The sequence below is a fragment of the Erythrolamprus reginae genome, chromosome 1 (assembly GCF_031021105.1).
Source record: "Erythrolamprus reginae isolate rEryReg1 chromosome 1, rEryReg1.hap1, whole genome shotgun sequence".
In the NCBI taxonomy this organism is placed as follows: Eukaryota; Metazoa; Chordata; class Lepidosauria; order Squamata; family Dipsadidae; genus Erythrolamprus; species Erythrolamprus reginae.
Window position 1 is genome coordinate 215,033,323 of NC_091950.1, and position 72,089 is coordinate 215,105,411.

The following is a 72,089-nucleotide window of genomic DNA, read 5'->3' on the forward strand; positions in this document are numbered from 1 at the left end:
TAGGGCAACAGATTGCTGAGTGGAAGCAGAGCAGAAATTATTACTGTTTTATAATAGAAAGACAATTAAAGATGACGCGTTTTCACTTTTGGCATAAAAACTGGCTCTTTATCAACACAATGATCAATATTGTTCCATGTGATTAAAATTTAAGATGCTTTTGAATTTATTTTTATGTAAGCACTTGGTCTTTTTATCTTTACCTCTTTTTATCAGCATATTGGTAGTAAAAAAAAGCATTGAACTATACTGCCATCTCTTGGCAGTGGAGACATACAATTAGCACATAACATTTGAGCAAAGGACTAAAATTGCATTGCCTATGTAATTAATAACTTCTGTATACAGTAAAACCTTTATACATTTAAATTAGATATAATATTGATTTTAGGCACATTGAGAACATAAAAATTATACAGCTGTTAAATCAAAACATGCTATTTACTTTTATCAGGCAGTTATCCCAGGGGCAGCAAACATCCACTATGTTATAATAAATTATATTACATTGTAATAAACATATTTTCACATGTTGAGGTTTTTTAAAAAGATGCTAATAACACAATTACTGTCCCAGAAGAGTCCAAGGTAGGGGTCAAGGGAATTGATTTTCTCAAGTCCCACAGCTTGAAGAATATAATTATCTCTGCCTATAGTTTTCGTGGCCTTCAAAATACCTACTGGCATAAATGTTCTGAATGAGGCGATACTTTCTTCTAAACAAAATTAGTCATAGCAAAGACAGTTCTTATTCTGTCAGCCTCCCAGAGCCATATATATGAGATGGACGGCCATATAAATTTATTACATGAATGAATGAATCACTATGCTGATATTCCAAACCTGTCACAATTAGCCCCCTGGGATAAAAAGCTGTAGCTAAAGACACAAAGATTATGGCAACTCCTTGATTTAAAGGCTGCAGGCTGCATCCAGCACAGTTGATCTCAGGGCAGCAGGAGATGCATCTTTCTCCCCTCTCCTAATTGTTTCTGAAGATTCTTTAGATACAAAACAGCACGGCCTACTCATCCTAATCCAACGAGGGCAGCCTACTGGCCTCAGCTGTCTTGGGCCATGCTTTTCTCCTCTTTAGGCATCTCATTTATGGATTACATTCTTCTACTTTATCAGTTCTTATCCCACTGCCCCAATCCTGTTTTCTAGTACCACAAGCATGTATGAGCAATCTTGTTTCTCCATTCACAGCTTGATTAAAATGTATTCAAGGATGCCTCCCTTGCAGCTTGTTATTATTATTATTTATTAGATTTGTATGCCGCCTTTCTCCGAAGACTCCAAAGATGGTATTGTAATTCCATCTCTTTTTCTCAAGGATAGAGAGCTAGTTTCAGTGTCCCCCCCGTTCCCCGTGCTCCATGCTCTATCTACTTTTGCATGGTTGCACAGAAAACAAGATGGACATATCCTCCCAACAAACTTGATATAAGAAAAACTTATGGTAGCAAAATCTAACCAACTTGACTTAATTAGGCCACTTATCCAAAAAGGGAATAGTGCAGAGGTGGGTTCCTACTGTTTCAGACCAGTTCTATAGAACCATTAATAACTTGGCGGCCTGTGTCGCTGGAACCGGCAGTGACCTAGGCCTGCCACGCCCCTGAGCCAGTTCTCTCAGCAGCGCCATAGGCACCATCTTGTTTTTTACTTTTGTGGATACAATTTTTAGTATCCGCCCATGTGCGAAGTGCAATGGAGAATCTGGAACCCATTCCTGGAATAGTGGGATGTATATGTCTGTTTGTATGCCTGAAGATGACATTAATAAGCCACTTGATCTCAAAACCCCTCCACAATATAACTATGTCTGACTGTGTATTATATAGGGTTTACTTTTACTTTTTTAATATATTAGATTTGTCGTGTACACTTTGTTTTTATACTTATTTTGTGAGCCGCCCCGAGTTTTCGGAGAAGGGCAGCATACAAATCTAATAAAATTGAACTGAATTGAATTGAATGTCCGTATGGTTATCAAAAACTGAGGTTGACTTGGGGGATTCCTTATTTGTGTAGATTATTTTTAATTTATACAGCAGAGTTGTACTCTGATCGTTTGTAGAATTTCCTTCCTTTAAAGAGCTATTATATTCTCTCTCCATATATATTTGACATTTAGAAAAAACATAAAGTGAGATATTTGTCCAAAACAGTTTTAATTAAACAAACCTTAATACCAAAGCAGACTGGAATATGTTCCAAAGGCTTCAAACTAATTATCCACATAAACAGAGCTTATACAGTATCTAACAGTCAAATGAACAAGATACTTTTATTAAGATGATATTCAACATCCTGAATACTGCTGTCTGAAAGTTTTGATGAACATCTAGGTAACTGTATCTTTTCTTCCTCCAGTTCATATTGGAAACTATTGCAGTCTCAAAATAACTTATGCCACTATAAGATGCAAGAACTACGTAACAGTCCCTTTTAATCATTAAGTCAGCTACTTCTCTCTCTTGAATGAAATGCATATTTCAGTATTTGCCTTGCAAGATCAGCCAGTTTTTAATTTAACAATGTGAGAAGAATCATTTCAGCCTTTTCTTAAAGCTGAAGTAGTTTGCATTTTACCTTAATTCAAGCTAATACTAGGCTACTGGTAAATTCTTTTTTAATATAATATTTTTTTAGAGTTTAAAAGCTACTGATAAATACTCAGCGATACACGGCCATTAACAAAAAGATTTCTGACAGGTCCTATGCTATAAGTCACATTGTTCTAATCTGTCACAGATAAGAAAAATGCAGCGGTAAATATATCAACACATATTCAATTCCTGCTGGAAGTGTGCTATAAACAGCTTTAAAGCACTCACTGAAGATAGGGACATTTATCCAAGAGTTATAGTTAGATGACAAGCTGCTGATAAAGACAGCAGTGCATTTGTTTTAACAAGGAACATGCATAGAAATCAGAAGGATATATGTTTCTGAAATGGCTTTGATAAATTCTTGTGTTAGCCATAGCCATAGTTATGTTTTGGGAGTCCCAACACAAGGAATATTTCTTGCCAGATAATAATTTCAAGATCTATCATATAGTTACTAAGCAAGGCAAAATAATTGACTTTTATACTTTTTATCTTCAAAAAATATTAGTCAAGTTGCAGCCCCTTCAGTAAAACAGACAAAACTGCATTATGTGAACCTAGAATGTTTACAAAAAAGGCTACTAACTTTTAAAAGTAGATCAGATAGAGAAGAGAATGTAAACATTAATACTCCTCTTAGGGTTTGAATTTTCTAGCCAAAAAATGAGAAAATAGCCTGCTTAATCTACCTTTTCCAAAGAACTGAATAACTTGTCAGTATTTAAATTGACTGAAAAGGAATTTATAGTTCAAAAGCTGGGAATCTGGCTTTGGTCGGTATCAGAAGATCAGCAAGAAAATATATTGTTCCAGCCATTCCTATAAAAAACAATAACAGACAAACAATAATTATGCTTAAACAGATGCTTGGCCTTCAATTCCCAGAATTATTAGCAAATATTCATACTAGCTAAAGAAATCTGGTAATTTTACATTATTTCTGCAAGGCAGCTAGGATGGAAGATTGCTTTAGAAGAGCAGAAAACATGTATTTTGCAATAATTTATTTAGGGTAATAATGAAATATGTATCAAGCAACTAGATGTAATAAAATTTTCTGAGTGAAGAATGAACTGAAAGTGTTTTTAGATGGAAGGGTGAAACAGGATAGTTTCTGAATTAATTAATTTCAGATGTGCCATAAACTAGCCAAAAACCTTACGAAGGGATATTATCTCTCAGTATCTGCAATATTAGGCTACACAAAATATTTCCAGTATTATATAAATGTATATTATAATATAGTATGAGCAATTCCAATATGTTATAGAAGAGGGACAGAGAAATCCATGTTGTATTATTATTAAATTTAAATTATTTTTCTTTTTGTCACTTTGACTTTGAGGGCCTCAAATGATTTTTCGTTATGTTTCAGTTTGCCATGGATAAGGAAAATCCATTTTAGTAAGGCAGACATTTCTCCCCCCCCACCCCCCAAAAAACCAATATAAAACCCAGTCACAACCCATTTGTCTGCTGTAATAGAAGCCTAATTTAACCAAGGGCATTTTTTACTTCTGTTGGGATAACTGCATACCAGAATTCTCAACTAATAAATAATCCCTACACATCTGGCGGGCAAAGATGCAGGAAACTACATACAGAAATATAACCTTCAGTTGCAAATAATTTGTTTTGATCCATATGTATGCTATTATTAGCTTTTGCAGAAATTTGAGTGTATGAGACCATATTTCAGTTATCCAATCCCAATTATTACCATCATTCAGTTAAAAGCTAGCCGTTCCAGGGGAACGAGGGACCGTTGCTTAATAACGGTCCCTTGTTCTGGCTCTGTGAGCCCAATCTTGGGTACTGGTGATGAGTGTAACTCTGGCCCTGGACTCAGGTTGCTGCTGCTTAACGCCAGGTCGGTGGTAAATAAAGCTCTCCTCATCCGGGATCTGATCCTGGATGAGGAGGCCGACCTGGCGTGTATTACCGAAACCTGGCTGGGCCCGGAGGGAGGTGTTCCTCTCTCTGAAATTTGCCCAGCCGGGTTTCGGATATGGCATCAACCTCGACCCCAGGGAAGGGGGGGAGGAATGGCTATTATAGCCAGGGAGAGCCTTTGCCTGCGTAGACTCATTGCTCCGGAAATTGCGGGTTGCGAGTCTCTCTTGTTGAAGTTGGACTTAGGGGTCCAGGTGGGCTTATTTCTCACGTACCTGCCTCCCAGCTGCGTGTCAAAAGCCCTGCCTGTGCTACTCGAGGAGGTAGCCGGGTTGGCGGTGGAGTTCCCCGGACTCATTGTCCTGGGGGACTTCAACCTGCCGTCACTCGGCGAAACCTCTGGGTTGGCACAGGAGTTCATGGCCACCATGACAGCCATGGACCTGACTCAAGTAGCACAGGGTCCGACTCACGAGGGAGGGCACGCGCCTGACATGGTATTCCTTTCCGAGCAATTGAGAAATGGTCTGAGACTAAGGGGCTTAGAAGCATTGCCTTTGTCATGGTCAGACCATTTTCTACTACGGCTTGACTTCCTGGCTCCAATCCTTCCCCGCAGGGAGGCGGAACCAATGAAGATGTTCCGCCCCAGACGCCTGATGGACCCAGAGGGCTTTCAGACGGCGCTTGGGGTTATTCCAGAGGCACTCATCCACAGTTCGGCGGAGTCTCTTGCGGAGGCCTGGAATACGGCTGCTGCGGAGGCTCTCGACCGGATTGCGCCTTTGCGACCTCTCCGTGGCGCTAGACCCCGTAGAGCCCCATGGTTCAACGAGGAGCTCCGGGAGTTGAAACGCCAAAAGAGACGTCTAGAGAAGCGATGGAGGAAGAGTAGGTCTGAATCTGATCGAACACTTGTAAGAGCTTTTATTAAGACTTACAAAGTGGCGCTCAAGGCGGCAAGATGCGCGTACCATGCCGCCTTGATTGCATCAGCGGAATCCCGCCCAGCCGCTCTGTTTAGGGTGACCCGCTCCCTTCTTAATCAGGAGGGAGTTGGGGAGCCCTTGCAGAGTAGCGCCGAGGAGTTTAACACGTTTTTCGCTGATAAAGTCGCTCAGATCCGGGCCGACCTCGACTCCAATTGTAAAACAGAGTCGACTGACAACGAGTCAGTCGAGGTGACTGGGGCACGTACTTGTCCACCTGTCTGGGAAGAGTTTGATCTGGTGACACCTGATGAAGTGGACAAGGTCATTGGAGCTGTGAGTTCCGCCACCTGTCTACTGGATCCGTGTCCCTCCTGGTTGGTCTCGGCCAGCAGGGAGGTGACACGGAGCTGGGCCCAGGAGATCACCAACGCTTCCTTGGGGAGGGGAGTTTTTCCAACACTCTATAAAGAAGCGCTTGTGCGCCCCCTCCTCAAGAAGCCTTCCCTGGACCCAGCCGTACTTAACAACTATCGTCCAGTCTCCAACCTTCCCTTTATGGGGAAGGTTGTTGAGAAGGTGGTGGCACTCCAGCTCCAGCGGTCCTTGGAAGAAGCCGATTATCTAGGTCCCCAGCAGTCGGGTTTCAGGCCCGGTTACAGCACGGAAACCGCTTTGGTCGCGTTGATGGATGATCTCTGGCGGGCCCGGGACAGGGGTTTATCCTCTGTCCTGGGGCTCCTCGATCTCTCAGCGGCTTTCGATACCATCGACCATGGTATCCTTCTGCACCGGTTGGAGGGGTTGGGAGGCACTGTGCTTCAGTGGTTCTCCTCCTACCTCTCTGGCCGGTCGCAGTCGGTGTTAGTGGGGGGTCAGAGGTCGGCTCCGAGGTCTCTCCCTTGTGGAGTGCCTCAGGGGTCGTTCCTCTCCCCCTTGCTATTTAACATCTACATGAAACCGCTGGGTGAGATCATCCAAGGACATGGGGTGAGGTATCATCAATATGCCGATGATACCAAGCTTTACATCTCCACCCCATGCCCAGGCAACGAAGCGGTGGAAGTGATGTGCCGGTGCCTGGAGGCTGTTGGGGCCTGGATGGGTGTCAATAGACTCAAACTCAACCCGGATAAGACGGAGTGGCTGTGGGTTCTGCCTCCCAAGGACAATCCCATCTGTCCATCCATTACCCTGGGGGGGGGGGAATTACTGACCCCCTCAGAGAGGGTCCGCAACTTGGGCGTCCTCCTCGATCCACAGCTCACATTAGAAAACCATCTCTCAGCTGTGGCGAGGGGGGCGTTTGCCCAGGTTCGCCTGGTGCACCAGTTGCGGCCCTATCTGGACCGGGACTCATTGCTCACAGTCACTCATGCCCTCATCACCTCGAGGTTCGACTACTGTAATGCTCTCTACATGGGGCTACCTTTGAAAAGTGTTCGGAAACTTCAGATCGTGCAGAATGCAGCTACGAGAGCAGTCATGGGCTTACCCAGGTATGCCCATGTTTCACCATCACTCCGCAGTCTGCATTGGCTGCCGATCAGTTTCCGGTCACAATTCAAAGTGTTGGTTATGACCTTTAAAGCCCTTCATGGCATCGGACCAGAATATCTCCGAGACCGCCTTCTGCCGCACGAATCCCAGCGACCGATTAGGTCCCACAGAATGGGCCTCCTCTGGGTCCCGTCAACTAAACAATGTTGGTTGGCGGGCCCCAGGGGGAGAGCCTTCTCTGTGGCGGCACCGACTCTCTGGAACCAACTCCCCCCGGAGATCAGAACTGCCCCTACTCTTCCTGCCTTCCGTAAACTCCTCAAAACCCACCTTTGCCGTCAGGCATGGGGGAACTAAACATCTCCCCCTGGGCACATTTAATTTATACATGGTATGCCTGTGTGTGTGTCTGTTAGTACATGGGGTTTTTTAAATCTTTAAATATTTTAATTAATTGAATTATTTATGATTTGTTTTACACTTGTTGTGAGCCGCCCCGAGTCTTCGGAGAGGGGCAGCATACAAATCCAAATAATAATTAATAAATAAATAAATAAATAAATAAATAAATAAAGTGTCCACTACCTTCAAAAAGAGAAAAAGGGGTATCTGGTGTCCGACATCCATGTTGCCCATAACTTAAACACCATTCTGCAAACTAAAAACAAACAAACAAACAAATCCCTTTTATCTAGTAGAAGTATTTTTTAGTAAGAATAATTTCCTACAGTCTTCATTAATTTTATGCACAAGATATGTCTCAAGATATGCTAATACTGAAAATCAATCCTGGACAGAGACAATATTTAAGAGCTTTTTATCTGCTGCTAACAATATACAGAGGTGGACAAAAAAATGGAAACACTTGACTTTTTGGCATCATGATGTTTGAACATGTTCAAATCAATCAAAACTTGACATATTTTATTTTTTAAAAAAAATATGTTATTTGATATATTTTTTAAAACTACCTTTTTTTACAGAAATTTAAGGAAATTGGTTACAACCTTCTAAAAATGGCAGACCTCTCAGACTTTCAAAGAGGCCAAATTGTTGGTGCTCGAATGGCAGGTGCTAGTGTAACAGAAAGTGCCCGAATGTTTGGCGTTTCAAGAGGTAATGTCTCAAAAGTAATGACTGTTTTTGAAAGAGAAGGGAAAATGTCCTCAGCCAAGCACAGGTCTGGTCGAAAGTCAAAGTTGTCTCAGAGAGACCGTCGGACTCTAAAGTGAATTGTTAGAGTGGATCGCAAGACCACAGCTCCTGAAATCACTGCAGAGCTCAATAGACACATACAGAACCCAGTTTCCACAAAAACTGTTTGAAGGGAGCTTCAGAAATCTGGATTCTCCTTTTACACTGACATTAGGAGAAAGCATATTCTACCACTTATTGAGGGATATCATGGCCGCTCGGATGTTGCCTATCTCCGGTGGTTGCTTGGGGATGAGCAGGCCAGGATTATGGCACAGATGGCCAGATTCTGCGTAGCAGCAGTGGGGATTCGTCGCAAATGTGTGTCTTCATAGCGAGATTTCTACATCTCTTGTATAGTTATAATGGGTCAATCTTGGTTGCTCAGACAAAAGTCCTGTTTCCTGTTCTTTTTCCTTTTAATTATTATTAATATTATATTGATGGTCTTTGACCATCAATAAAATTTTAATCTGGATTCCCCAGAAGAGCTGCAATTAGAAAACCTCTGCGCTCAAAGACAAATTTTTCAAAGTATAAAAGTGTAGAAACCACCAGAAATGGTCCCTTGAGCAGTGGCAAAATGTGATTTTCTCTGACGAATCATCGTTTACCATTTTTCCAACCTTCGGCCGTGTTTATGTTTGGAGACAACCAAAAGAATAATTTCATCCAGACTGCCTTCTCCTAACCGTCAAACATGGCGGGGGTTCAGTGATGATCTGGGACGCTATTTCTTGGAAATCCACCGGGCCAATGATTTCCCTTCATGGAAGAATTAACAGCCATCACTATTTAGGAATTTTGGTCGACCAAATTCATCCTATGGTTCAAGAACTGTTTCCAGAGGGGGATGCCATCTTTCAAGATGATAATGAACCAATCCATAGAGCAAGAACTGTTAAAGAATGGCACGAGGAACATCCTAATGAAGTTCAGCATCTCATCTGACCACCACAATTACCAGACCTCAACAATATTGAGAATTTATGGTCGATTTTAGAGATTCAAGTAAGAAGTCAATTTCCACCACCATCGTCTCTAAAGGAACTGGAGGGTGCTTTAACTGAAGTATTGGCTAAAATTCCTTTGGAAACAATTCACAATTTGTATGAATCAATACCTTGGAGAATTGAGGCTGTATTTGCCGCAAAAGGGGGACCAACACCATGTTAAAAGATATTTCGATGATTTTTAAAGGTGTTTGTATGTTTTTGTCCACCCCCTGTATTTGCAGGTGTTTTGTAATATTTGCAGGATTTTTCTAATCTCCTTTTGCAAATATTTTAACAGTCACAGTTTAACTGAAAAAACTCAAAAAATGTCTGGCAAAAGAAACTCAGGTTGTGCTTTGGAGGGAAGAAACACCTTTTGGTGCAAATCCAAGCCTTCTGAGCCAAAAGTTTAGAATAGGCAGATTAGATAAGAAGGCTGAGGGTTTTTTTCACATTCAGGCTCCTAATCCTTCTTATTCTTGAACTTTAAGATGGGTGGACTTCAAGCCTTAGAATTTGAGAATTTAAGTTCAATTAACCTAGATTTATCTCGAGAAACACGGTACTAGAAGGTCTCATATCCTCCAGAGCAGGTTTTTATTTAAGATTGAAAGGGCTGTAGAAAATAGAGTAAATGGTAAATGTCACCTCTTTCTCCTACAAAAGGCATGGAATATTGACTATAAATTTCAATTATCACCACCAAAATTCAAGGCCTGTGACTAATAAGGAAAAAGAAAAGAAAAACAGGTAACCTCACTTTAAGTTCTGTGACTAACAGGGAAATGATAAGATTGAGAAAAATGGCTTTGGTGTAGGAAATTTGCAATATAAACAACTTTCCAATGGTAAACTGTGTTTTGAATATTTGCAACAAAAAAAAAAGTAATAAGGATAGCAGTTCAGAAGTTCTGCAGATCTCAATCTCAAGCAATTTGTTACTTTCCCCCCAATAGTTTGAGGTTGTTGTTTTTTAAAAAAAAAAATCCAGATAAAATAAGAATAAGACAGTCCATTTTCCAGCCTTTCAAAGCAGATAATCGAAGTTGTGTGAAGTAGTCATTTACATTTTGTCTGTCTGGTTAATTTTTCTGCAGGCCAAGCTAGGCACCTTGTCCCATATATACATGTGCTCACCTTGCAAGCTCTGTAGAGATATTTCATGTCTTGAGTAAGATTGTACAATGCCAGGAAGGCATATGCATTGCCTGCAGTACCATGGCACAGCCCGTATCCTTTCTTAAGCAACCCCCACTGCCATATCACATCAGCACATTGCAAGGCATCACTGAAGTACTTCTGTTCCCCAAACATCTGAAAAAACAAGCAACATTTTGTTCTTTTACTTATTATTGGCAGTTTCTTCCATCATTCAAGGATGAAACAGAAAAGGCTCAACATATTCTTGCTAATTAGTGATCATTTACTCTCTCTCTGGAGCAAGAACGGAAAACATGGGCAACACTGAAAAATATGATCATAAAAGCCCAGTCAAAAATAATACCACTGAAAAAGAAAAACAAGAAATCCAAGAAGAAATCAGTATGATTGCACAAAGATCGCTCTGATAAACTGAAAGATAAAACGGATAAGTACGAAAAATGGTAAGAGAGAGATATACAAGTGAAACTCAAAAATTACGAGAATATTGTAGAATATCGTGCAAAAGTTCATTTTTTTCAGTAATGCAACTTAAAAGGTGAAATGTAATATATGAAAGAGACTCATAACATGCAAGGCAAGATAGTTCAAGCTGTGATTTGTCATAATTGTGATGATTATGGGGCACAGCTCATGAAAACCCCAAATCCCCCATCTCAGAAAATTAGAATATTACATGTGATCAATTTTAAAAAAGGATTCTAGGAGAAGGGCATGGTCAGCACCATGGCGAGATGGCTTCTTCTTCGTGCTCAGGGGGGGATGCTGAATCCCAGCTGTTTGGAGGTGCCGATTCCTGTCAGATCGGCCTGGAACCTCCCTGGAAGGGAGTTTCAGAAGTGGGGCAGAAGCAGAAATGGCTGCAGCTGTACTATTTTTGGGTATATTATTCGGCATTTAAATGAACTTTAAAATTTATTTAAAAACCCAAGAACTTTACAAATTGCTTTTATCTGTGGAAGTTGGGAACACAAGACTGGATTTTTAGAATTAGCACAATTTAAATTTCAAAGTGATTATAGAAGACAGAATTGAAGAATTGGGAGTAACCATGATTGCATGCTGATGACATCTGCTGGTGATTTGGTTGGACTTATTGTTCACTGAACTTGTCCTTGATGCAATGAGGCTGGGCAGATTGTTTTCCTTTTACAAGTGATAAAGATGATTATTAATTGAACATTTAAAATAAAGGTCTGGTTAATCTTTATATTTTTATAATACTGGTATAATAATAGTTTGATTTTCTTTTTGTTTATTTGGCTTTTTCTTTTTTCTTTTTTTCCTTTGCTCTTTTCTTTCCCTTTTTTAAACTATAATTTCTCTTTTTTATTATTCATAGTTGATAAAGTATTTTCTCTTATAAGGGTTTTTGAGAATACATAAGGAGGACGACTAGACACTATAGCATATCTGAAGTATTAAAGGAGAAGGATATTATTTTAATAAGGTTTTAAAAAAATTAAGCCTGAATTCAATTAGACGAAAATTAGATATCTAAATGACAAAATTAGAGGTCAAGGTTGGGGAGGTTGGATTGACACCGAAAGTAATTAATTTGGAACTTATAACTTTTGGGGGGAATATTAACTATAAAGAATGTACTAACTCAATACTTTTTCTATTATAATATGAAAGTATTTTTAAATGTATTGAAGAAGTTTGTGTGGAGAATAAATTTTTAAAAATTTACCCACCCCCCCCAAAAAAAAAAAAAAAAAGGATTCTACATAGAGCAGTATTGGACATCTTAAAAGTATTAGCATGCATATGTATTCAGAACTTGGTTTGGGCCCCTTCTGCAGCTACTACTGCCTCAATGCAGTGTGGCAGAGAAGCTATCAGCCTGTGGCACTGCTGAGGTATTATGGAAGGCCAGGATGCTTCAATAGCAGACTTCAGCTCTTCTGCATTGTTCGGTCTAATGTCTCTCATCTTTCTCTTGGCAATGCCCCATATATTAAGTTTCCCCTTTTAAGTTACCTTACTAAAATAAACGAATGTTTGCATGATATTCTAATTTTTTGAGTTTTACTTGTAACTAAGACAGAATAGCAACAGATAGCCCAAATCTGCAAAGATGAAGTCAGAAAAGCAAAGGTTCAGAATAAACAAAAACTTACAAAAAACTCAAAGATAATAACAAAAAATTCAACATATATTGTAAATAACAAGAAAAAAGCCAAGGAAACAAGTTGGTTCTTTAGAGAGAGAAGATGGCAAGAAAGTATCAGGCAGTAGAGAGAAAGCAGAACTGCTTAACCCATTATTTGCATTCAGCCTTCACACAAAAAGAAATTATAGCTAACCTGTCAAAATCATAACTGTAAAAGTCAAACTAGAAAGAAACATTAAAATAAGCAATAAAATGATAAGAGAATACCTGTCTGACCTTGATGAATACATATCACTGGGACCTGATGAATTACATCCCAGAGTTCTGAAGGAGCTGGCAGATGTTATCTTAAAATAATTACATAATATATTTAAAAAATCTTGGAGCACCAGGGAACTATCAAAGGAAAACTACACAAACACAACCCCCCCCCCAAAAAAAAAAACCAGACCCAGGAAACTAGAGACTAACCAGCTTAATGTGGGGAGATACTGGAAAAGATAATAAAAAATCAGATCTGTGAACAATTAGAAACAAAGTTATAACTGGTAGCCAGCACGGGTTGTTAAAAACAGATCATGTCAAATCAATCTTTCATTCTTTGATAAAGTGACTAAATTAGTAGATTGGGAAAATACGGTAGACACAGTATATTTAAATTTCAGCAAGGCATTTGGCAAAGTAGACCACAACTTACTTCTTCATAAACTAGAAAAAATGTGCGCTAGACAGCATCACCACCAAATGGATTTGCATTTGGCTGACAAACCAAACTCAACATGTAGTCATTAATTGTATTACATCTACATGGAAGGAAGGAAACAGTGGGATACCACAAGGTTCTGTCTTAGGCCCAGTACTCTTCCATATCTTCATAAATGACTTAGATAAGGAATAGAAGGGGAACTCTTCAAAATTGTAGATGACACCAAACTAGCAGGATTATCTAACACTCCAGAAGACAAACTCAATATCCAAAAAGATCTGGACAACTTGAACAATGGGCCTTATCCAACAAAATGAAATTTAATGTGGAGAAGAGCAAGGTTTTACATCTGGGCAGGAAAAACCAAAGGTACAGATTAGGTAAAACCTGGTTCAAAATCAGTAACTGTGAGAGGGATCTTCTAGTCCTAATGGATGTTCACTTAAACATGAACAACAGTGCAACAGCAGTGTGCAGCAGCCGCCAAAAAATCTGATAGAATCCTTGGTGGTATAAATATAATGGCACAGAATCAAAATTACATGTATTGTGAAGCCTTAGTAAGACCATACTTGCAATACTGCATCCAGTTTTGGCTACCATATTACAAAAAAGATGTTGAGACTTTGGAAATTTGTAAAGAGTAACGATTAAAGACCTGGAGATTAAAACACATGAAGAATGATTGTAGGATTTGGGTTTGGCTTGTCTGAAGAAAAGAATGACTCGAGGGGGGGGCGGGGCATGATAGCAGTATTCCTGTACAATGATACCTCATCTTACGAACTTAATTGGTTCTGGGATGAGGTTTGTAAGGTGAAAGGTTTGTAAGACGAAACAATGTTTCCCATAGGAATCAATGGAAAAGCGATTAATGCGTGCAAGCCCAAAACTCACCTCTTTTGCCAGCCAAAGCGCCCGTTTTTGTGCTGCTGGGGTTCCCCTGAGGCTCCCCTCTATGGGAAACCCCACCTCCGGACTTCCGTGTTTTTGTGATGCTGCAGAGGAATCCCAGCAGGTGAATCCCAGCAGCGCAAAAATGGGTGCTTTGCGGGCAATGGAAGTCCAGAGGTGGGGTTTCCCAGTGAGGAGAGCCTCAGCGAAATTGCGGCATCGCAAAAACACAGAAGTCCTCGAAACCCCACCTCTGGACTTCCGTGTTTTTGTGTTGCTGCAATTTCACTGAGACTCCCCTCGCTGGGATTCCCCTCGCTGGGATTCCCCTCGCTGGGATTCCCCTGCAGCATCGCAAAAACACGGAAGTCCAGAGGTGGTGTTTCCCATGGAGGGGAGCCTCAGGGAAATCCCAGCAGCGCAAAAATGGGTGCTTCGCTGGCAACAAAGTCCGGAGGCGGGGCTTGGGTTTGTAAGGTGAAAATAGTTTGGAAGAAGAGGCAAAAAAATCTTAAACCCTGGGTTTGTATCTCAAAAAGCTTGTATGACAAGGGGTTTGTAAGACGTGATATCACTGTATTTGAGAAGGGGAAGGGGTCAATTTATTTTCTATAGCACCAGAGGGCAGGACAAGAAACAGTGAACAGAAACTAACACTTCCTAATAGTCAGGACGGTTAACCAGTGGGACAACTTGCCTTCAGAAGTTGTGGGTGCTTCATCATTGGAGGTTTTAAGAAGAGACTGGACAGCCACTTGTCTGAGATAGTATAGGATCTCCTGCTTGAGCACGGGGCTGTACTAAAAGACCTCCAAGGTTTCTTTTACTTCTATTCTGATTCTTCTGACTGTCATTTTCTTTGAAAATATCTCTTGAGCAATAAATGGAAGAAAGAACCGTTGAACTTACCTGAACGGTCTTCTCGCTGCACTGCGAAGAGAGTCCAACGTGGGTAGTACTTCAGTCTTATTGGTAGGAACTGAGTTAGAAATTAGCATAATTAACATGTCCCGCCCACCACTGCCCCCTCTTAGCCAGTGATAAAAACGAAGGAATAGTAAAGGAACAACAACTTTATTTAACAACTGTAACCTCAAGGAAACTGTGCACCTGGGCCAAAAAAGGCCGGGCGGGTTTGGACTCTCTTCGCAGTGCAGCGAGAAGACCGTTCAGGTAAGTTCAACGGTTCTTCTCCACTGCACTGCTCAGAGAGTCCAACGTGGGATATACCCAAGCCACACTTCAGGGAGGGATCGGCTGGACCAGGGGCGCAGGAACACAAACTCCCTGTAGCACTCTTCTGCCGAAGGCTGCCTCCGTTGAAGCAAAGGAGTCTATACGGTAATGCCTGATAAAGGTTGTAGGGGCAGCCCAGGTCACTGCCCTGCAAATGTCCTCTAGTGGCGCTTGAGTAGTCCAAGCGGCTGAGGCAGCCGCGCTTCTGGTAGAGTGGGCTGTAATTCTACCCGGTAATGGCGTCGCTGTGGTTCGATAAGCCTCGATGATACAAGTCCTGATCCATCTGCTGATGGTCTTAGATGAAACTTTTCCCCCCATTGAAGATGGGAGAAAGGATACGAAGAGGGCCTCCGACTTCCGAAAGGTGCTAGTGCGGCGGATATAAATCTTAACTGCTCTTCTAACGTCCACCTTATGCCACCGCAGCTCTGATGGGTGAGAGCCATGGGTGCAGAAATCTGGGAGGATAATGTCCTGGGCCCTGTGAAACCTGGTGTTAACTTTGGGGAGAAAACAGGGGTCCAGTCTTAGAGTAACTTTATCCGGATGAAACACACAAAGGTCCGGCCGAACCGATAGTGCTGCAAGCTCCGACACCCTGCGGGCGGAGGTGATGGCGACTAGGAAAGCCACCTTGACTGAAAGAAAACGAAGTGATACCTCTCTCAAAGGTTCAAAGGTGCTGTTAGTGCCCTTAGAACCAACGGTAAGTCCCAGGATGGAAAGTGGTGTATGACAGGAGGAGACAGGTTTGCCACTCCTCGTAGGAAGTCCTTCACCCAAGGGTGATGAGAGATTGGGGAAAACGGGTCTGGACGAAGGATTGTCGCTATAGCCGCCAACTGTCGGCGGAGTGTGTTGGGCGCCAACCCCTGGTCTAGTCCTTTCTGGAGAAATTCCAGAAGATGCCGTACTGAGGATGATGAGGGTGTGATGCGCTGGGCCCTGCAAAAGGTGCAGTATGCCGCCCAGGTAGCCTGATAAATACGTGTCGTTGATGGTCGCCGTGCTGCCTGAATGGTGTTAATGACACTTTCTGGAAGCTGATTCTCCCTCAGGCGGTTCCCTTCAATCTCCACACGGCAAGTTTCCACCACTGTTGGTCTGGATGCACGATGGATCCCTGTGTTAGGACTAGGTGCTGGAGCGGGATTCTCCATGGTGGTAAGGTTGACAGTCCCATGAGGTCGGCAAACCAAGGGCGCCTGGGCCAGTATGGGGCTACGAGGAGAACGTCCGCCTCCTCGGAAAGAATCTTGGCCACCACTTTGTGCAATAGACAGACTGGAGGGAAAGCGTAGAGAAGCCCTTTGGGCCATGGTGATAGCAGTGCATTGACCTGCTCGGCCTCTGGTGTCAGAAATGGGGAGAAAAACCGTGGTAACTGCCGGTTGTGTTGTGTGGCAAAGAGGTCCGCTACCGGTACACCGTACCTCTGGACTATCAGTTGGAACGCCTCCGGGTTCAATGTCCATTCCCCGGGGTCGATAGTCGTGCGGCTCAACCAATCCGCCTGGGTGTTTTCTATCCCTGAAATATGCTCCGCTCGGATCGATGCTAGGTGTCTCTCTGCCCATGACATTAGCCCGTGGGCCTCCTGCATCAGGCGGCCTGAGCGAGTGCCACCTTGGTGGTTCACATGTGCTCTTGTCGCTACGTTGTCCGTTAAGATTAGGACATGTTGGTTCCTTACCATGTCCGTGAATGCCTGTAGAGCGTTGAATACTGCTCGTAACTCCAGTCTGTTGATATTGGGGTCCCCCAAGTCCTCTGGGGACCACCTGCCCTGGGCCACTTGTCCCCTTGAGTGTGCCCCCCAGCCAGAAAGACTTGCGTCGGTGGTTATCGTTACCTCCTGGTGAGGCAAGAAGGGGGAGCCCTTGGAGATGGCTGGTGAGGTCCACCACGGGAGGGAAAGTCGAACTGTCGTGGTCAGGTGCACTTTTCTTTTTGAATTGCTGAGACGAGCCTTTTGGAAGGGAAGGAGGTACCATTGGAGGGGGCGAGCGTGAAGCCGAGCCCAAGGAATGATGTTGATGCAGGAGATGAACATCCCTAGTAGTTGTGACAGCTGTGCTAGGGAGGTCCTGCTGTGACGTGAGACGGAACGAACTAGTGCCCGTATCTTCTGCCTCCTCTCTGATGAGAGGAAGACGAGGCCTGTTGAGGAATCTATTATGGCGCCCAGATGGAGCAAACACATAGTTGGCTCTAGATGACTCTTGGCTCGGTGGATGGTGAAACCTGCCCTCTCTAGCGCATCTATTGTCCTGGCCAGGTCTTGCCTGGCTTGCTGAGGGCTTCTGGAGAGAATGATAATGTCGTCTAGGTATGCTAGAAGACGGATGGATTGAGCCCTGAGACTCGCTGTTAAAGTGTCCAAAATCTTGGTGAATGTCCTCGGGGCGGAGGACAAACCGAAGGGCATGGCCCTGTACTGGAAATGCTGGTTGAGAAGAGAGAAGCGGAGAAACTGTCGATGTTGCGGATGGACCGGGACATGGAGGTATGCCTCCTTGAGGTCGATGGAGGTCATCCAGTCCCGGTGTCGGATAGATGCCAGTATAGTGTGCAGGGAATGCATCTTGAAGCGTTGGTACCTGATGTAAAGGTTCAGTTGCTTCAGGTTCAAAATGAGACGGCAGCCGCCGGAAGACTTGGGGACCACAAACACAATGGAATAGAACCCTAGCATCTGCTGATGCGCTGGTACATGCTCTATTGCTCCTATGTCTAGGAGGTGTTGGACCTCCTGCAGGATGATGGATCTCTTTTGTGGTTGCCGCAATGAGGTTTCTATAAATCTGCCGGGAGGGCGGTGGAGAAATCTTAGTTGCAGACCCTGAGCTATGGAGTCCAAAGCCCAAACGTCTGTGGAGATGGACTCCCAAAAGTCGGTGAAGCACTGCAGGCGCCCACCTATGGGAGTGTCCTGGGAGGAGTCATCTCTGTTTTCGGTAGCCTCCCCGGTTACCTCCTCGAAATGGTCTACGGGATTGCTGGAACTGTTGGCCCCTGCTCCCATAGCCTCCTCGATCAGTATGATAGGTGGGATTATAAGTCCCTTGTCCATAGGGTCTTGAGGCCGGGGATGCAGCCGAGGTGGTGTCTGAACGAAAGGACTGCCTTCGGTAATAAGGGGCTCCCCGCCTGTTCTGACGCCTTGCAGATCGTGGTAAGACTTTCTTCTTATCCCGGTCCTCAACAAGAACCGAGTCCAGGGATTCCCCGAAGAGTTTGGAGCCCTGATACGGGGCCGCAGCGAGACGCCATTTCGACTTGGCGTCTGCCTGCCACGAACGGAGCCAAAGCAGGCGTCGGGCTGATAGGTTTGATGCCAAGGTGCGGGAGGAGAACCTTGCTGCCGCTAAGGTGGCATCCGCGGAGAATTCTGTAGTGGCAATCAATTTATTCACATCTTGGCGGAGCCTGGCATCCTCCGGGCCTAGTCTGGTTAGCATGTCCTTTAACCATAGGATGGAGGCCCTGTTAAAGAAAGATGCGGCCGATGCCGCTCTGAGACACCAGGCTGTCAACAAGTGCATTCTTCTGGTCATATTCTCCGCTTTCCTATCATCCGGTTTCAGCCCATCTGCCATGTCTGATGGCACTACAGCATTGGACATCAAGGACGTCACCGGGGTATCCACCGTAGGATACTGGAGCAAATCCTCCACCTCCGGGTCGAAAGTATAGAATTTCCTGTCCCAGGCTGATGGTCCTAGGGCTGCAGTTGGCTGCTGCCAGGGCTTTTTGATGTTTTCTGCAAATATAGGAATTGCAGGGAGGTGCTCAGACTCCCTCTGGGGCTCGTTGATGAGCCTAGCTGCTGGCATGATGCCCACCTCCTGGACTGCTGGCTTTGCTGAGTTGTCAGGAGTCAAGGTGGCCTTAGCCTTACTCAGCAAAACTCTGAAAAGAGACTGCTTGAAAAGGCCTGCCAGTGGAGGTTGCTCAGGTAAGGTGGCCTCATCTCCTGAGAGTTCATCCTCCTGATCCATGGGCATCTCCCCCAGGTCCTGTTCTTAATGGAAGGAGTCCTGAACAGATGTGGCTACCTCTGGCACAGTCCAAGGGTTCTGTCTGTTAGGCCTAGGAAGTGGTGAAGGCCTCTGCTGGGCGCCCACTGCAATGCCTTGTGAATATGCTGAGGCAATCATGTCTTGCAAGGATGGAGACATTGTTTGCCAATTGTCTGTGGGTCCTCTAAGGCCCGCTGCAGTTGGAGTAAATGTTGCAGCCTGAGTGGTTTGTGGCCTTGGTTGAATAGCCTGTCTAGACCACTCTGTCCCCTGACCCCCTTGTGATGGGGGGCGCTCAAGGGGCGATCTGGTGATAATCCCCCTGTCCCAGAGAGTAGCATGCCCTCTAATGGTGCTTCAGTGACCGAGGGGCTCAGGTGCTGAGTGGGAAAAATACTGGAGGGGCTAGGTCCTTGCCTGGACTTACTCATTTCCAGCTGGGCCTCTAGGGCCTTGATCTTTTTCTCAGCCTCCTTGAGGGCTGTTGCTGATTGTGATGATTTGCCCTTAGATTTGCTACTGTGAGGTTTCTCCTTCCCCTTACTAATTGAGGGGGCAGCCGGTTCACCGGTATTGCTCTGGGGTAACTGCGACATCTCTGAGTCAGTAATTACTCACAATAATTGCAGTTGGGCAGCCTTTCAATGCAAACCCTCTCTGTGAATGATTCAGCTTAGTGTCGCCCAATTATAGCGTCATAGCTGTCTGGAGCCCTGATTGGTTCAGGAGGGCGTGGTCTAGGCCCTTAGCTCCTGGTCATGCCCTTCCAAAATGGCCGCCCGTGAGAGGCTGAATTTGCCTTCTCACTGTCCCAAGATGACGGCCGTGACGTAGCTCGGGGAGCGAATTATGGCGGGAAAAGACACTCCAGTCCAATAACCTGCCCAGTGCCGGCTTAGGAGGTAAGAAAACTCTCCCGGTTTGTAAAAACGGCTTCTTTCCCCTGCCGCTTCCCAGCTGATACCTTTCCCCCCCTTTTTTTGGGGGGGGGGCTCGATCGGCCGTTTAGGGCTGCCTGGCGCTAGCCGCTTGAGCGCCGCTTCCAAAAGCCGCCTTGCAGCTGATTATGCTCCCCGTGGCAATCCGGGGCTTCCCTTGCCGCTGCCCCGCTTCCAAAGCCGCCCTACAGCTGTTTAGGATCCCCGCGGCAATCTGAGGCTTTTCCTTGCTGCTGCGCCGCTAGCCGCTGCTGCTAAAGCCGCCTCACAGCTGATGAAGTTCCTCGTGGCAAGCTGGGGGGCCGCGGCTCCTCTCTGACGGCCGGAGCCGAACCTGGAGGTGTCTGTTTGTGCTGGGTGTCCAGGAGGGCAATTGGACAAGGGGGTTATGATCGCGGGCGTCAGGGACCCCATACCAGCGAACCCTGTCAGCAAGGCAATACTCCAGAGAGCAGAGGCCTCTCAGGGATTAACAAGTTGGAGAACTATACCCCAGAGGGCAGAGGCTCTCATTCCCAGGAACTCTGTCTTCTTCCTGTAGAAAAGGAGAAAAAAAGGAGAAACAATTATTAGTGTAAAAATTTTATTTAACAAGGAGAACAAAACTCATATGTCCCTACTCTATGAACTGAGTTTTTAAAACTGGCTAAGAGGGGGCAGTGGTGGGCGGGACATGTTAATTATGCTAATTTCTAACTCAGTTCCTACCAATAAGACTGAAGTACTACCCACGTTGGACTCTCTGAGCAGTGCAGTGGAGAATGTCACTTCCACCTGTCACTATTACACAACAGTAAGGCCATCAAAATGATTGGCAGGGACACATAATATCCATTTCAGTTAAAATAGAAATATTAAACAATCTGACAGGAAGGGATAAAATCTTGTTTGGTTGTCTAACTGTTACTACCTACCTTATAGGCCTGAAGGAGCATGTAGATAACACCGGGTGCACCATGGCACCAATGGACCAACAAATCTCTGTTGTCACCGATGCAGGGTGGGTAATTACCAGAGACAAACTTTAACTGACATATGTAATCCACACTTGGCTTGACCATGCTATGCAACTTTGCTTGATTCACGCCAAGACCAGGCTGAAATAAGAAAATACACATGATCTTAAATCAGTAATAAGATGCTACTTCATCTGGTAAATCATGGCTTTAAAAATATAAAAGATGCAACTGCCCCTAAATCGTCTGACTCTGGAGGGGACTGTAAAATATTCCAAACATTAAATATAAGATATACATGCCCATGTTCTCAAAACCTAGTAACAAATTAAAGTGACAGATTTATTTTATTAAAAAGGAGTATCATAATTCAGAAGAGTACTATCAAGTCATATCATGTTTCCCTAGTGAAGGGCTACCAAAATTTTTACTACTGCACTGTGGACGTGGCTTATGCAGGATGCCCTGCATTTTCTTTCAACATCTTTCAGTGCAAATTGGGTGTTCTGAGATGGAGTTCCATTTTCACTACCCCACTGCGTCCCCCCTCTCCTGTCCGGGCAATAGCCCACCTCTGTGTTTCCCTGAAAATAGGACATGTCCTGAAAATATGGCCAAGGCTGGTTTTTCAGGTGGGCATAAATATACACCCTCTGCTGAAAATAAACCCCAGTGAAGGGGTGGCCAAGGCAGCCCTTCCTTTCCTTGGCCACCTCAAGGCTGCTGGGTCCCTTAACATGGCCCACTGATCAGCTGATCATGCGAGGACCAGGAATTCTGTCTCTATGGGTGCCTGGGGATATTTTCAGGGCACTCTTGCAAGCCCCAGCGCTGCCCAGAATGCTAGGCAACCTTGCAGTGAGGGCCTCTCTGTTCCGCAGTTCACCCTGTGTCTGTCAGGGCTGCCTGATGTCTCACTGCCGGGCTTCTGGGAAGAGTAAGCAGGGCCTATGGAAGGGAGTGCAGGCAAGGGTCCTGTGAGGCTCCTCTCCCCAGGATGAGTCTGGCTCAGTTGCCCTCCTGTCTGATGACTCCCAAGGCCAAGGGGCTTCCTGGGCGTGGCGATGGGTGCTCTGGTCTGTCAGCGCTCAGGTGGGGAGATTGCAGGGAGATTGGAGTGGAGAGGAGCAGGGGGGGAAGGAGAGGCCGTCAATGACCATCACCATAGAGTAGAAAGCGCACTTGCAGAGCAGCTGCTGCCCTGGCTGAGGTTTGCATGCCGCAGAGCCAGAGTTGGGGGAAGAGAAAGAAAGACTTCTTCTGCTTTCCTTGCGGGCAGCCAAAACAGAAGCAGCAGACGTCTTTCTTTCTTTTTCTCTCCCAAACTCCGGCTCTGCAGCTTCCAAACCACAGTCAGGGCAGCGGCTCTGCAAGTGCTCTTCCTGTTCTATGGTGATGAACTAAATATAAATATAAAACTAAAAAGAATATTCCCATTTGGAAACTCTCACAGTTTTATTTTACCACTTGTGCCATTTCTAAGCCATGAATGGCTGTACTCTTCTAAACATACTTTTTCCTTACTGCAGAGTGCCTCTCACCTGCAACAGGTAGTAATAAATTCCTGCTAGACCATGGGCTGCTCCTACGTAATACTCCTGGTACCATTCGTACATGAGTGGGCTCTTAGCTGTGAAGTTCCGCTTATGCGCCAAATTCTCACCAGATGCCATAGTTGCCTCACAAACCTACAGGAAAAATCAGAAATAATAAAGACTATGCTTCAAAATTTTATATTTGGCATAAATAAAAGGGGAAAGCATGACAGTAATCTATTTTAAGTATTTTATACAGCAGGATGGACTTGAACTTTTAAATATTCCAGTATCCCTTCATCAAGTTTGCTAAGAAACTCACAGGAGTCTCACAGATAAAATGATTACATAACCTATATCTCTAATCTGTTCACAACCAAGTGGGATTCAATTTTCTCTCTCTTAATTTACAATTATCATGCTAGTTGATAAAAAACTATAAATGAGGGAGATTAGGTGTGAGCAACAATATTTCCAGGCAACCCTGCCCCCAAAAGAAAAGAAAAAAACCCCTTCAAATCTTGATGAATTTGTTAATCAGATAGATCTGGAAATTTTATGAGAATTTGGCCAATTAGTTTAAAAAAAAATAAGGATAGCAGATATTAGAACGCTGCATTATTACCCATGGAAGAAATTTATAAATACAAGTAGTTCTCTGCTTATAACCATTTGTTTAGTGACTGTTCAAAGTTGAATCTCCATGGCCTCCTGATCAAAATTCCGGTGCTTGGCAACTGGTATGTATTTATGATGCTTGCAGTGTCCCAGTGTCCTGCGATAACTTTTCGCAACTTCTGGCTAGTAAAGTCAATGGGGAAGCCAGATTCACTTAAGTTATGCTTGTTTATGGGATTTGTATGCCGCCCCTCTCTGAGGACTCGGAGTTGCTAAGCTACTAACTTAGCAACTGCTTTTATTTATTTATTAGATTTGTATGCCGTCCTTCTATGAATACTCGGGGTGGCTCCGCTTTACTTAACGACCGAAGCAAGAAAGATTGTTATATGGGGCAAAAACTGACTTAACAACTGTCTTGCACAGCAATGGAAGTTTTGAACTCATTGTGGTCATAAATTAAGGACTTATTTGTATTTGAGTAGCTCAGGATATCAAACAAAATGGATAGAGTACCTGTTGGATGTGATATTGAGAGATCTTTTCCTCTCCAAAATGTTTGTTCACAAACAGCAGAGCGGATAAATACCCCATACGTCCATAAAGCATTTCATCAGGGATTCGTGGATCTGGTTTGGGCAGATGCAATAAGCTTGGAGGAGAGGAAAGAAAGGTCTATTAGAGTTTATAATTCAATGGCAAGGAAAGTTCCCCCTCTACTTCCAATTTGAGAAGACTTTCTAACTCTGTTTACATTGTGCTATAGTTTATTTTATTATGATACTACATTACATTGCATAACATGTAGTCTTCGACTTATGAGCACAAATGACCTGAAAATCTCTATTGCAAAGTGAGACATCTGTTAAGTGAGTTTTGCTCCATTTTACAACCTTTCTTGCCACAGTTGTTAAATAAACCACTGCACTTATTAAATTAGTAACACAGTTGTTAAGTTAATCTGGTTTCCCCATTGACTTTGCTTGTCAGAAAGTTGCAAAAGGTGATCACATGACCCGGGACACTGTAACTGTCGTAAATGTGAGTCAGTTACCAAGCAATTGAATTTTAATAACATAGCCATAGGGATCCTTAATTATTTAAAGTGTGAAAAATGAACATGTCACATTTTTCAGTGATGATGTATCTTCGAACAGTCACTAAATGAACTCATGTAGGTCGAGGATTACCTATACATTATATTATCCTTATTTAGCTCTCATCAAAATACACACACACACACACAGATGAAGAAATGGTAGACATCACAAATTCCGAAATGTTTAAATTTTTTAAATATACTATGCTTTCATCAACCCCTGTTGACATGTTCAGAGTGTGAAGTATTCTGGAAATCATGATGTCTATTGTTTCTTCATCTAAAACTATACAGTACCTGGAACTAGCACCTTTAGGACAATTCGTGACCCCCCCGTTCTCTAGACACACACACACACACACACACACACACAATTTTCCAACAAAATCACTCTATGGTTTTGTCTCCACTGATGGTGGTGGGTGGGATGGGTGTCATGATACAATCACTGTGATTCTGAACTTTTTTTTATTCTTAATTTTTCTTGCTCTTCTGACTATATTTTTTACCCACCGTGCACCTAATATCTTTCTCAACCTTATTTTCTGTAACATTTTCTTCCTATCCACACCTTCTTTTACTTATTAAGCATCCATTTTCATAATTTTCATATTTATTGACTGGTTGAATTTATACACTTCTATGGTTAGGATAAATTGTCAGTAATTTACACAACATGTAATAGAATCAAGGGCAAGACAAGACCAAAAGAAATACAGAAACCCAGCATACCTATCTCAAATCACTAACAATGAACCTTGGGCTTCAACTGCCCTGTGAAAGTGTTCAATTTCTAAAGGCTTCTTGAAAGATGGCAAGGTAGATGCTACATGAACCTCTGAGATTTGTGAAAGGCTGCTGCACAAGATAGAGATCACCATAGAAAAAGGTCCATATCCCTCCTACTTCATATGTGGAGTAAACCCTAAGCATTCCCACCTAGGAGGAATGCACCATAAAAGTTGGTTTTACACAGAAAGGGATATCCTTAAGATACCTGAGAACTATGCCATTCCCAGAGCAGGCTGCTGGATTTTGAACTAACAAACTCTAAAGACAGCCCTATGTGCAATGCATTGAAACAATCCACACTAGTGGCAGATTAAAATATGAACCATTGTAACAAGATTCTCCTACTTCCTGTTACATTAGCCAAAACTGGGCAAAGCTTCTTCTGGCCATGACTCCAACCCAAGCATCCAGAAATACAATTCTGCTTCCTATGGATAGTGCTTTAAAACAAAGAAATGGTCTGTGGCATGCCAGCAACTGGGCCACATAAACAAGCGAAGCCCCATCTGCAGGATTCAGGCAGCATCCAAAACCATGCCCCCTCTGCTCTATGGAAAAAAGCCTTTCTCCGTGGAACCTTGTCCCTGGCACCCAAGAGGTTGAGGGCTGCTGCTTTAAGGACAATAGTATTGCTGATCACAAGGAACAAAGAACAACTCTGCATTACTCAACTTTAATTTTTATATATTTTGGTCTCCCTAAACCACAACAGAATGACAAGACTTCAAAAGTCAGTTATGAATGCATGCTAGTGGCAGTTAAAGTCGAAGGTCTCTAGCATAGCATATCCTCCTTCAGGATGACAGGCATGACATACATTTTGAGAGCAGGCAACAGAATTTCATTTTTAATGTGTGCCGTTGTGCTCACAGTAAAAAAAAAGAAAAGAAACAATGAAGGTTATCTTATCTTAAATTATTCACTCCTGAAACAAGACATTGAGCATGTTCCAGATCTAGCCGGTTACAATCATTCTAGACCCTTATAAGTACTAGGAGGGTCCCCACTGCTATAATGTAGACAATGAAGTCTACATTGTAGTTGACTTCATCTACAGGTCAAAGAAGTAAGACTAGATGCTGACAACTTACTTTCCTGTCCTAGAAGAAACTTAGAGAACACCCAACATCGAGGCACCTTAGAACACAGATAGGAGATTAGGTGAATAGAAATCTCAAGGAGAGATATGCAGGCTTGTGTTATGCATTTTGTGTGCAGACACCTTGCTACAAAGACTATACTGAAGAAAGTGATAAAATACTCTATGGAGAAGAAGACTGCTGAGTAAACTTTTGTGGTGATTTGCAAGAATTTCTGATTTACAAGTAGTAGTAAGGCAATACTATAATACTTCTAATTACATTATGCACCCAAATAAAAAAAAAGCTTGAAATAATTAGGAGTGAACTATCACATGGAAAAACTCAGTTCAAGTTCAGAATTGAAGGCAAACTGCGTTCATATTACTATAAATTGGCAGGCACTTCTTTTGCATCAGAGAATCGGTTACAAAAAAAAAAAAAGTAAAATCCCACAAACCTGAGTTACACTTACAGCAACATATATTTTTTTAAAAGGTTTTATGTGTGCTGTCATCTGTTGTTCATATTACAGATTTCTAAAATGTAAAACAAATATGATATTTTAGTTTATTTATAAAAACGACATTGGTTTCCTACTTTGAATCATGTAGAAATTCAGTAAAATCATACCTATGTATTGCCTTTGGGTGCATTTAAAAGACTTCTAGGAATTTAGATTTTATGTTGCTAAAAAAGCAAATGTAAAGATGCTTAAAACAGCTGTCTAAACAGAATAAAATTGTGAATTGGCAAAGGAAAGAACAAGATGATAAATCCTTTCCTTAATACAGCACTTTCAAATCTCCCCACTGACATCGCCAGTAAAGGAAATATGTATTTTGTAGTCTATATACAAACATCTTTCAGCAATAAAATAAATTCTAGGGAGACCAATGTAAAATATTAGGCCTCAGGAAGGATGGATGGATGGATGGATGGAAGGACGGAAGGAAGGAGAGAAGCAAAAAAAATGCTTACATAATAATAATAATAATAAATAATAATAAAAATTTATTAGATTTTATTATTTGGATAATAAAAAGATTATGTGCATCATCCGGCATGAAACCATTTACATTACTTTGGATAGTGTCAGAACTAGAGTAATTACTAACATATCACTCACATACTAAGAGAGAATTTAGGAAACAAGGGGTTGTTGGTGTTCTCTGAGATTGCTTGTTTTCTTGCAGACATTTCATTATCCAAGCTAGGTAACATAATCAGTACTCAGAATTTAGGAAATGGATGATTACAAATTGACACATACTGGGAAAATATACAATTAGGCATACTTTGATAAGAAAATCCAAAGATAAAATGAAACCACTGCTATCTTTAATTGCAAAAACAAAAACGAAACCTCTGATTAAGAGCTCATTTTTAGTTGGTGGGAAATAATGTAAAATTAATGCCAATGCATCATATTTTATGTGGAAATTAGCAAAATGGTATCTATACAAACCAATACAAGATTGTTATTCAAGTTTGTTATATTCCGTACTAAAGGAAAAATTTGGTACGTTAATATTTGGTGTGTAGGACAATTATTTTACAATTTCATGCTTTATTCCAATAATACCATTAGAGGGCACTATGCAATCACACTGAATTCTTATTCTGAGAACAGGAGTTACCTGTAACTGTGGAAGAAACAAAAGAAAAAATTCCCAAATGAAACAAAGAATAGAACTGCATTTAAATGAATACTGTTCTGATGTAGAATGTGTGTCTTTCTCCAGTTCTGTTTTTAACAAGCCAGAGTCATATGACACTATGCAAGCTGCCTAAATATACTTCCAGAATGTGGGACAACAGAGATGGGGGATAACCTGTAATCTCTATCTTTTGAAGAGAGGAGGGGAAGGGAGGGGAGGAAAGGTGAGGAGAGGAAGTCTAACACAAAGTGACAAGGTATAAGGTGCAGGCAGGTACACTGAAGAACATAACCAAGTAGCTAGTATTGTGTATAAATATTTGCAGGGGTTTGACCCTCCAAAGTCCAAATGGGAGATTCCATGGGAGGTGGTGGAGAATAAGAGGACTAAGGTCCTGTGGGATTGATCCATACAGATAGGCCAATACTAGCCAGTAAACTGACACTGTAGTTGTAGACAAGGACCAGAAGAAAGTGGTGATGTTAGATGAAGCAGTCCCAAATGACAGCAACATCAGGAAGGAGTAGGAGAAGCTGGAGAAATAACAGGGGATGAAGCTGGAAGAGTGGCACCAAAAGATCCCAGAAACCTCAGAGCTGTCTGTCTACAAAAGTGCAGTGCTAGGAAAAGCTAAGATGCTATGCAAAACCTTGGTAGAGGACACAAGTTTGAGAAAGACTCATTCCATAAGGATGAGAAGGAATTTTTTTATACAGAGACATAAACACACATGCATACAACAGGGTATTCAAACCTTCCTGGATAGGTCAAGAAATATAAAAATAATGTACAATATTCTTTCTACACTCAAATCAACTTAAAGTAGCATCAGAATTTCATTATAAAATCTTACTTATGGTTACAATGATTCATTAAGTGTACATATAGATATTTTCATACCAATGATTTTTATACAAACCCAAATAAAATGAAGGTGAACTGTGTATCCCAGACATTGCTTTAAATAATAGAGACTTGAATATTTTAGCAGAATATAAACAGGAAATACAAATTTGGAGGAAAAACAATTAGCAAGGAAAACCTATGCAATTTACCAATGTTTTCTCTATCTAGTCTGTCAAAATTAATCATTCTAAAAATGAATGTACTTCCCTTCCTAAATATTATAATTTAGTTAAGCGTGATAGCTTTATTCATTGTCCTATTATGTCTGAAATAATAGATGTTGCTCTCCAAAGATCAACCTTCTGTGGGAAACAGATTTCCCTCCTCATAAGTAAGGCAATACAGTGGTACCTCATGATACGAACCCCTCGTCATACGAACTTTTCAAGATACGAACCCAGGGTTCGGAATTTTTTTGCCTCTTCTTACGAACTTTTTTCACCTTACGAACCTGCCACCGGCCGCTGGGATGCCCCACCTCCAGACTTGAGTTCCTCCCAGTTTTTCACCACCCTGTTCTGCCCCATTCTCCCCTCTGGATCTCCATGGGTTTCCTCCGTTTTTCTGCACTCTTTCCTGCCCCATTCTCCCCTCTGGATCTCCATGGGTTTCCTCTGTTTTTCTGCACTCTTTCCTGCCCCATTCTCCCCTCTGGATCTCCATGGGTTTCCTCCGTATTTCTGCACTCTTTCCTGCCCCATTCTCCCCTCTGGATCTTTATGGGTTTCCTCCGTTTTTCTCCACTCTTTCCTGCCCCATTCTCCCCTCTGGATCTCCATGGGTTTCCTCCGTTTTTCTCCACTCTTTCCTGCCCCATTCTCCCCTCTGGATCTCCATGGGTTTCCTCCGTTTTTCTGCACTCTTTCCTGCCCCATTCTCCCTTCTGGATCTCCATGGGTTTCCTCCGTTTTTCTGCACTCTTTCCTGCCCCATTCTCCCCTCTGGATCTCCATGGGTTTCCTCCGTTTTTCTCCACTCTTTCCTGCCCCATTCTCCCCTCTGGATCTCCATGGGTTTCCTCCGTTTTTCTCCACTCTTTCCTGCCCCATTCTCCCCTCTGGATCTCCATGGGTTTCCTCCGTTTTTCTCCACTCTTTCCTGCCCCATTCTCCCCTCTGGATCTCCATGGGTTTCCTCCGTTTTTCTGCACTCTTTCCTGCCCCATTCTCCCCTCTGGATCTCCATGGGTTTCCTCCGTTTTTCTGCACTCTTTCCTGCCCCATTCTCCCTTCTGGATCTCCATGGGTTTCCTCCGTTTTTCTGCACTCTTTCCTGCCCCATTCTCCCCTCTGGATCTCCATGGGTTTCCTCCGTTTTTCTGCACTCTTTCCTGCCCCATTCTCCCCTCTGGATCTCCATGGGTTTCCTCCGTTTTTCTCCACTCTTTCCTGCCCCATTCTCCCCTCTGGATCTCCATGGGTTTCCTCCGTTTTTCTCCACTCTTTCCTGCCCCATTCTCCCCTCTGGATCTCCATGGGTTTTCTCCGTTTTTCTCCACTCTTTCCTGCCCCATTCTCCCCTCTGGATCTCCATGGGTTTCCTCCGTTTTTCTGCACTCTTTCCTGCCCCATTCTCCCCTCTGGATCTCCATGGGTTTCCTCCGTTTTTCTGCACTCTTTCCTGCCCCATTCTCCCTTCTGGATCTCCATGGGTTTCCTCCGTTTTTCTGCACTCTTTCCTGCCCCATTCTCCCCTCTGGATCTCCATGGGTTTCCTCCGTTTTTCTGCACTCTTTCCTGCCCCATTCTCCCCTCTGGATCTCCATGGGTTTCCTCCGTTTTTCTGCACTCTTTCCTGCCCCATTCTCCCCTCTGGATCTCCATGGGTTTCCTCCGTTTTTCTGCACTCTTTCCTGCCCCATTCTCCCCTCTGGATCTCCATGGGTTTCCTCCGTTTTTCTCCACTCTTTCCTGCCCCATTCTCCCCTCTGGATCTCCATGGGTTTCCTCCGTTTTTCTCCACTCTTTCCTGCCCCATTCTCCCCTCTGGATCTCCATGGGTTTCCTCCGTTTTTCTCCACTCTTTCCTGCCCCATTCTCCCCTCTGGATCTCCATGGGTTTCCTCCATTTTTCTCCACTCTTTCCTGCCCCATTCTCCCCTCTGGATCTCCATGGGTTTCCCTCCCCCCACTCCGTTCGCCTCAGCTTCGTCTGCCGGCAGCTTTTTTTTTTAAAGCCTTAATGTTTTGGATTTTCCTAATCGGCTTGCACGCATTATTGGCTTTTCCATTGATTCCCAAGGGAAACATTGTTTCATCTTACGAACTTTTCGCCTTACGAACCTCGTCCTGGAACCAATTAAGTTCGTAAGATGAGGTATTACTGTATATATCATGGGAAGTTTAAGGTGTCACTGATCATTTACTCAAATATTTTTAGACATTACCGAGCAATGCAATCTTCTGCTTGCTTGTCATTGTGTAGTTTATGATATACAACTGCAGCCACAGCCAAAGGTCCGGCATCACCACATAAGAAAGTGATTGATCGTTTTGTCAAGCAACTAAGACTCTTCTTTACATATTCTTGAGCCATCTGAAGATAGGATGGGTCTCCATATACCTCATATAGATGAAAATATAGCAAAGCAATGCCTGAAAAAGGAATTACAAATTAGACCATTGTTATTTAACCATTAACAATTAATAATAATTTCATTTCATTAATTACAATTGCCTTGCCGTAAGATAGCAATTGGAACTGGAATTTTGGTCATAAGTTGTGATGGTCATATGTCAAGGTACCCACAAGGTCAGACTTGATATTACCATTAAGCAAACCATGTGTTTAGAAAATCACATAATCTTAAGTCTAAATCCATACTCCTGGATTCATGGGATTATTTGTTTTTGTTTTTATCCCCCCACCCCAAAAAAACCCAACACAGCGGAAACAAGCAAAAAACAGCCAACCTATTCATGTGACTACAATGCTGTAATCAGTCGTAAATGAACTGGCTATCAAGTGCCCAAAATGTAATCATGTGATTCTATAGGAGGGTAATTATAGAGTTTATGATAGCTAGAAGTGATTTACAGATTGTAAAATACCTTTCCCAATGCTGTTAACTCTGAAACAGCAGTCATAAGCCAAAGACTATCTATAAAATTATATTGCCTGTTAAGACAAAGCTTTTTTAACTGCACAGTAATACAAAACAGAAAATCATGTCATTATAGTACTAGTATTTTTATGATAATCCTAAATTATAAAATCATTCTAAAAACAGGGAAAAACATTAAAGTTACATTAAACGTACTATCTGCAGCCTAACCATAAATATCCATTGTCTTACATTTGAAAGATAATTTCTAGGTAATTTTGGGTTAATACTCTTAGAAATGGACAGTCTGTATTCCTGACAATCATGGTTACCATATACATAGACGCTTGATGGACCCAGAGGGCTTTCAGAGGGCGCTTGGGGTTTTACCGGATTCACTCATACACAGCTCAACGGAGTCTCTTGCTGTGGCCTGGAATAGGGCTGCGAGAGGCTCTTGACCGAATTGCGCCATTGCGACCTCTCTGTGGCACTAGACCCCGGAGTGCTCCTTGGTTTACCGAGGAGCTCCGGGTGTTGAAATGCCAGAAGAGACGTCTAGAGAAGCGATGGAGGAAGAGTAAATCTGAATCTGATCGAACACTTGTAAGAGCTCATATTAAGACTTACAAAGTGGCGCTCAAGGTGGTAAGATGTGCGTATCATGCCGCCTTGATTGCATCAGCAGAATCCTGCCTGGCCACTCTATTCAGGGTGACCTGCTCCCTTCTTAACAAGCGGGGGGTGGGGAGCCCTTGCAGAGCAGTGCCGAGGATTTTAATTTGTTTTTCGCTGATAAAGTCGCTCAGATCCGGGCGGACCTTGACTCCGATTGGATAGCAGTATCGGCTGACAACGAGTCAGTCGAGGTGACTATGGCCCATCCTTGTCCATCTGTCTGGGAGGAGTTTGACCTGGTGACAGCTGATGAAGTGGATAAGGCCATTGGAGCTGTGAGTTCTGCCACCTGTCTACTGGATCCGTGTCCCTCTTGGCTGGTTTCGGCCAGCAGGGAGGTGACACAGAGCTGGGTCCAGGAGATTGTCAATGCTTCTTTGGAGGGGGGGGGGTCCTTCCATCTCCCTACAAGGAGGCACTTGTGTGCCCCCTCCTCAAGAAGACTTCCCTGGACCCAGCCGTTCTTAATAACTATCATCCAGTCTCCAACCTTCCCTTCATGCGGAAAGTTGTAGAGAAGGTGGTGTCGCTCCAGCTCCAGCGGTCCTTGGAAGAAACCGATTATCTAGGCCCTCAACAGTCAGGATTCAGGCCCGGCTACAGCATGGAAACTGCTTTGGTCGTGCTGATGGATGATCTCTGGCAGGCCAGGGACAGAGGTTTATCCTCTGTCCTGGTGCTTCTTGACCTCTCAGCGGCTTTCGATACTATTGACCTTGGTATCCTTCTGTGCCGACTGGAGGGGTTGGGAGTGGGAGGCACTGTGCTACAGTGGTTCTCCTCCTACCTCTCCGGTCGATCACAGTCGGTGTTAGTGGGGGGTCAGAGGTCAACCTCTAGGTCTCTCCCTTGTGGGGTACCTCAGGGGTCGGTCTTCTCCTCCCTGCTGTTTAATATTTACATGAAACCGCTGGGTGAGATCATCCAAGGGCATGGAGTGAGGTATCATCAGTATGCTGATGATACCCAGTTATACATCTCTACCCCATGTCCAATCAGGGAAGCAGTGGAAGTGATGTGCCGGTGCCTGGAGGCTGTTGGGGTCTGGATGGGTGTCAACAGGCTCAAACTCAACCATGAGAAGATGGAGTGGCTGTGGGTTTTGCCTCCCAAGGACAATTCCATCTGTCCGTCCATTACCCTGGGTGGGGAATTATTGACCCCCTCGGAGAGGGTCCACAACTTGGGTGTCCTCCTCAATCCACAGCTAACATTAGAGCACCAGCTTTCAGCTGTGGCGAGGAGGGCGTTTGCCCAGGTTCACCTGATGCACCAGTTGCGGCCCTATTTGAACACAGTCTCTACTCACAGTCGCTCATGCCCTCATCACTTCGAGGTTCGATTACTGCAACGCTCTCTACATGGAGCTACCTTTGAAAAGTGTTCAGAAACTTCAGATCATGCAGAATGCGGCCACGAGAGCTGTCATTGGGCTTCCCAGATAAGCCCATGTTTCATCAACACTCCACAGCTTGCACTGACTGCCGATCAATTTCTGGTCACAATTCAAAGTGTTGGTAATGACCTATAAAGCCCTACATGGCATTGGACCAGAGTACCCACAAGACCGCCTTCTGCCACACGAATCCCAGTGGCTGATTAGGTCCCACAGAGTTGGCCTTCTCCGGTCCCGTCGACAAAACAATGCCATCTGGCGGGACCTAGGGGAAGAGCCTTCTCTGTGGTGGCCCCGGCCCTCTGGAATCAACTCCCCCCTGGAGATTCGAATTGCCCCACCCTTGCCTTCCGAAAAATGTTGAAGACTCACCTTTACCGCCAGGCGTGAGGGGATTAATCTCCCCCCTCCTTTTTTCACTGACCTTTATTATGTTTATGTTCAGTTGGACTGAGTGTGTATGATTGTGTAACAGATAAGTTCTTATAACAAAGTATTTTAAAATTAGTTTTTTACAGTTTTTAACATTAGATTTGTATTTATATTGTATTGCTGTTATGTTGTGAGCCTCCCCGAGTCTTCGGAAAGGGGCGGCATACAAATCTAATTAATAATAATAATAATAATAATAATAATAATAATAATAATAATTATTATTATTATTATTATTATTATTATACTCTTGTGAGGATCTTATTGACAGGAGCTTATACTTGATGCATTTTCATCTCAGATGCTAATGCCATTAATAGACATAACTCTTAAACCTAAAATTTTAATATTTAATATCCTGGACAACTTTGATCATATCATATCACATTTCTAAGTCTGTTCATCAACTGCAGAATGACCCAGGGATATATAAGATCAGTATGTTGATGAGTAGTAGCATAATGCAAAACCAAATCAAAACAGAAAACAACCAAACTATGAACTGTGAATGACCAAGGAGAACAAAAAGAGGAATGTGCCTGTACCCCCACTTGAGAAATATCAATTAAAGGACTTGACATAGAAATAAGGAAGTGCCCCTTTTTATTAAAAAAAGAAATCCATGTTCAAGTTTAACAATAACAGCAGCCAAAAAAAATCATTATTCAGCATTTCTAAATTTATGTCAGTTGAATATTTGATGCATAGCACAAGATATGTCAAAAGGTGATGGCTTTGTTTTATGATCTTACATTTCCAGTATCATGATTTAATTATGAAAACTAATTTTTAGAGGCCAAAATAGATCTAGATTGATATCCAAACACTGACAAAGACTTGAGACTTTGGAATAATGGCATTCTTTCACTGTAGCCAAAATGCAATGATAATCCTTTATTGGAAAAAACACTAACAGTATCAAGAATGATCAGCAGGAAATAAGAATTATAAACCTAGCAAGCCATAAAATGCCAAGGTCAAAAACGGGACAGTGATTTACTGAAAAGAAGACATTAGAAAATGTGGATTATTGCCAATAAAGAGAGAAACTTGGTAAATGTATTGAGTACAAATGGAAACATTAATGTTAGTCCTAATTCTTCAAGGAAACAGCATGCATTCTAGAAGCATCTTCAGAAATAACACAGGAGTTCCAGATGTTTCATTTTTTCAATTTATAGTGTACTTTCAAACTCATTAACCATTGCTAAGAGAATGCAGACCTATGTATTTAAGCTTATATTAAAAAAATAAAAAATAAAAAGAACTGCTTGCAAAATTACTTTCTCTTGCTCATCGGGCATTTTTAAATTTAGATCATTTTCTCATTCTGCATAGGTAATCTCCCAAGCGTCATACTACAGCCAATTCAATTATGCATGAATATTAAGGACAAATCTCCATTTCCTACTGAAGTTAATAACCTTGTCCACTCTCTAGGCAGTTTCTATGTTAGTACTATCAATGAAGACTGGGGAAAGGTTTTTTATCATGTCTCATCTGCAATGCTATGTACCTGAAACTATTTTTAAGAAGAATTATGGATATCACCCATATTTCTGAGCTAATTAAGTCATAGCACAGTATCAAAATTTTAACCGCAGCATGAAATAAGCCATGTTTCCACATTTCAATTTGTATGATATGGAGTTTGCAGACTTCAGGGTTAAATGTCACATTTGGTTAAAATTTGCATATGATTTTTTTAAAAAATGGGCTCAAATAGAAAACTAGGTAAGGAAAATGTATTATATAGTCCTGTGAGAAGAACTGTTGCACTTACCTGAACGGTCTTCTTGCTGCACTGCAAGGAGAGTCCAACATGGGTTAATCTACAGTCTTATTGGAAGGGACTGAGTTAAAAATTAGCATAAATAACTGGTCCAACCCCCATGCTGCCCTTCCCGGGTCAGTCTTAAATTAAAACGAAGTCATAGTGATAGTAAAACCAACAAACTTTATTTAACCAATTAACCAAACGTTCAGGTAACCCTGTGCCCCTGGGCCAAACGGCCGGGTGGGTTTGGACTCTCCTTGCAGTGCAGCGAGAAGACCGTTCAGGTAAGTGCAACGGTTCTTCTCCACTTGCACTGCTTCGGAGAGTCCAACATGGGATATACCCAAGCTTAACCAATTAGGGGGGGATAAGGCTGGACCAGGGGCGCAGTATCATTGCAAACTCTCTGCAGTACTCTGTGTCCAAAGGCTGCTTCAGCTGAAGCAAAGGCGTCCAAACGGTAATGCTTGATGAATGTACTAGGGGCCGCCCAGGTTGCTGCGTGGCAATTGTCTTCAACTGGGGCCTGTGTTGCCCAGGCCGCGGATGTGGCCGCACTCCTTGTTGAGTGGGCTGTAATGCCCATAGGTAGTGGCGTGGATCCTGATTTGTATGCTGTGATGATACACGAACGGATCCAACGGCTGATTGTCTTAGCTGAAACTTTAGTTCCCATAGATGCTGGAAAGTAGGAAACAAACAGGGCTTCCGTCTTCCTGAAGGTACTCGTGCGTCTTATGTAAATTTTTATGGCACGTCTAACATCTACTTTGTGCCATCGCAATTCCAGTGGATGTGTCCCGTGGGTACAAAAGTCCGGTAAGACAATGTCCTGTGATCTGTGGAAGACCGTGTTCATCTTTGGTAAGAAGGAAGGGTCCAGTCGCAGAACCACTTTGTTTGTATGAAAAGTGTATAAGTCTGGCCTGACCGACAAGGCTGAGAGTTCTGAGACCCTCCTCGCTGACGTGATGGCCGTTAGAAAGGCCGTTTTCAGCGACAACAGGCGAAGTGGAATGTCCCGTAGAGGTTCAAAGGGAGGTTCCGTGAGACTTTGCAGTACCAGGGGTAAGTCCCATGTGGGAAAGCGGTGTATCGGAGGTCTGATGTTTGCTGCTCCTTTAAGAAAATCTCGAACCCATGGATGTTGCGAGATTGGGCGAGAGAAGTCCAGTTTGAGGATAGTAGCAATAGCTGCTGTTTGCCTGCGCAGGGTGTTAGGTGACAGACCCTTGTCCAAGCCTGCTTGTAAGAATTCCAGGATCTGGATCACTGAGGGGGACTGAGGGTCTTGGTCCTGAGCCCTACAAAAGGAGCAGTATGCCTTCCACGTCGCTTGGTAAATGCGGGTCGTGGAGGGTCTGCGGGCTGCTTGGATGGTGCTGATTACACTGTCAGGTACCTTTTCTCTCCTTAGTCTCTCCCCCTCAAGTGCCACACGGCAAGACTCCACCACTGGGGTTCTGGATGTGTCACTGACCCCTGTGTCAGTACTACCTTGTGGTGTGGGATTCGCCAGGGAGGAGAAACTGAGAGGTCCAACAAGTCCGCGAACCAAGGTGGCCTGGGCCAATATGGGGCCACCAAAAGCACCTCTGCTTGTTCTTGTAATAGTTTGTGTACTACCCTCGGTATCAGGCAAACTGGGGGAAAGGCATAGAGCATTCCTTCCGGCCAGGGACAAGTCAGTGCATTGACTTGCTCTGCCCCTGGTGTCGGGAACCTTGAGAAAAACCTGGGTAACTGATTGTTGTGGTGAGTGGCAAATAGATCCACTTCCGGTGTCCCGTATCTGTGAGTGATTTCCAAGAACAGGTTCGCGTCCAAACTCCACTCCGCCGGGTCGATGGTTGTCAGGCTGAGCCAGTCTGCCTGAGTGTTTGACGTGCCTGATATATGTTCTGCTCTCAGGGATGCAAGGTGTTGCTCTGTCCATCTGAACAGGGACTGAGATTCTCTCATCAGGTGGCCTGACCTTGTGCCTCCCTGATGATTGATGTGGGCCTTTGTAGCCACATTGTCCCTGAGGATCAGTACACTCTGACCTTTCACGTGTGGTGTGAACCGTCTGAGTGCTAGGTGTACTGCCCTGAGTTCCAGGTAATTGATGTTTGGGCATGTAAGGTCTTCCGGGTTCCACAGCCCCTGAGCCACTCCCACATTGGAGTGAGCACCCCAGCCCGAGAGACTCGCATATGTTGTTATGGTTATTTCCTGCTGTAGCAGGAAAGGCGATCCCTTTAGTAGGGCTGAAGATTTCCACCATGGAAGGGAGCGGCGTACTTCCAATGGGATTGTTACTAACCGGGACGAGTGGCTGGTTCTGTTCCGTTGAAAAGGAATGAGGAACCATTGCAATGGCCTGGCATGGAGTCGTGCCCAGGGCACAATGTCTATGCAAGATATGAAGACTCCTAGGAGCTGGGAGAGGAACGCCAGTGACGTAGTTCGTTGGTGTTGCAGTTCTGAGACCAAGGCTCGAACCTTTTCCTGACGTTCCTGTGAAAGGAAAACTCTGCCTGCTATGGTGTCTGTGGTAGTCCCCAGGTGAGGTAAGAACCTGGTTGGTGTGAGATGGCTCTTTTGGTAATTGATTGAGAAGCCCAGAGCTTCCAATGTCCTCATGGTTTCTGTTAGGTCGTGTTGCGCGTGGTTTGGACTGCTGGAGAGTATGATGATGTTGTCCAAATATGCCATAAGGCGTAATGGACGGGTCCTGAGGTCTGCGGTAAGTATGTCCAGTAATTTCGTGAATGTCCTGGGTGCTGATGATAGGCCGAAGGGCATGGCCTTGTACTGGAAGTGGTGGTCTTCGAAACAAAAGCGAAGATACTTCCTGTACTCCGGATGTACTGGTACATGGAGGTATGCCTCCTTGAGGTCTACTGATGTCAGCCAGTCTCTCTGACAGATTGCTGCTAATATTGTCTTTAGTGAATGCGTTTTGAATCTGCGGTATTTTATATATATATTCAGTTGCTTGAGATTGAGAATGAGACGACAACCTCCCGACGTCTTGGGCACGATGAACACGATGGAGTAATACCCTTGTCCCACTTGGTGAGTAGGGACCTCCTCGATGGCCCCTATATCCAGTAGGTGATCGATCTCCTGATGGAGGAGGTTGCGTTTGTGGTTGTTGGAAAGTACTGGACACTGCAGGAACCTGTTTGGGGGTGTCTGAATGAAGTCTAGGGAGAGGCCTTGGGATATTGTATTTAGAGCCCAAGTGTCTGTAGATATAGACTCCCAGGAGTCGGCGAAATGCTGCAGCCGTCCTCCTATGGGAAAGGTCCTGATGGAGTCATTTGTTCCTACGATAACCTCCCCTGTTAGACCCTCTGAAGTTCTTTCTTGTCTGCTGGAACTGTCTGTTCCTATCTGCAAAGTTGCCCCTCTCTGTTCTGTAGGAGGGCTGGGAATAAGACCCCTGCGTATATGACCTTCCAACCTGGGGCGAAGTGGAAGAGGTCTCTGCCCGAAAGGGTTGACGTCTGAAATATGGGGTAGTGCGTCTCTCTTGGCATCTGTATGTCCTAGGCAAGACTTTTTTCTTGTCTTTGTCCTCCACGAGGACTTTATCGAGAGATTCCCCAAACAACTTTGTCCCATCAAAGGGGGCTGAAGCCAATCGCCACTTGGATTTGGCGTTGGCCTGCCAGGAGCGGAGCCAAAGTAAGCGGCGGGATGACTGGTTCGCTGCTAAGGCCCTAGAGGAGAAGCGGGATGCCGACAGCGTGGCATCTGCAGAGAATTCTGCTGCCGCTAGTAACTTATTGAGATCTTGTCTCAGGCGGCCATCCTCAGGTCCTAACTTCGTGAGCATCTCTTGGAGCCACAGGACCGAGGCTCTGTTAAAAAATGATGCTGCTGAAGCCGCTTTAAGAGCCCATGCAGTCATCTGGTGAGCCTTTTTATTTACTCCCTCCGCTCTCCGGTCCTCCGGTTTTAGCCCATCTGCTACCTCGGCTGGCACGAGTGCATTGGAGACGAGTGCTGCTATTGGGGCGTCGATGGATGGAAATTCAAGTAAGTTTTCCAGCTCAGGTTCAAATGCGTAGAATTTGCGCTCAGAGGCTGTTGGGCCTAGAGCTCCCGCTGGGTATTGCCAAGGTCTTTTGATATTGTCCAAAAAGAGCTTAGGAGCGGGTAACAGATCTGCCTCTCTTTGTCGTTCTGTGAGCACTCTAGAGGCCGGTTGAGTAGTCAAGGTCTCAGTTGTAGGCTTGTCAGGAGTGGCTGGGGTAACCACCAATTTGGCCTTATTAAGGAGTACCCGAAATATGGATGGCCTGAAGAGCCCAGCATATGCTGGTGGTTCTGGGGGTGTCCCCTCATCTTCGGATAATCCATCCTCTGGTTCTGAGCTCTGCTCTCTGAATGCAGGGTCCTCATGGAAGGAGTCATGGACAGGAGATGGGGGGGGCTGGAGCTGCCCAAATATCTCTCTGCACCGAAGGAGGAGGACGTGGTGAAGCGGGGGGGGGCAGGTGCTGTTGTGAACTGCTGGACCCCTGCCGCTATGCCATGAGAGTAAGCGGAGGCAATCATGTCCTGCAGTGCAGGCGGTAGGCGTTGCCAGGTGTCTGGGGAAGACCTGAGACCCACCGCTGTTGGGGTGAATGTGGCTGTTGGCAGTGGTTGAGAAGCCATATGCCATGCAGAAGAAGAGGAGGGAGGCCTGCTAAGTTCGGGCCTTGTTGGCTCAGGCACTTGGGATGGGCCCCCAAACCGATCTGGTGACCAGTCCTTGTCAGTGGCAAGCCCAATTCCCTCCGGGAGTCCTGGGGGGGTAGAGCTAGTCATAGTCCCCATACTCTGACCTTGTATTGGGAGCGAGGAGGTTGTGGTCTGCCTTTGAGCCTCCAGCTGGTCCTCCAATGCCTTAATGCGACGTTGGGCTTCCTTTAGAGCCGAGGAGGACTGGGACCCCTTAGACTTGGCCTTAGAGGAATGCGACTTCTCTTTGGGCTTGCTGATCGGGGGCTCTGCAGTCCCCTGTTGAGGAAGGTCAGCCATACGAAATGATCGAAACTGTCCGCTTATGGTAAACCGAACCGGGCTTTTTTTGCTGCGTTGTAGCTTATTAGCTTAGCAGAAGAAAATGGCTGCCCTCGGTAAACGCTGCCTCTTCCTGTATTTTACAGGATATCCGGCCATTTCTGTGCCTCTCCAAGTGAATCGGGGTGTCAATCAGCCCTGAAAATGGCGGGCGGAAGCTGACTCATCCAGGAGGAGATCCAAAATGGCGGCCCCCTATGCAGTTCGCCATGCTTCCAATGGCCGCGCCCTTCGATCAGGCCGTCACCGACGGCGATCCGCGATCGTCAGAGGCACCCGGCTGAGCACTCGAATTCATCTGCCTCCGCTTTCCAAGAGCTGGTTTCGGCGGGAAATTTAAACTTGCATCCTTCTTTTCTCTTCTGGTAGATCTCACAGTCGCTCCGATAGAGGTATGGCCACGCAGGCCGGGGACCCCTTCGAACTGGCGACACCCGGTCCTAGGAGCAGTACCCGCGCAGGGAAGAGGCTCCGACCTGGGAAACAACGTTGTGGGCAATACTCCGCAGAGCAGGGGCCCAATCCCGCTGTGGTGAGTTGCTCGATGGATCTGAAAAGAAACGGAGAGAAAAAGGAGAAAATAGTTAGAAATGTTTAATTCAATTATAAAGTAGCTAAATCTTAACACTAGACAATAGAAGTCATAGGAGGAGAAGACTCTGTGTCCCTTCACTATGACTGAGTTTTTTAGACTGACCCGGGAAGGGCAGCATGGGGGTTGGACCAGTTATTTATGCTAATTTTTAACTCAGTCCCTTCCAATAAGACTGTAGATTAACCCATGTTGGACTCTCCGAAGCAGTGCAAGTGGAGAATAACCAATACTCCAATACTCAGATTTTTGCTTTTTCTGAGGCTGAAAGTAAAAACCGTTGACCTTTTCTTTCAGAAGTTTACATCTTTTAATTTTTAAAGAAAGGTGAGATGTTTATGATATTGCAGAAGGTTCTGAATGTTTCATGACAATTAAACCACTATGGTTATAATAAAATCTTACACTCATTATTTTAACTGCCTCTAATAGTGCGAGTATGATGCTGTGTATTTCTTTAAGAGTCCCTCCAATCTTACATATAAAGATTGCTTTTTTTCTTGAGCAACTAATTTCTCTTGAATTGATATATAGTGATACCTCGTCTTACAAACACCTTGTCATACAAACTTTTTGAGATACAAACCTGGGATTTAAGATTTTTTTGCCTCTTCTTACAAACTATTTTCACCTTACAAACCCACCGCCGCCGCTGGGATGCCCCGCCTCCAGACTTCCATTGCCAGTGAAGCAGCCGTTTTTGCGCTGCTGGGATTCCCCTGACCCTTCCCTCCATGGGAAACCCCACCTCCAGACTTCTGTGTTTTTGTGATGCTGCAGGGGAATCCCAGCAGCGCAAAAGTGGGTGCTTCGCTGGCAACGGAAGTCCGGAGGTGGGATTTCCCAGAGAGGGGAGCCTCAGCGAAATTGCAGAATTGCAAAAACATGGAAGTCCTCGAAACCCCACCTCTGGACTTCTGTGTTTTTGCAATGCTGCGATTTCACTGAGGCTCCCCTCAGCGGGAAACCCCACCTCCGGACTTCCATTGCCAGCGAAGTGCCCATTTTTGCGCTGCTGAGATTCCCTTGCAGCATCACAAAAACACAGAAGTCTGGAGGTGGGGTTTCCCATTGAGGGGAGCCTCAGGAGAATCCCAGCAGCGCAAAAACAGGCACTTCGACTGGCAAAAGGGGTAAATTTTGGGCTTGCATGCATTAATCGCTTTTCCATTGATTCCTATGGGAAACATTGTTTCGTCTTACAAACTTTTCACCTTAAGAACCTTGTCCCGGAACCAATTAAGTTTGTAAGGCAAGGTATCACTGTAGTACAATGTAGCAGTTTTTGATTTACAATTGGTTTACAAAAGATCCAAAGAATCCTTTTTTGTGCATTTGTTTACAGAGCTTACACCAAATGAAGAAAGCACAAGAGGTATATACAAAATATAATTTACAGCATATATTTTGCTAAAAGAGGAACTAATAAAAACATTCACTAAAAACCACTGAAGATGCAAATAGGAATTGCCTTCTATAGTTTTTGTAGTTGGCAATATAGAAGAAATCAGTTTATATCGTGTTTCCCTGAAAATGAGTCCCTGTCTTACATTTTCTGAACCCTGAAATAAGTGCTTGGCCTTATTGCCATACACCCAAAAGTCCAATAGGGCTTATTATCAGGGAACGCCTTATTTTGGGGAAAACAATATTTAAATTTCTACCCCAAAGCATACATGTAATTTGCTGGCTTTTAGATAAAAAGTAGAGATATGAAACTGAGCACAATTTTGTTCAGGGCTCAATTTAAGAAGATAGATAACTGCAATTGAACCAAACAGTAATCAGAACTGACATCTTACTGGTTCTGTTCCTGACAGGAAATAATTTAAAAATTATAATTTAAAAAATAGGATACAATTTGTAGGGGGAATATATGTTTTTAAAATAATATTTTTTAAAACAAATCTGGTTTTTTTAGAAGTCCTTTTTATAAAATTTTGAAACTAACAAAATGCTGGCTTAGGGGCAGGGGGAATGAGCAAAGTTAACACTAAAGAGGCTATATTACTACTGTGTTGAGATAAAACCTGGCTGATCTGTACAGATCACGTTCCAGCCTTTTCTGTCTGTTGACAGAGAGAGTTCTATCCATTTAAAATTTTCTCTGTAGAATTCTAGCATGACATGTCTTCAGGCTTTTATTGATTCTACAGAACTACCCATTTAACAAAGCTGCCTGCTTGGTTAGGTAAACGGCTGACGGAAACAGATAGTAAGTAGAGTAAAGTAAGTAAAGCCCTATATTGCTGACACTGCAAGTCTGCTAGGCATCTAGCATAGGGGTAAAACTTTCAAAGGTATAAGACACGGACAGGATTTTAAGGGGGAAGGAAAGAAACAGAGGAGGGCTAAAATAGGTAAGGCTATACCACCTCTGGGCAGGCCAAGATTTGGGAAAACCTTTGGGAAGTTTCTTGTTTAAAAAAGATCCAGTGATATGATTTCATACACCACAGTTCTCATAGTTCTCAATGTCAAAATGGAGGGAAATGGTTTACCATTGGCATTTGGCCCCAGCATGATTGGCTAAAATATATTCAGATTCAAATCCAATCTGTTGGAAGTATAAAAAAGAGCAAGGCACCTTCTTTCACATGTGGTGGATATGTCCTGAAGTGAAGAAATACTGGACCAAAATATACAACTGGATACAAGTACAGTGGTACCTCTACTTAAGAACTTAATTTGTTCCGTGACCAGGTTCTTAAGTAGAAAAGTTTGTAAGCAGAAGCAATTTTTCCCATAGGAATCAATGGAAAAGCAAATAATGTGTGCAAGCCCATTAGGAAACAAATAAAAGCTTGGAATTTGGATGGGAGGAGGGGGAGGAAGAAGAGGACGACAGTCATTGCCTAGAGCAAAAGGAGCATTTCTTTTCTCTGGGCGCTGGCAGAGGTTTATTCTCTCTCCAAGCACCCAGAGAAAGGAAAACGCTCCATTTGCTCTGGACTGCAAAGTCTCCTTAAGCACTACCGAAAGACTCCTCTGGCAGCCCAGAAAATCCCGAGATGGCCAGGATTAAAGGGGGAATGGCAGGAAACTAGCCGGGCCTTCATGCCGCTCTCAAATTTCCTGGGAAATTTTTCCAGGCTCGGGTTTTTAAGTAAAGGCAAAAAAATCTTGAATACCCAGTTCTTATCTAGAAAAGTTCTTAGATACAGGTACCACTGTATGGAAAAAATGGTACAAATGGACCAATGATAGAAAGCTGAAGAGAATGTGGGACGATGACATAGAAAATATGGTAAAATTATGTACAAATTGTATAAATATAACAATGTATAAAAGGCTGTAGACCTGCTTAAAAATGCTATAATATGTAAAATGTGTAAAATTAATAAAAACAAAATAAAAAAATGGAGGGAAACACATTGGTCATTTTCAGCAACCATAATCAGAACATTCTGGGGGCTACAAAATGAAAGTCTGCATGTTGCCCACCCAACCTATGATGAGGAAGAAAGAGCACCATTTTACTAGAGATTCTTATTGCTTGGTAGCAATAAGATGGGAGGAAATGTAGTGTTAACTTGATGTCTAACATCAGTTCCAGGATATGTCTAAATGGCATTAGCCTCTACAACAGTTGAACTGTGACAAAAAGGGTTGGGGATGGTTCTTCCCAGTATTATTTATTAGCAATCATATACGTGTCAATCGTTTTCATATTGCCACAGAATTAACTACATTTAAAAATATTCAACAAGCCTTTCTTACAGAGGCAATTAAGAGAGAACACTTATTTTAGTCCAATTCATTTCTTGTAACCTGAAATCACACTGAATATTTTAGTAAATCCAGAATCTTGGAATGCATTGGATATAAAAAAGTGAAGGAGAATACACCCTATGGTAACAACACATTTGGAAATGGCCAGGTTTGCAAAGAAAAATCTGTAAGCAGAAAATAAATTTGACAAGTGGGATCTAGGAAGAAGGCGTTTTTTGCTGCTTCCCCTGCATCATGTAACATCTTGTCCTTAGAGGTGAGGAAAATCCTCAATCTCCTGGCCTTCCACAAAGGGATCAAAACCTGCTTGCGTGGGGGAAGGGGGGGTTGTACACATTATTTTGATTTTAAAGTTTAATTTCATTGATTAAATTGTATACTGGCCTGAGATCCTCTTTGAGAGAGAAAGATGGTTAAGAAGTATGAAATGAGCCGGGGTGGCACAGCAGGTAGAGTACTGTACTGAAGCTGACTGTTGATCTGAAGGTCAGCGGTACAAATCTCATCACCGGCTCAAGGTTGACTCAGCCTTCCATCCTTCCGAGGTGGGTAAAATGAGGACCCGGATTGTGGGGGCAATAGCCTAGCTCTGCTAAAAAGTGCTATTGCTAACATATTGTAAGCCGCCCTGAGTCTAAGGAGAAGGGCGGCATAAAAATCGAAATAAATAAATAAATAAATAAATAAAAATAAATAAATGAGACAGAAGCACTGAAGTTCTTGAGCTTGAATCTGTGAGGATTCAGTCAGAAAAGCTAATATTCAGAATGAACCAAGAACTAAGACTTGCAAGAAATGTCAATAATAATAATCAGAGTCAGAATACAGCTGGAAGGGAACTTGGAAGTCTTCTAGTGCAGCCTCTACTCAAGCAAAAGATCCTATACCATTTCAGACAAGTGACTGTCCAATGTCTTCTTAAAAACTTCCAGTGATGAAAAACCCACAACGCCTGAAGGCAACTTGGTTAATTGTCCTCTCTGTTAGGATGCTATGCTGGCTGGAGTTGAAGTCCATAAGTCTTAAAGTTGCCAAGTTTGAGGACCCCTGATTTGCCAAAGTTGATACTTAAAATGTAATGTTTCATTCAGGTACTAATAATTTAAGAAGAGTGTGCCCTAAGGAAAAAATGTATGATTGAAGCTATTTTAAACACTCAGTTTAAAAGCCTAAGGAAGTTTCACTGAATGATGCATATTCTAGAAAGTATAAGTTGCAAATGATTTGTCCTTTATGTTCCTTAATGTCTATGACAGTGTTTCTCATGTATATTAAACGTCCTGGCAATGTTTAATATACATAGAGTTCAGGGGTGAAATTCAGCAGTAGTTGAGTAGTTCGGAGAACCGGCAAATACCACCTCTGGTTGGCCCCAGAGTGGGGTGGGAATGGAGATTTTGCATTAAAATCTTACCTTGCCATGCCCACCAAGCCACGGCCACAGAACAGATAGGGAAAAATTTTGAATTTCACCCGACTCATAGAATTACCCTGCTAGTCTGCTAGTCTAAGGAAATGTTCATGCCACCAATAGACTGAAACAAAAGTTGTTATACCAACTCAGAACAGGAGAACTGAGAATGTTTTTTGTCTGAGAAAACATAAAGAGAAGGACATTAGCCTAAGAGAGAAAGAACATAATGTATTGATCCAAGTCAAATATTATTAGAAAGGGGTTTACATTAAAACAAAAATAAACTAAAACAGCTTCAAAACTCAATAAAAACACAAACCATTAGACATATAAAGTACATACATGCTAGAGCTCCCAAATGCTTCCAATGAATGGAGAAGAAGATTGGCCTTCATGGTGTACTGTAAGGCTGGTACCATGACAATGAAGGCATATTTCCAGGTGCTTGCTAAGTAGCATTATTTTATTGATGGTACCAGGAGCATACAGACTGTGTTAGTTCTGGTGGGGCAGGCAGAAACCACTGGAGAGCACCAGTCCTTGGTCTCAACCTTAAAGTGACCTTGAATCACACCCAGAAGCCTACTGCGAACCATAGTAGCTCATACAGCTATTACATGAACCAAGTTATAAGATTGTACAGCACAGGGTTTCGTTTTTCTAAAACTCAAGCCCACAACAGTTTATTCATTAATCATGGTTAAATGTGATGTGTGCAAACATGTTCATATATTTCAAAAGAATAGTGCAAAACTGTCTTATTAAAAAGCAAAGTAAATTAGATTAAAATTCCAGTATAACAACATAGAGACATCTCTGATAAGGCAGAAAAGTTGGCAGCCTTTATCAATTGGCTGCAACTACAGAAAAAAGAGGAACCACAATCGCCCTTTTTTTCTTAATTGTCCAAAGAATTACAATCACATTCAGGAATACTTTGGAAATTTAGGAGATAATCCACCCTGAAAAACCTTCGGATAGTTACAAATCCCTTGATAACATTTGCAGGATTCCCCAAGCCTTTCCTTCTTCAAGACAAATTCAATCCCAGCAGAATAAGACCATATGCCCTCCAGCCTGCAACTATTCTTTATTTTTTTAAATGATTTTTATTAAATATAAACATTAAAAACATTGAAATAAGGACAAACATATAAACAAGACAAAACAACACATTTACAAATATATATATATATATATATATATTCATATTGGCATGAGTCCCAGCGACCGGTTAGGTCCCACAGAGTCGGCCTTCTCAAGGTCCCGTCAATGTAGTTTGGCAGGGACTAGGGGAAAAGCCTTCTCTGTGAGGGCTCAGGCCCTCTGGAATCAGCTCCCCCCAGAGAGTCATACTGCCTACACCCTCCTCGCCTTCCGTAAGAGCCTGAAAACTCATTTTTACTGCCAGGCTTGGGGCCACTAGACCTTAGCCCCCTGGCCGCCGAGTGTGATGTACAGTAGTCCCTCACCTATCGCTGGTGTTACGTTCCAGACCTGCCCGCGATAGGTGAAATCCGTGATGGGGAATTTATCGACTGATAGTACTTATTTAAGTATTTATATTATAATTGTTTGGTAAGTTTTCATTGTTTTAAGTGTTTATAAACCCTTCCCACACAGTATTTATTTTAGATACAGTATTTAAATACAGTATTTACAATTTTACATATTTTTTTTTTAAAAAAAACTGTCGATCAAGTTCGGCGGGCTGTTTAAATCTGGCGATCGACTTCCTCAGAAACCCGCGAACCAGCGAAGATCCGCGAATGATTTTTCTCATTAATATTTCTTGAAAACCCGCAATGAAGTGAAGACACAGTAGGTGAAGCGCGGTATAGCGAGGGACTACTGTATGCCTGTTGTTCGAATGGGAATTAGTGATTTTTAATGTTCCAGGGTTTTTACAATAATTAGTTAAATTAAATGGATTTTAGATATTTATATTGTATATTGTTTTTTTATATGTTGTAAGCCGCCCCGAGTCCTTGGAGATGGGTGGCATATAAATTCAATAAATAAATTCAATAAATAAATCCAACAAACAAACAAACAAATGGATACAAATTTTCATTTATAAACTCTATTTCCTTTACAGTTTTTATCTATTTATCTATTGGTAAGTATACATGTATATCCATTACATTCAAACTTATAAAATCCTATATTCATTCTTTAACTATACAACAATTTATACATTTATACACATTCTTTCTTTTTTTAAATTCTTCCTTTCCAACCAATTATAGAACAATTCCAAACTTCAAAATATTCTGACTCTTCTTTCTAGGTAAATTCTACTGTCAATTTATCTAATTCTGCACATTCTGAAATTTTTCTAATAATTATGTTGTCAGTTGGTACATCACCATGTTTCCAATGTTGTGCCAGGGATATTCTTACTGCTGTCAGTATATGTAGGATAATATACCAATATTTTCTTTCTATTTTAGTCAAATATTCCTATTAAAAATATTTCTGGTTTCATATTAATTTTCTTTTCTGTTATTTCTTTGAGCCAAATGTGTATCTTTTTCCAGAATTTTTTGACTACTGGGCAAGTCCACCACATATGGTAATATGTTTCATTTATATGTTGGCATTTCCAATATTTGGGGTGCATATTTTGATACATTTTGGCCAATTTCGCTGGTGGTAGGTGCCATTTGTAATATATTTTATAAAGATTTTCTTTATATGAGGCTGCTTTGGTTAATTTATAATTTTTACTCCAAATTTTTCCCTTTGGTCCAAGTTAATATTATACCCAAAATTCTTAAGCCCAACTAATCATATTACCCTTAACAATTTCTTCCTTCATTTTATAATTTAGTAAATATTTATATATTTTTGTTGTCATTTTTTGTCCTCCTGCTATTCTTTAAACATCCAGTTTAAAACATGCTATTTAACATTCACATTTTGTAGCTCTCCTGTCCTACCTGCCCAGCCAGTATAACAAGTGCAGTCCCTGGGGTCGGCAGATTTCAGACCTCTTTCCATCTGTTGGAGAAGCTCCTTGATTTTATTATTCACATGCTGACTGAATTCAGGAGTGAGCTGTAAATGTTAATAAAAACACAGTGGTTATGTCTCAGCAGACACTCTGTCACTTATCAAGATGTGCCAAGTTAAATACTTTGAAGTGTCCTATACTTTTAAGAGAATCACCTTTTTAAAAGTATAAAGGAAATAAACCGCTGCCACACTGGAAGCAGTAATTTAAAAAGGGAAAGAAAAATCCGAATTCATTTTTATAGAAAATCCTATTACTTCAGCCACACTTTCTTCCAAGTAACCATTAATTAAGAATTTAACCTTAAATATTTAAAACTGTTTTTCTGTCCCCTGGTGATACATTGGCTACCCATGCCTATTACCTTGAGGTTATAGCCATTGCTGTACTTTCCCCTGAGGGAACCTTGAAGGCTACTCAAATTTTTAAGAGTAGATTCTGCTATATTATTACCATTAGACAAATAGGACAGAAATAGCATCATACAATATTGCCTGACAGTCTGCGCTGACTCACAATTCTACTGCGTGGAAGCTTATAGGGGCACTATAGATTAACCAACATTTGCTGTGGTAAGCATAAAAAGCACAAACGAGATATTATTTCTTAAAGCAGCCAAGTATTTGTCGAGGCTCTAATCCTAAACACACTTTCAGTTTTGAAACTTCGTGATGAACACTGGTGTTATATAGAAATGCATACATAATCAAAAGGGAAATTATGCAGGAGTCCATTACTACAGGAGATCCCTGACATGGAGATCCATCCTGGTTAAATCTTCAGCAAAAGAGAGCTCAAGATAGTTTGGTTCCTCTGTTAAACTATGACCATCAAGAAATTTTACCTCATATAGAACCAAATTCCATCTCCTTTTAAACCCATTATTTCTTGACCTGTACTCTGGTACAAACTCTGAACACTTCTATTATCCACATTTCAAAGAGAAATGATTATTTCTCTTTGATATTCTACTTTTGTTTGTTTGTTTATTTATTTGATTTGTATGCCGCCCCTCTCCGGAGACTCGGGGCGGCTAACAGCAACAATAAAACAGTGTACAATAGTAGTCTAATACTAAAAACGATTAAAAACCCATTAATATAAAAACCAAACATACATACATACATACATACATACCATGCATAGAATTGTAAAGGCGTAGGGGGAAAGAGGATCTCAATTCCCCCATGCCTGATGGCAGAGGTGGGTTTTAAGTAGCTTACGAAAGGCTCTTCCCCTGGGTCCCACCAAGCGACATTGTTTAGTTGACGGGACCCGGAGAAGATCCACTCTGTGGGACCTAACTGGTCGCTGGGATTTGTGCAGCAGAAGGCGGTCCCTGAGATAATCTGGTCCGGTGCCATGAAGGGCTTTATAGGTCATAACCAACACTTTGAATTGTGACCAGAAACTGATTGGCAACCAATGCAGACTGCGGAGTGTTGGTGTAACATGGGCATATTTGGGAAAGCCCATGATTGCTCTTGCAGCTGCATTCTGCACGAGCTGAAGTTTCCGAACATTTTTCAAAGGTAGCCCCATGTAGAGAGCGTTACAATAGTCGAGCCTCGAGGTGATGAGGGCATGAGTGACTGTGAGCAGTGACGCCCGGTCCAAGTAGGGTCACAACTGGTGCACAAGGGCGAACGCCCCCCTCGCCACAGCTGAAAGATGTTTCTCTAATGTGAGCTGTGGATCGAGGAGGACGCCCAAGTTGCGAACCCTCTCTGAGGGGGTCAGTGATTCTCCCCCCAAGGTAATGGACGGACAGATGGAATTGTCCTTGGGAGGCAAGACCTGCAGCCATTCCATCTTGTCTGGGTTGAGTTTGAGTTTGTTGACATTCATCCAGGCCCCAACATTCTCCAGGCACCGGCACATCACTTCCATTGCTTCGTTGGCTGGACATGGGGTGGAGATGTATAACTGGGTATTATCGGCGTATTGATGATACCTCACCCCATGCCCTTGGATGATCTCACCCAGCGGTTTCATGTAGATATTAAATAGCAGGGGGGAGAGGACTGACCTCTGAGACACCCCACAAGGGAGAGACCTAGAGGTCGACCTCTGACCCCCCACTAACACCGACTGTGACCGACTAGAGAGGTAGGAAGAGAACCACTGAAGAACAGTGCCTCCCACTCCCAATCCCTTCAGCCGGTGCTGAAGGATACCATGGTCGATGGTATCGAAAGCCGCTGAGAGGTCAAGAAGCACCAGGACAGAGGACAAGCCCCTGTCCTGGGCCCACCAGAGATCATCCATCAACGCGACGAAAGCAGTTTCCGTGCTGTAGCCGGGCCTGAATCCAGACTGCTGAGGATCTAGATAATCAGCTTCTTCCAAGGACAAACTCCTCCCAGACAGATGGACAAAGAGGTTTAGCCCCAGTCACCTTGACTGACTTGTTGTCAGTCAACTCTGTTTTACAATTGGAGTTGAGGTCCGCTCGGTTTATGCAGCCTAGGATTGCAATTATTTATAGCTGCATCCCATTTTTGGTTCATATAGAGCTTATGATCATCAAAGCAGCCAGAACTTTTTGCTTTGTACTTCTGCCCAGCATTTTCCTCCCACCATTTGAAAATCTATAACCAAATATAGGACTTTTCATTTATCCCTGCTGAAATTCATTCATGTGGTTTTTATAGAATGTCAAATGTATACCTTCCTATGTTGTCTTCATATTGCTAATAATATTTTTGTAACCCTGATCCAAATAATGAAAATATCAAATAGTTGGGGGCTAAACCCTATAGTACCGTGATGGCGAACCTGTGGCACACGGAGCCATACTGGAGGGCACATGAGATGTTACATTATGTCAGCTCCAATGAGCATGTGCACACCAGCCAGCTGATTTTTGGCCTTGGGGAAGGCTGTTTTGCCCTCTGGAGGCTTCAGGGAAGCCCAAAGTGCAAAAAATCACTCAACGGGCAAACTGGAAGTCCGTTTTTCCTAATTGTGAATGTGTTTTTGAAAAACTAAAGCTGTTGCCAAGTATTCTGCCTAAGGGTACTGACAGTAATTACAATTCAGAGTTCCTGGCTTTCTTAGGGATATTCTCATGACACACCCTTCTCTAAAGATGTCAGTTGCATTCAGTGAGCAGCAGCTACAAAAACAAATCTTAATCCAAGTTTCATAATCAAGACAATCTCAATATTTTTAATTGATATTGATATTATTAATATCATTTCCTCATTGCTTATTTGACTCCTATGACAAGCATTAAGTGTTGTACATCATGATTCTTTAGAATAGAATAGAATTTTATTGGCCAAGTGTGATTGGACGCACAAGGAATTTGTTTTGGTGCATATGCTCTCAAGGTACATAAAAGAGGTACATAAAAGAAAAATACACATTTGTCAAGAATCATGTGGTACAACACTTAATGATTGTCATAGGGGTCAAATAAACAATGACAATTACATATGTATCTTTCTTTTATGTACACTGAGAGCATATGCACCAAGACAAATTCCTTGTGTGTCCAAACACACTTGGCCAATAAAGGATTCTATTCTATTCTATTTAGAAGACTTCCTTAAATGGGGTTTGAAAGAAATGCCATGGTTCTATGCTTTCCATGTACACTACAAATGTATGACAGTGAATGTTCTGTTTCTTCATAAAGTCATAGGTGATGCATTTGATAAAAATAATTTCACTATCCTGCTCTCAATCAATTAAACACAATTAAAGTAATTCTGTCTTTACTTCATAAATGACATGACCTATTAATGTAGCTAAGTCAATGAGCCCCTTTTAAAAATAGTTTTTCTGTGATTCCCATCACTACTCAGTCATTAAAGAATATTATGGAACTATATTTCTGGGCTATCGTAGGTGACACTAAGATTAATCTTCATTTATGGAAAACCTATTTAAACTTAACCCAAAATATTACCTGATTTGGGGGTGGGGATGTCTTTACAATTTCCTTAAAAACACTGAAAATGTCCACCTGCCATGTACCTGACACCCCTCCCCTCTGTACACTCAGGATGTTGTTCACGGGTGGGCATTACATAAACAGAAACCAGGCAACACTGTAGAATAATGCATATAATTTTGGAAAGAAAAATAACAATTTCTATTTTTAATTAGAAATTGTAAGAGAATTCAACTAGGAATATTTTTAAGCACTTCTTTTTGACAAAGTCCATCCCTGAATTCAAAGTAAGATTAACGACCTAGACTCTGGCAAATGACGTTTAAAAAGATCTTTATGAACTCAAGACTGAAACAATAAAACAATGGCAGTTTATTTACATTTATTATACAGCTTATAACCGCCAGGCGTTATTAAGATTTTAAAAAGCCCCAATGCATCCTTCTTCCCTCGCGGCTGCTACCAAAACACACCTTATTTTTTCAGGGGGGGGGGACCTCTTAAAAGGAGCAGCAAGAAGAAGGCAAAATCCAAGTACTCACCCTCCCTGAAGAATCAAAATATCCTGCGGCCAAGGATTTGTCATAGTCTGCAAAGGGATTCGGGAAAGCCCTCTCAGCCATGGTGGCACCAGGCCTGCTGGGGAAAAAAGAAAGAGAGCCACTCACTCCCCACCCACTCAGACGGCTCCTGTGCCTCAATCGCAAGCCGCCGCAGGCATTGCGGGGCAGGATCAGCGCCCACTGCTGCACCCCTTGCCCTGTCTCTCCCGCCCCCGAACAGCAGCAGCGGCTGTTGCTCCACCTGCCAGGAGAAGAGGGGGGCGGCGATCCTGACCTTGCGGCCAAACCCAAACGGTGGCACCAGCCCTCCTTCGACTTCCGGGCCACGCCGCCCAATCGGCATCTCGGGCCTCTACTCCACGCTGTCGGTTTCTTAAAGGGGCCGGCATCCTTTTCAGTCTGACGCCCTCGCGGCTGATGGGCTGACGCCTTCTGCCGCTCCGCGCCGAGCGACCTGCGGCAGCGTTTCCCCCGTCGCATCCCCGTAACAGCGGCCCAACTGGATTTCCCCCGTTGTCCTCCGGACTCTACCCACGTTGTCCTCCGGACTCTACCCGTGGTATTTGGAAAGGCGTCTCAGCGGGATTTATTAGAAGTTGGATTGAAAGTTTTACAGCTCTTTCTCTTGCGTCTCCGCCCCCGGAATCAGGGATGCTGCAAACTTTCTGGGAGATAGGAATTCTGTGCCCCTCCCCCCATGTCTAGCATCCTGCAGAGTGGCCGATATTAATAATGAATTCAGATCGCGGACGTTTATTAAACACTAATATTAGTTATTACTGCGTTTTAATTTTTTTGCAAATTCTTTTTTTTTTAACTTTTCAATCGCGCGAAGACATTTATTTGAGATGGGCGGGAATATAAATCCATTAAATTAATCGTCTACTGTATTAGAAAAAAAACCCCAAGGTTTTTTTTTTAAAAATAATAGCTTACCCATAAAGTCACAACATGCTAAGTGCTGAAACCTGCAATTGATCCATTTTGCTCAACATGCTGAACAAAATCAAACGGTATTAGCATATGATTCAGTTCCTCCTGCATATCACTATCTGCATATTATTCCATATAAACCTCTGAAATAAATTTCCTGTATTTCCCCACTTTGGTTTCGCTTCAGACCACTTCAGAGCGTTTTTAATAATTCTGCTCACTCTAGATCAGGGGTCCCCAACCACCGGGCCGCGGACCAGTACCGGGCCGCAGGGCATGTTGCACCGGTCCGTGGAGTCAGCAGCTGCCGGCCCTCATGCCGCCACCCCCTCCCTCCAGCGCTTTGCCTCCCGCCGGGCAAGAGGCCTCGGGAGGCAGGTTCTGCCGCCCACAGGACGATGGACGGGACAGAGGGGCGGGAAGGACCGAGAGGCTCAAGCCTCTTTTGGCTTCTGCCGCGGGGTGCTTTTGCGTTTTTGGCTGGGGGGAGGCAGGAGGGCCAGCCTGACCCCCTGTCTCCAGCGCTTAGCCCCCGCTGGGCAAGAGGGCTTGGGAGGCAGGTTCTGCCGGCCACAGGGTGATGGCGGGAAAGAGGGGCGGGGAGGACCAGCACCCCATGCTTAATCCCGCCCCCAACCACACCCCTTTCCGCCCCCACCGGGCCATAGAAAAATTGTCTTGCTGAAACTGGTCCCTGGTGGAAAAAACGTTGGGGACCACTGCTCTATTTATTCTTTATCATTGAATACCAAAGCAGGAAGAGAAAACTGCATTTCTCTGCTTTCTTTGACTACAGGGAGAAGTCTGTTTACATATGTTGGAAGACATATCCATCGGGTTCAGTTCGAAGCTGGGAGAAAGGAAACGTGGAGGATGATTGGAAAGATGGTTTAATGATGAACAGAACCATCAGGGTTTGTGGTTCTGGTGCAGCTGTCAAAATGGAGTTGAGAGTAGTAGTTTGTACCTTCTATAGCAATGATGGCGAACCTTTTTTTCCTCAGTTGCTGAAAGAGCATGTGCGCGTGCTATCGCGCAAGCATGAGTGTCCACACCCTGGGGAGGTTCAAAATAGCTTCACCCACCCTCCGAAGGCCTCTGGAGGCCAGAAATGGCCTGTCTCCCAACTTCTGGGGGCCCCAGTAGGCTTGTGTTTCACCCTCCCCAGGCTCCAAAGACTTCCCTGGAGACGGGGGAGAGTAAAAACACCCTCCACCATCCCCCCAAACACATCCCAGAGCATCTGTGCAATCCGAAAATCAGTTGCTGGTACATTGGAACTGAGCTAGGGCAACTGCTTGTGTGCCAGCAGCTATAACTCCGCGTGCCACCTGTGGCACCCGTGCCATAGGTTCACCATTACTGTTCTACAGGCTTTGTAGTTGAGCTTCTTTTTTCTGTGCAAGAACATGTCCTCTAATCCAGTGATTTTCAACCTTTTTTGAGCCGCGGCACATTTTTTACATTTACAAAACCATGGGACACATTGAGGGGGGGGGGGCACTAAAAAAAATTGGACAAAAAATGATTCCTCCCTTTCGCTCTATTTCTCTCTCCCTCTTTCTCTCCCTTCCTCTTTTTTTCTCTCTCTCCATCCCTCTTTCTTTCTCTCTTCCTTCTTTCCTCTTTTTTGCTCTCTTTCTCTCTCTCTCCCTCCCTCCCTCTGTCTTTCTCTCTCCCACCTTCCCTCCCTCTCTTTCTCTCTCTTTCTCTCTCTCTTGCTTTCTTTCTCTCTCTTGCTCTCTCTCTTGCTTTCTTTCTCTCTTGTTCTTTCTCTCTCTCGCTTGCTTTCTCTCTTGTTTCCTTTCTCTTTCTCTCTCTTGCTTTCTCTCTCTCTTGTTTTCTTTCTCTGAGCTTCGCGGCACACCTGACCATGTCTCGCGGCACACTAGTGTGCCACGGCACACTGGTTGAAAAACACTGCTCTAATCTACTGGCTGTTGTCAGATTCCTATGGGGTCATGTAGGGCCATAGCTGACTATAGGTATAATGTCTTTGAGCGGCACTAGAGGGCGCTGCTAGAGAGCGGGAAAAAACTGTTCCTATTAGTTCAAACAATTTAAGCTACAGTATATAAAGAGCTGTCACCTCAGAGTCTCTCTGGAGCGGTTACAAGACATACAAATAAAGATATGTTTGGCTCCCTGCTTTCACTGTGAGCTTCATTAGTTGGTCACTACAGTGGTGATGAGGGAGGCTGAAGTAAATGCACTGGAGGCTGGCTACGATTTTAGGCAGTTTATTTTGCTAAAACCGGTTAGCTCTGATCAGGAGTACTCTATTCAAATAGGTGCGAAAAGTCTGAGGGAAAATGTGGGCGTCTTTTACTATGTATACTTTCTCACCCAGCAACAGGCGCAGTTTGACAGTTGTTGCTTTCTCCAGTTTCAGACAGGGTAGCCAATCACACTTAACTCGGGTCACTCTGAGAGCCAGGTGACAAAATCATCCAATCGGTTGGATCTGTGCACCTCCCTCTCTGATCTGCGCAGATCAGTCGAGTCCTGTAAGTTGAAGGAGGAGGAGGTCACCTTGCCTGCAGCTCCGTGAGACTCTCCGGGCCTTGCCTGGAGGGTGGATCCTTGCGTAGAGTCCGCAGAATCACCGCTGGCCTCCTTGGGAGCCATCCTGGAATTGCTGGAATACTGCGGCGACCTGGTAGGTACAAACTTATGTCCATACTTCCCGGTGGGTTTCGGCTGTGTAGGCATTGTGTTAAACTCCCTGTGGGGACCGAAGAGTCAAAGTCTGGATTAATGTTCTGGTTTTGTCCTTGGTGGAGGCTGGCTGATTCCAGGCGCCCCTGCAAATGGTCAATGTGTCTTTTCCAAGTCCGCCTGTCCGCCAAGAGGGCAGAGTACGTTTTAGGGGCCGTTTTCTCTGTGATTTTTCCTTTACACCAGTTAACTCCCCCATCAAAATTTCGAGCGAAAACAGTTTGGCCTACTGCGCTAGATACAAATAGATGACGTTACTGTGCTTGCCGCTTGGTACGTTATTAAATAAAGGATACACAACACACATTCATCCCCTTTAACCCTCAGGGTGAAACTTAAAAGACCTATATAGCTTGGTTTGAATGTTTCTTAATTGTCAATGCCTACACTGAGTTCTTAGGTGACAGGAAAAGGGCATATTTCCTTTGTTTCTGTGGCGTTAAGATGTTTTAAACCTCAAGAGCCCCTTTTGTCCCTGCCTCAATCCACAGTATTTCGTGGTAGGACATGCTTGCCCATTTGAAAGATCACTACTCACTGCCTCCATCACGTTGCGCTCGCCGCTCCACCTTTTCCCATCACAACCAGGCTGAGGGCGAATCAATAAATCAATATGTCACTGCCTTGGACTGCACTGGCTTGTAATCCTACCATTCTGCCTTTGTTTCAAGCTATCCAGTCTTGAGTGGATTACCAAATCTGCATTTCTAAAAGTTGCCCTCCTCATAATATTCTACCTTTTAAAAATATTTGTCAAAATATTTCATTCTTGTGGGGTGCCTTGACATTTCCTGAGGAGACATTCTTGAACTGTATGTGTTAGTCTGTTCCAGAGCACAATAATTGCATTGCAGGCTCTCAGCCATTCCCCACTTAAAGAGCTTTGGGTTAGTTCTGGCATGGCCTGTCGTGATTCTATTCAGGTGGCTCCATATTTTGGGGGGCAGCATTTTTTTCTTTTTACGGCCCTTTAATCCATTTATTCTGGGTGGAGTTGAGGTGACTGAATGGAGCTTCCAGTAAATGCTCAGCTTCATTCAGTTGTCCTGACTCTACCCTGAATAAAGGGATTAAAGAGTTGTAAAAAAAAAAAGTTTATGCCTACTCTAAAACCATGAATACTAAGTGTGTAATACTAAATTACAGAAATTCAAGTCTGTCTCAGAAAAACTGATTGTTATGGAAATAAAATTGAAGGACGGCCCACCCCGCAAGCTGCCTAGAATATCTTGCTCCTTCAAAAATTATCAACATCATTCTATTCTTATGTTGGAATGCAAGTATGTTAATAACCAAAAAATATATCACACTGAAGGTAAATTCTTATGTTATGTATAATAAATATTATCAAAAAGCACACCCCTTACTTTCTCAGTCCAATCCAATATTAATCTCAAATGCAAACTAATCAATGCAAGAAGCATAATTAACAAGATAACTGAATTCCTCCTCCTCCTAAATACTGACACCTTCAACATTATTTTTGTCTGCGAAACATGGCTAAATGCATCCCTCTCTGATTCCCCCTGATTCCATCATCACATCAATAAACTACCTTGTCTTCCGGTCCAACCATGAAACTCACAGAGGAGGTGGAGTAGCTATATTCTACAAAAAGACACTAAACCTAAAAAGTATCCAAGTTACCCATGATCTCACCCTTCCTGAAACCATCATCTGTGATCTATCCTTTGCTTCCTTTTTTGTTACAGAGCCTCAGACTACGACATCACACATGTGAACAAATTAACCTCATTGCCAACATGGGCAGTCCCCTGCCCATACCCCCTTATGCAAAATCATGGAACCAGTCATAAACCAATCCATTACCCTCCACCTAGAAATTAACAACCTACTCTAACAAACAATTTGGTTTCAGAAAAAAAAATCCTGTAACCTGCAACTCCTACACTGCAAAAACATATGGACTACACATTTTAATCAGGGCAAATCAATAGGTGCAATTTACATAGACTTCTGTAAAGCCTTTGACTCGGTAGTTACGATAAACTACTTCTAAAACTGAAATCCAACTGCATACCTGGACCCCTACATAACTGACTAACTGTTCCTGTCAAAAAGACAAGTGGTCAAAACAACGAGAGCCCTATCTAATCCTGTTGCTGTTAACAGCAGTGTATCTCCAGGCAGTGTACTAGGACTAACACTCTTCATACTCTATATAAATGACCGTTGCAATCATATTACACGCAACTGCGTTCTCTTCATCAATGATGTAAAACTCTTCAACACCACCGATAACACTGCTACCTCCAAAAAGATCTTGACTTTGTGTCAAAATGGTCAAACATCTGGCAACTCCAAATCTCAGCCAACAAATGCTCTGTCCTGCACATTGGCAAAAAGAATCAGAACACCAAATATAAGCTGAATAGACAAGATCTTGCAGACAACCCTCACTCTGTAAAATACCTTGGAATATTTATATAAAATGACCACTGCAACAACATTGCCAAAAAGGCTTCAAGAGTTGTTAACCTAATCTTATGTAGCTTCTTCTCCAATAATATCACACTACTAACCCGAGCATCCAAAACTTTCATCAGACCAATCCTTAAATACAGCTCATCTGTCTGTCTGCATTTTGGACATAAATACATTAGAAAGTGTCCAGAGATACTTTACGAGAAGAGCCCTCCATGCCTCTACTTGCAACAATATTTTACGCAACCAGACTTGAAATCCTAGGCTTAGAAAGCTTAGAACTACATCACCTTCAACACAACCTAAGCATAGCTCATAAAATAATCTGCTACAACATCCTTCCTGTCAATGACTACTTCAACTTCAACCACAACAATACATGAGCACACAACAGATACAAACTAAAAGTAAACCCCGCTCTAAATTTAACTGTAGAAAATACGACTCTAGCAACTAAGTAGTTAATGCCTGGAACTCACTACCTAACTGTAGTTTTGTCACCAAACCCCCAAAACTTTACCCTTAGACTATCTACTGTTCACCTCACCCAATTCCTAAGAGGTCAGTAAGGAGCATGCATAAGTGCACCAGCATAATATATGTACTTGACAAAATATTTATGTATGTGTGTATGTATGTATGTATGTATGTATGTATGTATGTATGTATGTATGTATTCATTCATTCATTCATTCATTCATTCATTCATTCATTCATTCATTCATTCATTTATTCGATTTTTATGCTGCCCTTCTCCTTAGACTCAGGGAGGCTTACAACATGTTAGCAATAGCACTTTTTAACAGAGCCAGCATATTGCCACCACAATCCGGGTCCTCATTTTACCCACCTCGGAAGGATGGAAGGCTGAGTCAACCTTTAGCCGGTGATGAGATTTGAACCAATGACCTACAGATCTATAGTCAGCTTCATTGGCCTACAGTACAGCACTCTACCTGCTGCGCTGCTCTATCAATCAATCAATCAATCAATCAATCAATCAATCAATCAAACAAACAAACAAACAAACAAACAAATAAATCTTGTTTTCCTTCATGTGTAAACTTAAGTCAGCCTTTGAGATATCCTTCCTCATATTGAAAATGAGAAAAGTCCAGTCCCAAAATTAGTAAAATATGATTTTGGTAGTCTGCCAAAATGTAGTATACCACATTTTTACAAGAAAAAAAACCCATCCTTATTCTGGCCTAAAGCTTAAATACTTTATATTCACATGTCGATTTATATACTAATCCAAAGAGGATTGCAACACATTATAAGGTCTGAGTCCTTTTGACTGACTCAATATGAGTTTAGCTACAGATAAATCCCTGATTTAAGGGATTACAGGATCGTAAAAAGGGAGTTGCCATAATCTCTGAATTTATTATGTTATATTATTGTTGTACAATTTTGTTTTATTGTTCTGATCACCTAACAAATTATAAGTAAAAGGCTGATACACTAGCCCTAGTACCAAAAATAGTTGTTTTTTCCTAGCTCTTTGATATCATTGGCTATTATCACACAGTGGCAGCTCATTCCAAAGATTAATGGATACTGTACGGTAAAATCAGTGAAAAATACAATTTGAAAATATATTTTGAAAATAACCAGAGCCCATTTTTCCCCACCCTTTAGCTAGTAACACGAAAGAGAAGGTAAAATGTGATTTGTTGTATAAACCACAGAGACATATCGGGTTTGACACTGTGGGTATATATGTGATTCTCAATGCCAGCTTGTTATGGGTATACAGTATAAGAAAAAAATTCTGGTATAGATTTTAAAACAAAATATCAAGGGAGCAAATACAGTGGTACCTCAAGATACGAACCCCTTATCTTACGAACAACTCGTGATACGAACCCGGGGTTCAGAAAAATTTTGCCTCTTCTTACAAACTTTTTTCGAGTTACGAACCGGCGTTCGGAGACTGCTGGGAAGCCGCGCGGCTGTTTTAAAAGGTGACAGCTGGGCGGCGGGGCTTCCCAGCAGCCTCCCGAACGCCGGTTCGTAACTCGAAAAAAGTTCGTAAGAAGAGGCAAAATTTTTCTGAAACCCGGGTTCGGTTCGGGAGGTTGCTGGGAAGCCCCCCAGGCCGGCTGTGCCTTTTAAAACAGCCGAGTGGCTTCCCAGCAGTCGCCGAACGCCGAACGCGGAACTTTGAGTTTGGTGTTCGGCTTCGGGAGACAGCTGGGAAGCCGCGCGGCTGTTTTAAAAGGTGACAGCCGGGCTGGGGGGCTTCCCAGCACCCCCCTGAACCCCGAACTTTTGCCAAACTTCCGGGTTCGCGGTTCGAGGGGGTGCTGGGAAGCCCCCCAGCCCGGCTGTGACCTTTTAAAACAGCCGCGCGGCTTCCCAGCTGTCTCCGAACGCCGAACGCGGAAGTTCGGGTTTGGCGTTTGGCTTCGGGAGACAGCTGGGAAGCCGCGCAGCTGTTTTAAAAAGTCACAGCCGGGCTGGGGGGCTTCCCAGCACCCCCCCGAACCCCGAACTTTTGCCGAACTTCTGGGTTCGGGGTTCGGGAGGTTGCTGGGAAGCCCCCCAGGCCGGCTGTCACCTTTTAAAACAGCCGTGCGGCTTCCCAGCAGTCGGCGAACGCTGAACGCGGAAGTTCGGGTTTGACGTTCAGCTTCGGGAGACAGCTGGGAAGCCACGCGGCTGTTTTAAAAGGTGACAGCCGGGCTGGGGGGCTTCCCAGCACCCCCAGAACCCCGAACTTTTGCCGAACTTCCGGGTTCGGGGTTCGGGAGGTTGCTGGGAAGCCCACCAGGCCGGCTGTCACCTTTTAAAACAGCCACGCGGCTTCCCAGCAGTCGCCGAACGCCGAACGCGGAAGTTCGGGTTTGGCGTTCGGCTTCGGGAAGCTGCTGGGAAGCCGCGCGGCTGTTTTAAAAGGTGACAGCCGGTCTGGGGGGCTTCCCAGCAACCTCCCGAACCCCGAACTTTTGCCGAACTTCTAGGTTCGGGGTTCGGGAGGTTGCTGGGAAGCCCCCCAGGCCGGCTGTCACCTTTTAAAACAGCCGCACGGCTTCCCAGCAGTCGCCGAACGCCGAACGCGGAAGTTCGGGTTTGGCATTCGGCTTCGGGAAGCTGCTGGGAAGCCCCGCGGTTGTTTTAAAAGGTGACAGCCGGCCTGGGGGGCTTCCCAGCAACCTCCCGAACCCTGAACTTTTGCCAAACCTCCGGGTTCGGGGTTCGGGAGGTTGCTGGGAAGCCCCCCAACCCGGCTGTCACCTTTTAAAATAGCCGCGCGGCTTCCCAGCAGTCGCCGAACGCCGTTTTTTGCGGGGGGGGGGGGTTTGGTTGCACGGATTAATTGACTTTACATTGTTTCCTATGGGAAACAATGTTTCGTCTTACGAACCTTTCATCTTACGAACCTCCCCCTGGAACCAATTAGGTTCGTAAGACGAGGTATGACTGTACAATGTAGGGATAGTGGGGAATTTGTAAAATGATTTTTAAAAGATATATTTTAAATTGACATTTTTGTGTATTTTCTCTGATTTGATAGGATTTAGCTGTCACGTCAGGGTATATTTTTATTTTTATATATATTTTTAATCCTACTTCATTATTTTTTCAAGATAGCAAATATATTCCTTTCTACTTCTATTTCCTCTACAACCACCACCACTGGAAAGGTGGTGACTGATCCAAAGTCACCCTGCTGGCTTTAATAAACATGTTTCATGTAATGTTTTGGTTTGATTTGGTTTAGTTTAGTTTTATTTTAAATACCTATAAACTGACATACCTTAATAGCTCTGAGAGCTTAGAAAGAAAAAAATAAAGAAATCCATAAAAACAAGATAGAATGACTCTAAAATCTAAAATAAAAACAGGAGCTAACAATGCTTCACATTAAAGTTCAGTATAGCAGTAAAATACAGTATCTGCAGTATACAGCTGTGGTAGCACAGTGGTTAGAATGTATTTCCTCTGTTCATTTTTGGATCTTTTCCCAATATTTCTTTATTTTTTAGCATGTCCACCACATGTGATAGTACATCCCAGGTTCTCATTTACACTTCCAACATTAGGTGATACATTTTCGCCATCTTGCCAGAGGTAAGTGCCATCTATAGAATATTTTGTATGTATTTTCTCTGTATGATGAGGACATTGTCATCTTATAGTTTTGGTGCTATAATTTATTCCAAAGTTCTAATTCAATGGTGCGTCAAAATTTTGTGCCCAAATTATCATTGCTTTCTTCATTTTTATACTGAGTAAGTAATTATATGATTTTGTTATTATTTTTCCCCAGTACCTAACACCCAACCCCCCCCAAGGCCTTGATGTTCTTCTTGGAATCCAAATTGTAATACTTTATTGTGTTTCATTTGAATTTGCAAGTATGGCCATCAATCAATTTTTATTCCCCTTACTGCCAATTTTTTTTTTAGGTTATTTTGCTCATCTAATAATTCCTTATAGGTTTTTTTTGTTTAGATCTAACACATTAGGGTAGATTAGTGCTTCCATTGGGAGATATATCTATTTGGGCATTTTGATGTAAAATTTGTTTTTAATTTCTAGCCTATCATCCAATAATATGGATGTCCCTCTAATATGGTGCCTCTGGAATTATTTGTGTATCTGATGTTTTCCCTCCCAAATAAAATGTGCCAGCCAATTTGAAGATTGTGTCCTTCTACGATTGTTAATATTCTCTTGTTTGTAAGTGTTACCCATTCCTTCATCCACGTTATAGTTGCTGCTTGATGATATACTTGCCAATCCAGTAATCCAAAACCCCCTCTCTTTTACCTTGCAATAGCTTTTTTAAAAAAATATTGCTTTTTTACCTGTCCAAATAAATTTCAAAATTAATTTATCCAATTTTTGTTGACCATGTTTCTGAGTCCTTTTGAATTTTTTGCATTAGTTTCAAATAGTTATTCTCTTTTATTGTCAAACAATTGTCTGTTATCCAAATTTTGAGATATTTTACTTTTTTGTTATTTGAATTCCTAATAATTCCCACAATTTCTTATTTTGTTTATGAATACAATTTTTGGGTATTATTTTTGTTTTAGTCTTATTTTTAAGCCAGCCACTTTGCTAAATTTTTCAATTTCTTTCAATGTTTCAGATCCAGAGTTTTGGGTATCTTTGATAATGAAAATCATATCATCTGCAAATGCCTGTGTTTTGTACTCCTCTTTTTAAATGTTTAATCCTTTGATTTCTGAGTTTCTTCTAATTTGATTTAACAGCGTTCCCAATGCAAAAATAAACAGTAAGGGAGATAGAGTGCAGCCTTGTCTTATGCCTTTCATTACTTTTATTTTCCCTGTCATATCACCACTTATTAAGATTTTTGGTGTCTGGGTTAAATATATTGCTTCAATCATTTTAATAAATTAAAATGTATTTTAATTGTGTTACAAAAAAATTCCAATCTAAATGGTCAAAGGCTTTCTGCACATCTGTTAATATTAGTGCCAATTGTTGATCTGAATGAGTTTCATTGTACTCTAATACGTTCATTATTATCCTTGTAATGTTTCAAATTTGTCTTTTTGGAAGAAAGCCATTTTGATTCGAATGTATCATTTGGTTTAATATTTTTAGTCTTTCTGCCAATATTGTTGTAAAAATTTTATAGTCTGAATTTAGTAGCAAGATTGGTCTATAATTTTGCATTGAAGTCTTATCTGTATCATCTTTAGAAATGAGTGTTATATACGCCTCTTCCCATGATCTTGGCATTTTGGCTTGATTTAATGCTTCATTTTTACAATTTTAACATTTTTTCTTCCAGAGTATCTTGAAAGTTTTTATATATCTCTGCAGGAAGCCCATCTGTTTTGTTCTTTTTTTGTTTTTTAATGACCTCTCTTAATTCCCTTTGTGTAATTTATTTATTTAATGTTAATTGCCTTTCCTCCGGCAAGATTGGCAATTCAGATATTTCTTAATGTCCTCTTCTTTGATTTCCGTTAGTCCATATAGAGTCCGTATAGAGAAATTTGGAATGATCTTTTTTTCTTCTGGAAGTGAGGAAAAACTTTATGATGGTGAGATTGATCAACCAGTGGAACAGCTTGCTAGTGGAGGTTGTGAGAGCCCCAACACTTGTGACCTTCAAGGGGAGATTGTACTGCCATCTGTCTCAAATGGTATAGGAACTCCTGCTTGAGTGGGGTGGTGGTGGTGGTTGGACTAGATAACCTGCAAAGTCCGTATTGTTAAGTGTTAAGGAGTGTGCAGAGTAATTTCTTAGTAGTCAAAGATACACAGACATAGAGGATACATGGAGGTGGCAGATATCCAACTGATAGTCCAGAAATATTAGTAATAATTCAGTAATACAATCTAGATACATTAAATATATAAAATACTATTTACTTTGGCAAATATCTTAGTCAAGAATAGTCCTAGTCATACACGTTTAAATCAGTCAATGACTCTCAATACATATACAATATTGCATGCTTACAAAATACATTAAGCCAGCATTTGAACACACAGTTCTAAATACAGCAGTCACAAAGGCAAACTAACAGAGAATAGCAGAGAGAGAGAGAGAGAGAGAGATGCTTCTGGCTCCCTCTTAAAACAATAGTATTCTATTACATATAAGCAAGCATTGTTAGTTTGTGTTATATATTGCCAAACCCAACTAGTTATGTACATAGTACTAACACCTTCCAACTCTAATAAATAAACAAAGTTATATTCCTTTCAAGTTCTCACAGTTTCCAAGTTATCTTTCCTTGTAAGCAAGGTCAAATTCCGTAAATGTTTTCTTTTCTTTTTCTTCTTCTCCACAAATTATTGCAATATTTTCTTTCCACCAGCATTGCCAGATTCCCAATGCAATAAACCAGTTATTTAACAAAACTCTCCAAAATACTTTAAATCCACGTATGAGATGTTTTCTTCAAACTCTTTATTCTTTTTAAAATCTCTTTAGTTTTCACTGTCCAATTGTAGAAACAACAATATTCTTGGGCTTCAACATTTTAATCTCCATTTAGTCCTTGTACAGAGGCAGCATATACATCAAATAGATAGATAGATAGATAGATAGATAGATAGATAGATAGATAGATAGATAGATAGATAGACAGACAGACAGACAGACAGACAGACAGACAGACAGACAGACAGACAGACACTTGATATTTCTTCTCATCCTATATTTATATATAACTTCCAATTATTCCTCAACAATAGTTTCGTTTTGATGCAGTCAAAATCAATCTAACCTGAAAGTTGTTAACTGTGACCCTGCCTTGAAGTCTGTGTCTTTAATATGTTTCAATCTGTTATAAATAAACCCAGTTTTTATATTTCTACAAAGCGTGCAGCTATGTTCTCACAAACCTACATGTACTACTCGATCTGAACTGCAGACATCCAGATCATATAATAACCCCTAGATGGCAGCAAAGTGATTCTGAAAACTTCATTCCTATCTTTTGGTCCAATTGTAGCCCAGATCTGGTTTCTCCCCTTGATGATTGACTTTATATTGTTGTCACATTAAATTTGTTAGGTTTTTATTCTGTATGCTTCTGAATCTAATTTCTGCAGTTTGTAAACCTTTGTTTATAGTTTGCTAAAAATAGGATAGTTGAAACAAACAATAACTTACTTTATTCTTTCCCCCCCTTCTTCCTTGATTTTCATTAGTGGATTTTTCTTATTGAACAATGTATAGTAGAAAGATTGTTCTAATATAAAATATAAAAAGATGCCAAAATGGCAAAGAATTCTGATATTCCAGACAAAATTCATTAAGGGCTAATTATAGAAGTAATAATATATTTTATTACAATAATTGACCAAAAATATAAAAAGAAAAAGTTCTGATATAATGAGTAAAACTCATAATAAAATTTATAAAACAAAAATGGTCAAAATATGATGGCACAAACACAAAGTAAAATTTATTTATTTATTTATTTATTAAATAATATTTTATATTATTTTTAGATAATAGGGGTTTTTAGATTAGTTTTATAATTGGACCTTATTGTGTTTTCTGTATTATTTTTTTATATGTTAACTTAGCTAAATATATTGAAATAAAATAATGTTGAACATTAATCAGACAGTAATGATTGTAAATAAAAGGATCCGGCTGGCTGGGATATTTGATTGGAGAGGGAGCTATTAATTACACTTGGCCACTTTTTTAAAAAGAACAATAATTTGGAAAAATATGGACTAATGTTTCATTGCAGGAACAGAATAGTGTCCCATATCTGGTTCTGGTGCAGCTGAGGTGAGGAGGCACAGAAAGATCACTGTTAGGGACTATGGTAAAACAGCTTTTTGTGCCAAGGGAAAGCTACCCACCCCCAAACTTTTAACATCGGCAGGCTCCTTATATGCTTTGGACTAGATTGGTCGGGTTGGCTGCTGTGGGTTGTCTTTCAATTTTATGAGCCGATCCTAAGAACGCTGACATCGCGGAGATACCGAGGCTCAGTGAAAAATGGCGACCGCAGCTGCGCAGTAGTGAAAATCCGAGATGAACCTGCTTTCTTCTGGCTTTCTTCTTTTCTGCTGGCTTTTTTGCTTACTCAAATTGAACTTGTTTACCAGTGAGAAGAGATTTGTAAAGCCAGGAGGTTGTGGGGTGCTGGAGATTGCTGGGGACTCCAGAGTGGTTTCTTGTCTCCCCTCCCAAAGTAACTGTATGCGACTGAGCTGAATGCCGAGTCAAGATCTGGGCCATTGATACTGGCTAGTGAGAGTGGCCAATGTCAACTTGGTTGATATTCCTTGATACTGCCTGCCAGAGCCGGGATTGAGTAAGATGGGAGACGGGAGACTTCAATAACCCCAAGTCGGAGGTTTACAACAATACCATGGTCGTGGGTGGTTTTTTTTCTCTTCAACTGGTGAGAGCAGTTGATACTCATGCCACCAACTGGCAATCACCCCCCAGGTGGTGTGAGAGGCTGGAACCCCTCTACTGAATGCTACAGCTCTGCCTAGCTGACTGGTGGGAGCAGCTGGTGGAGGCAGTACCGGGTAGCAAGAAGTACATTCTAGATTGGGTGAATGGATGTTAATTAAGACTAGCTTGTTTACCAATGCTGGATATTGGAGGACACTGGAAACATTAAATCTGTTGAAATTATTGAGGATTACATCCAAGTATTGGGAATAACATACCCCTCTTTTGGGGTCTATGGACAATTTAATTATAACTGTGATGAGTATTGGCATGAGAGCAGATGATAGGAGCCCCATTTATGAAGCCCCATTGATTTCAGCCATGGGCTTCATTTTCACCATACAATCAGTGGGCTTGAAATATGGACTGCATATTTTTAAACCTATTATTACATCTACTGCCTCTGCGAGTTACATTGTCGGACTCTTTGACTTAAATCATATCATTAAATATAGAGACAATTTTTATACTGTTTTTAGACCTGGATTTGGACTTGCTCTTTTAATAACAATTTTTTAAAAAAATGGACTCTGAAGTTTTATATATTGAGAAAAAACATTAATTATTATGAGATCAGCCATCCATACCAATGCTTTTTATCATCTTACAATATTAATTATATATTTATTGTCATCCATGCAAGAAGGAACCTGTTGGGGTGGGAATTGTAGGCCAGTAGGGGGTGAGGTTTTTAAAAACTATTTTAATTTAGATTAGACAGGTGGGTTGGGTGGGCTGGGGAGTAAGTGTTGGGCGGTATGTCTGTGAGAGGAAGGGTGATGTGACTGTGAGATAGAATTTGAAGTCTGGAATAAATATTGGTAAACCACTTTTATATACTATATTTTTGGTGTATAAGACGCACCGGTATATAAGACGCAACTAGATTTTAGAGGAGGAAAACAAGGAAAAAAGTATTCTGAACCAAATGGTGTAGTAATATATTGTTTAATAAAATATCAGTGTAGCAGAATACTTTTTACAACCATGTATACTTTTAAAAACCATGTACACTTTTTACAAACTTCAAACTTGACAGCTTCAAAGTCCGGCCCCTGCTACAGCCCGAACCGAAGCCACCACCCAAAAACATAGTGACAGTGCAGATGACGGCTCTGCCCCTTCAGGATCTCCTCAGCCTCGCGATTCGGCGGCAGCGGTGGCAGCAGGGACCTGGGGGGTGGACGTGACATTGCTGGTACTGCTGCTTTCAAAGGAAGCTGCTGGAGCCACCTCAGCAGTTGCCACTGCTACCACCGTCGCGCTGCCTCCACCGGGACTGGTTAACTTAGGTGGTGCGCCCGCCTTGTCCCTGCTAGCCGGAGGCCCCAGGTGGCCTCCAGGAAAGCAACAGCACCCCGCCCATTCTAGGGGCCAAGCTGCCAGCCTCCCGCCGATGGCTGCCAGGCACCCCCCAGCATTTGATGTACAAGATGCCCCCAATTTTTAAAGCACTTTTTTGAAGTAAAAAGGTGCATTTTATATGCTGAAAAATATGGTATGTCAACAGCAGTGGGCAAAGTATTTATATACCCGAGACTGGTATGATTGGTATGGCATGCCTGCCGAGAGATAGAGAGGCCAGTGAGGGTGGGACAATGACTTCGGCTGTGGTGGAGAGCTGGGGCATTACGGTCATTACTGGAAGGGGCAGGTATGGCGGGAGCTGAGAAGTAGGCCGCTCTTGGAGAATGAGGACATGCTGCTTGGAAGCAATTCCCTGTTTCCCCCCCCCAACCACCCCCCCTTGTCTCATCCTGTGTAGCTTGTGTCAGATGTAATCAGGGCCCTGGTCTTAGGCTGCTGCTACTCAATGTCAGGTCAGTTGCCAACAAGGCCCCCTTGATCCGAGACTTACTCTTGGAGGAGGGGACTGACCTGGCTTGGGTGACCAAAGCCTGGCTGGGTCTGGAGAGAGGCGTCTCCCTCTCGGAAATATGCCCAGACAGGTTTCTGGTCCTGCATCAGCTGCGACAGCAGGGAAGGGGTGGGGAAGTGGCCCTCATCGTCCATGAGATGCTAAGCCCATGCAGGGTCCCTGCTCCTGAAATTGTCAGATGTGAGTCTCTCCTCCTGAGATTGGACTTAGGGGTTCAGGTGGGCTTGTTGTTAACATATGCTGCAACAGCTCCTGTGCTGCTCAAGGCGGTAGCTGGGCTGGCAGTGGAGTTCCCCAGGCTTGCAGTCCTGGGGGACTTTAATTTACTGCCACTCGGTGAAACCTCAGAAGTAGCACAGGAGTTCATGGCTTCCAGGACAACCATGGACCTGATCCAAGTAATCCAGGGTTCGACTCATAGAGGGGGACATACACTTGACTTGGCGTTTTTCTCAGAGCAGTGGGGAAATGATCTGGTTTTAAGGAGTATAGTCACCACACCCTTGTCATGGTCAGATCACTCCCTATTGAAGCTGAACTTTGATCGACCAATCCCCCACTGCAGGGAGGTGAAACCTATTAGGAGGTTCCTCCCTAGGTGCCTAATGGACCCAGATGGGTTTCAGAGGGAGCTTGGGGAAATTCCTGACTCATTTGTCCATAGTCCGGCTGAGTCTCTGGTGACGACATGTGTGATTTAATTTGCTATATGAATCTAGCCTTAATAGG

At 42.8% G+C, this 72,089-nt stretch overlaps 1 protein-coding gene across 2 annotated transcripts; it reads right to left on the reverse strand.

Moving 5' to 3' along the window:
• Window positions 1–2,158: 2,158 nt before the first annotated feature.
• On the reverse strand, window positions 2,159–54,818 carry LANCL1 (LanC like glutathione S-transferase 1). Of its 2 annotated transcripts, none has more exons than XM_070732173.1 (10): window positions 54,698–54,818; window positions 54,436–54,529; window positions 49,919–50,036; window positions 31,238–31,445; window positions 23,831–23,966; window positions 22,703–22,849; window positions 21,120–21,302; window positions 10,267–10,443; window positions 7,526–7,598; window positions 2,159–3,437 (listed from the first exon to the last, which is right to left on the reverse strand). In XM_070732173.1, the coding sequence occupies exons 2-10, from the start codon at window positions 54,514–54,516 to the stop codon at window positions 3,361–3,363; spliced, it is 1,200 nt and encodes a 399-aa protein (XP_070588274.1). In that variant the 5' UTR covers window positions 54,517–54,529; window positions 54,698–54,818; the 3' UTR covers window positions 2,159–3,360. The 2 variants fall into 2 exon arrangements, with proteins under 2 accessions (XP_070588274.1, XP_070588273.1); XM_070732172.1 differs by having other exon boundaries at window positions 54,731–54,786.
• Between the last annotated feature and the right edge of the window lie 17,271 nt (window positions 54,819–72,089).

What these genes read in the sequence shown, in the direction of transcription:
- LANCL1 (XM_070732173.1), bottom strand. Translation starts at nt 54,516, where the DNA reads ATGGCTGAGAGGGCTTTCCCGAATCCCTTTGCAGACTATGACAAATCC. An exon ending in TTGTTATACTGGCTGGGCAG is followed by an intron (nt 31,446 to 49,918) that starts GTAGGACAGGAG and finishes TTCCTTTTTCAG; the next exon opens with GCATTGCTTTGCTATATTTT. An exon ending in TGCTCCTTCAGGCCTATAAG is followed by an intron (nt 10,444 to 21,119) that starts GTAGGTAGTAAC and finishes TTGTTTTTTCAG; the next exon opens with ATGTTTGGGGAACAGAAGTA.